The 72089-nt window shown below is 34.2% G+C and overlaps 2 protein-coding genes and 2 long non-coding RNA genes across 5 annotated transcripts; 2 read left to right on the plus strand and 2 right to left on the minus strand.

Moving 5' to 3' along the window:
• Positions 1-24239: 24239 nt before the first annotated feature.
• LOC127150498 (uncharacterized) lies at positions 24240-25525 on the plus strand. The gene is made up of 3 exons (XR_007822872.1): positions 24240-24521; positions 24672-24716; positions 24839-25525. It is a non-coding gene; the product is annotated as an uncharacterized LOC127150498 (long non-coding RNA).
• A 1516-nt stretch (positions 25526-27041) lies between these two features.
• LOC127150499 (uncharacterized) lies at positions 27042-27946 on the plus strand. The gene is made up of 2 exons (XR_007822873.1): positions 27042-27338; positions 27636-27946. It is a non-coding gene; the product is annotated as an uncharacterized LOC127150499 (long non-coding RNA).
• A 3065-nt stretch (positions 27947-31011) lies between these two features.
• LOC103495809 (uncharacterized) lies at positions 31012-42750 on the minus strand. 2 transcript variants are annotated; one of them, XM_008457475.3, is made up of 8 exons: positions 42580-42750; positions 41378-41492; positions 38379-38484; positions 34840-35022; positions 32823-33287; positions 32519-32605; positions 32371-32435; positions 31012-31602 (listed from the first exon to the last, which is right to left on the minus strand). In XM_008457475.3, exons 2-7 carry the CDS (start codon positions 41423-41425, stop codon positions 32374-32376), a joined length of 951 nt encoding a protein of 316 aa, XP_008455697.1. In that variant the 5' UTR covers positions 41426-41492; positions 42580-42750; the 3' UTR covers positions 31012-31602; positions 32371-32373. The 2 variants fall into 2 exon arrangements, with proteins under 2 accessions (XP_008455697.1, XP_008455698.1); XM_008457476.2 differs by lacking the exon at positions 42580-42750 and adding an exon at positions 39871-39984 and having other exon boundaries at positions 41378-41498.
• Positions 42751-58841: 16091 nt separating this feature from the next.
• On the minus strand, positions 58842-59465 carry LOC103495890 (uncharacterized). Its single transcript, XM_008457573.1, has one exon. The coding sequence runs from the start codon at positions 59463-59465 to the stop codon at positions 58842-58844; it is 624 nt and encodes a 207-aa protein (XP_008455795.1).
• Between the last annotated feature and the right edge of the window lie 12624 nt (positions 59466-72089).

A 72089-nucleotide genomic window follows, 5' to 3' on the forward strand; every position in this document is an offset into this window, starting at 1 on the left:
AAATTCATACCCTTAAATTTCTTTTTCTTTCCCCTTCAAAACCAACCAAAAATTAACACCAAAAAAATTTTAAATTCCCCAAAATTCACATAAAAACGATAAGATTTACCTCAAAATTTGGAGCGTTACAAACAAAGATTTTTATCATCTAAACAATCTACATAAAACATACATCTTCAACAAAAGATCTATAGATACTATAGCAAAACCAACATAAAATACAAAAACAGTAAACAAAGTTTTCGGATCTAAAATTTTACCAAGTCTTTCAACAGTCAACACTTCCATAAAGCAAGGGAATTGCATAAAGACTTAGAACTACAAATTGTTAGTTTAAATAATTTACTAGTTTAAATAATCAAGTCCTAAAATCTATTACCTTATGGTATGTACCTTAACCAAATGATTGGAGGTAAGAGAAGCAAAAGCCTACAAATAAAGAAAGTTAGTGGGTTTTAGGAACTCACAAAAAAAAAAAAACACTTTGTTCAAAAATTGTCAAAGAAAGTCAGGTCAAGAATGTATACATTGAAGAAACAAATCAATGAAGATATGAACTTGTTCAATTGTCGAATTTTGTTGCCTCCAAATCCATGAAGGAGAAGCAGATTAGGTTCTATCTCTCTTCTGAACTTCGATGCCAAACAATGAACAATTATACAATCGCCAAGATTGATGGTGATGGATTTACTTTTGACTTTTTCTTCCATCCTTTAGACTCTCTCTTCCTTTCTTTCTTTTCTGCACTCTATATTTCTTTTCAAAAATCTCTTGGTCCGACGGGGAAATTCCTAACTTTTGTTTGACTCATGAATACGATAAGCACCTCTTTCGTAATCAATCTCTTGATCGATGGTGATAGACACCTCTTTCGTAATCAATTTGTGCAGAATTTGAAAGAGGAAAGGAAAGTAGGAGCTTGGGCTAGTTTCACTCGTGATTAGGGAGGATGGGTTGAGGCCTGCCATAAAAAGGAGTAGTGTAGACTCCATGGTGGATTCAACAAGTTGTAACTTTAACAATCAAAATTGACAGTGAAGGTTGGGATCTAAGAGAAAAAGAATGGGTTTCAAGCGCTAAAAATTGAGATTTGGGAGAAGTGTTGAGATCTAAAGCAGCAACATTTAATTAGGTTTTATGTGTAAAGAGATGAAGAAAGGAGAACAAGAGAATTAAAGAAAAAATATGAAGGGTTTTGCTAGCTGAAGAAAGGGTGACAGGTAGTAGCATCAGGCGGATAATTCCGAAATTTTAGGTGCGCCCTAAATTTCAATTTTTTTTAATGTTCCACCTTTTTTCTTGGGGTGAGATTTGATAGCCAAATTTTAGAAAGGCTATGTACAAAGGCTATCAATGGCATTATTTGTTGTAGTGAGTAAGTCTGTGTTTTAACTCTTGAAAACTCTTTTCAAATTCATATGTTCACTCAAATCTCATCGCTTTCTTTGTGAGGGTTCTCAATGTAAAAGCTATCTTAAAAATCCTTTAACAAAACGTCGATAGTACCCCGCCAAACAAAAATAGCTCTAAATCTCTCAAGTTGTCTTGGGGTGTTCCCAACCTTCAATCGCCTCAACCTTTTGTGAATTGTATACTTTTGATCCTTCTGAAGATATGATGTGTCCAAGGAACACCACCCGATTCAACTAAAACTCACACTTACTAAATTTTGTGTATAACTTTTCCTCTCATAAAGTTTGTAATATGATCCTTAAGTGTCTGCATGTCTTACTACGTCAGGTGAGTAAATAAAAAATGTCATCAATGAAAATAACGACAAATTGATTTAAGTAGCAATGGAACACTCTATTCATTACATCAATGAAGACAATTGGGACATTGGTCAATCAAAAAAAGGCCTTACTAAGAACTCAATGCCTATAACGTGTTCTAAAGGATGTCTTTGGTATGTCTGATTCCTTGATCCTTAGTTGATGGTAGCCTAAATACAAATCTGTAACGACCCAACTCTTTATACTAAGCTGAGGTCGTTACTAAAAGGGAAATAATGACAAGAGACACTTTTTGAAACGAGGGAAGAATAAATTTTCATTAAAAACGGAATATTAAAACACTGAAACATAAACGCGGAAGCAAAACTGGGTCCCCATATGGCATGTCACGGATCCTTCTCTGTCGCTCGCCAGCTTTCCTCTACCTTTACCTTCGCCTGAAATGTTAAACATAGAAAGAGTGAGTATAAACATATACTCAGTAAGGGACCTACTACTAGTCCCGCTAGGTGTCTGTTAACTTCCCATTAGAGTCCTGAAAATGGTACCCAATCTCTGGCACGTTCCCGAACACGTGCAACATGCGCTCCCGTAGGAACGAAAATCTGGTCTTCGGTGTCCCGAGGGAGCACCTAGGACATGCTCGTCTATAGTGAACCCAGGGGTAACACTAAGACAATCGGGATGCGAGGACCCCGTCGAATCACTCGAATCATATCTATATCCATGCTAGACTGGCGTCCCGTCGGACCACACAGTCCTAAATAGGTGGTGATCCCGAAGGACACCCATGCAGGTACGACTCTAATAGACAAAGTTAACAGAACACCCTATCCATAGCATGTAGCATAACATAACATCATAACATGGCATGAGTATTAATCTTAACGTCCTTAATCATGTGATTAATATATCATGCATTAACAATCATCAACAGTCATCAACAACATACTACCGGTCATTAACATAACATCAGTCATCATCATCAATCATCAACATAATAATCTCAGTCATCATCATCAACATCAACTATCATCATAATCTCAGTATAATCATTATCATCAAATTATGCATTTTAGCTACCATCAATGCATAATCATAATTACATGCGGTCTCTTGAATTCAGTTCGAAGGTCTAGTAGGAGAATCTCTTACCTGGAGATTTTAGCCAAACAAAGGTACTCCCTAGTTGACAATAAAATTCTCCAATTAACTTGATCCTAATCATAAAAGGAAAACTTAGTATTTTAATTAATGAAATTAGCAATTGGCTAACATCCAAAAATTCTCCCAAATTAATTAACTTTCTAAAAATTGGGGTTGAAACCAATTCAACCTTGATTGGGAAAAATCCAAGATTTAGATCTTAAAAAGTTTAGCCAATTGAACCTTTAAAGAAACCCCCAAATAGATCTAAAATTAAATTAATAAAATATTAATTTAATTTCATTGGCTTACCAAGGTTACTCAAATGGAGGTTGAAAAATCCTCTTATCCTTGATGAAAAAATTCATCACTTTAAATCCTTAAGCTTCCAAAGAGACCAATCTTAACTTCAACTGAGGCGGCGACAGCAGAGGGTTATCTTAGAGAAGAAGATAAAGAACCTTTTTCTTTTTCATTTATTTCCATCTTAAGCATTACAATGCTATTTATAGACCCAAATAATAACAATAATAATAATTATTATTATTATTATTTCCTTTTCCTTTTCCTTTTAGGATATATATATATATATATAATACCAAAAAAATATACATATATCTTTATTCCCATTATCTTTCCTAAATCAATGCCTTAATCTTAGGCATTTATAACCATTAGTAATAATAATAATACTTTTTTATTATCATTATTTTTCTCTCACCAAAATCTACAATAAATATATATTTATTTAAACCATTATTCTCTCTTATAAATATATATCTTTTTCGTCCAATCAAAATCAATCATCTCTCTCTTCATGAATTATTTTCTTTTCCAAATAAATATAATTATATTCCATAATATAATTAACTACACTTTTCCAAATTATTAATTAAATATATATATCCATATATATATATACTCAATTAATTACAATTCCACCAAAACTAACTTTTCCCTCCAAAATCTCAAATTAACTTAAGTCCTCAATTAATTTAATCAATCAAATCTTTTCTAATAAATCACTTATAACTTCCAACATGAATTATCTTAACTCAACCATAACAACTTCACTCCATAAACAATATTTATCTTTCTACAGAATAATTAATTATCATCCACAATAATTAATTATTATTTACCTTTCTTCCAAAATAATTAATTATCTTCCACAATAATTAATTATTATTTATCTTTCTCCAAAATAATTATCCTTTTACAAATAATTATATTTTCCCAAAATATAATTATTTTACTTTTTCTCCCTTACCAAATATCTTTTCTCCAAAATACAATTACCTTTTCCTTAAATAGTTATATTTTAACAAATATAAATATCTTTTCCTTTAACATAATAATTATATGTATATAACTTTCAACATGAATTATCTTAACCCAACCATAGCAACTCCACTCCATAATCAAGATTTATCTTTCTACAGAATAATTAATTATTTCCCACAATAATTAATTATTATTTATCTTCCTCCAAAATAATTAATTATCTTCTACAATAATTAATTATTATTTATCTTTCTCCAAAATAATTATTAATTATCTTCCACAATAATTAATTATTATTTATCTTCTCCAAAGTAATTAATTATCCTTTTACAAATAATTATATTTTCCCAAAATATAATTATTTTACTTTTTCTCCTTTAACAAATATCCTTTCTCCAAAATACAACTATCTTTTCCTTAAATAATTATATTTCAATAAATATAATTATCTTTTCCTTTAACATAATAATTATATATATATATTTCCACGTATACATATAATTATCAAATCTCCAACAAACTTTCCACCCTACGATTTAATTAAATAACGTCCATAATTATTTAATTAAATTCAACTTCAACAACACTAAAAATCCACAACTTTACTTAATCCTCTTAACCTACCATTTAATAAAACTCAACAAACACCACGTGTCAAAACCTTTAATTAATTAAATATTCATCCAAGAAATATTTAATTAATTTTAATTTCCACATAAATCAAATAATTCTCATTAAATGGATTCAAAATAACGCCCAATAAATTAAATCTAGATAAACAAAATTAAGATAACTGACTCCAAAATTATCTAAATTTTTGGGGCATTACAATCTTCCCTCCTTTAACAACTTTCGTCCTCGAAAGTTCTAATCTTTGAACAACTTGGGATACTTGGCTCTCACGTCTTAATTAATAACAAATTCTACCGAATTCCAAAATCTTTAATTAAATATACACACCCATGTATATATATTTAATTAATTCAACACAAAACAACCGAATATATTCCTTAACTTTGAAGTCCACTTAATGTAATACCCATAATAAGTTCCTTAAATTTATTGGGTGTTACAATCTTCCCTCGCTAAGAAACTTTCGTCCTCGAAAGTTTTAGTCCTTGAACAATTTCGAGTATCGAGCTCCCTTGTCATACTCTTGTTCCTAAGTAGCCTTCTCAACTTGGTAACTCTGCCATAAAATTTTCCTAAGTGCAACTCTCATGTTGCGCAAAGCTTCGCTTCTCTTGACAAAATATTACTTTTCTCAAACACTTTTCTTTCCTTTACACTTATCTAAGTGAAACTTAATTCATAACTCTTCAAAAACTACATTCTATTTTCCAACTTCGGACTTCCACCCTTAGTAAGGCATTCTCCACCATTTAGCAATCTTTAGAACTCACTAATTTCTCTTTTCTTGTTTGATAAAGTTCAAACTTTTGTCCAACTATTGGCTTTCTTTAATGACATCAACTTAGCTAGTTATTCTAAAGGAGTTCGTTATTTCATCACTTGTACTTTGAACTAGCTGTAACTTATCCTTCATGGTAAACTCAAAAACAGTTTCTTGAAGTCTCACCAAAATAACTATGCACTAAAGTTTGCTTTGTTCCTTCTCCAGCAACTCCATTCTAAACACAATCAAATGTGCTTGATATACTTGAACTTAACCATGCCTTTAGTTCCCTTTAAAACCACCAACATAACTTATTTCTTAGATATCCAGTCACAAAACAGTTCATCACGCTGAACACGTCCAACTCTTTTGCCTACTCAATCACCCCTTTGAGCATCTTTACGTGCCAACATTTTTCTTAAAACTTTACCACCAAAGCCATCACCATTAAATCATAACATTCATGCAGTTCTAGTTTAATACAGGCAAGGTCACGTGCATATTCATAATCATGTATCATAAAATACATACCTGGCGAGTGACGAAGGACCGTAATAGCCATATATAGAGACAAAATCAGAGACTCACATCGTAAGTTAGTCTACAGAACCTAAAAGCTGACGCTCTGATACCAACTGTAACGACCCAACTCTTTATACTAAGCTGAGGTCGTTACTAAAAGGGAAATAATGACAAGAGACACTTTTTGAAACGAGGGAAGAATAAATTTTCATTAAAAACGGAATATTAAAACACTGAAACATAAACGCGGAAGCAAAACTGGGTCCCCATATGGCATGTCACGGATCCTTCTCTGTCGCTCGCCAGCTTTCCTCTACCTTTACCTTCGCCTGAAATGTTAAACATAGAAAGAGTGAGTATAAACATATACTCAGTAAGGGACCTACTACTAGTCCCGCTAGGTGTCTGTTAACTTCCCATTAGAGTCCTGAAAATGGTACCCAATCTCTGGCACGTTCCCGAACACGTGCAACATGCGCTCCCGTAGGAACGAAAATCTGGTCTTCGGTGTCCCGAGGGAGCACCTAGGACATGCTCGTCTATAGTGAACCCAGGGGTAACACTAAGACAATCGGGATGCGAGGACCCCGTCGAATCACTCGAATCATATCTATATCCATGCTAGACTGGCGTCCCGTCGGACCACACAGTCCTAAATAGGTGGTGATCCCGAAGGACACCCATGCAGGTACGACTCTAATAGACAAAGTTAACAGAACACCCTATCCATAGCATGTAGCATAACATAACATCATAACATGGCATGAGTATTAATCTTAACGTCCTTAATCATGTGATTAATATATCATGCATTAACAATCATCAACAGTCATCAACAACATACTACCGGTCATTAACATAACATCAGTCATCATCATCAATCATCAACATAATAATCTCAGTCATCATCATCAACATCAACTATCATCATAATCTCAGTATAATCATTATCATCAAATTATGCATTTTAGCTACCATCAATGCATAATCATAATTACATGCGGTCTCTTGAATTCAGTTCGAAGGTCTAGTAGGAGAATCTCTTACCTGGAGATTTTAGCCAAACAAAGGTACTCCCTAGTTGACAATAAAATTCTCCAATTAACTTGATCCTAATCATAAAAGGAAAACTTAGTATTTTAATTAATGAAATTAGCAATTGGCTAACATCCAAAAATTCTCCCAAATTAATTAACTTTCTAAAAATTGGGGTTGAAACCAATTCAACCTTGATTGGGAAAAATCCAAGATTTAGATCTTAAAAAGTTTAGCCAATTGAACCTTTAAGGAAACCCCCAAATAGATCTAAAATTAAATTAATAAAATATTAATTTAATTTCATTGGCTTACCAAGGTTACTCAAATGGAGGTTGAAAAATCCTCTTATCCTTGATGAAAAAATTCATCACTTTAAATCCTCAAGCTTCCAAAGAGACCAATCTTAACTTCAACTGAGGCGGCGACAGCAGAGGGTTATCTTAGAGAAGAAGATAAAGAACCTTTTTCTTTTTCATTTATTTCCATCTTAAGCATTACAATGCTATTTATAGACCCAAATAATAACAATAATAATAATTATTATTATTATTATTTCCTTTTCCTTTTCCTTTTAGGATATATATATATATATAATACCAAAAAAATATACATATATCTTTATTCCCATTATCTTTCCTAAATCAATGCCTTAATCTTAGGCATTTATAACCATTAGTAATAATAATAATACTTTTTTATTATCATTATTTTTCTCTCACCAAAATCTACAATAAATATATATTTATTTAAACCATTATTCTCTCTTATAAATATATATCTTTTTCGTCCAATCAAAATCAATCATCTCTCTCTTCATGAATTATTTTCTTTTCCAAATAAATATAATTATATTCCATAATATAATTAACTACACTTTTCCAAATTATTAATTAAATATATATATCCATATATATATACTCAATTAATTACAATTCCACCAAAACTAACTTTTCCCTCCAAAATCTCAAATTAACTTAAGTCCTCAATTAATTTAATCAATCAAATCTTTTCTAATAAATCACTTATAACTTCCAACATGAATTATCTTAACTCAACCATAACAACTTCACTCCATAAACAATATTTATCTTTCTACAGAATAATTAATTATCATCCACAATAATTAATTATTATTTACCTTTCTTCCAAAATAATTAATTATCTTCCACAATAATTAATTATTATTTATCTTTCTCCAAAATAATTATCCTTTTACAAATAATTATATTTTCCCAAAATATAATTATTTTACTTTTTCTCCCTTACCAAATATCTTTTCTCCAAAATACAATTACCTTTTCCTTAAATAGTTATATTTTAACAAATATAAATATCTTTTCCTTTAACATAATAATTATATGTATATAACTTTCAACATGAATTATCTTAACCCAACCATAGCAACTCCACTCCATAATCAAGATTTATCTTTCTACAGAATAATTAATTATTTCCCACAATAATTAATTATTATTTATCTTCCTCCAAAATAATTAATTATCTTCTACAATAATTAATTATTATTTATCTTTCTCCAAAATAATTATTAATTATCTTCCACAATAATTAATTATTATTTATCTTCTCCAAAGTAATTAATTATCCTTTTACAAATAATTATATTTTCCCAAAATATAATTATTTTACTTTTTCTCCTTTAACAAATATCCTTTCTCCAAAATACAACTATCTTTTCCTTAAATAATTATATTTCAATAAATATAATTATCTTTTCCTTTAACATAATAATTATATATATATATTTCCACGTATACATATAATTATCAAATCTCCAACAAACTTTCCACCCTACGATTTAATTAAATAACGTCCATAATTATTTAATTAAATTCAACTTCAACAACACTAAAAATCCACAACTTTACTTAATCCTCTTAACCTACCATTTAATAAAACTCAACAAACACCACGTGTCAAAACCTTTAATTAATTAAATATTCATCCAAGAAATATTTAATTAATTTTAATTTCCACATAAATCAAATAATTCTCATTAAATGGATTCAAAATAACGCCCAATAAATTAAATCTAGATAAACAAAATTAAGATAACTGACTCCAAAATTATCTAAATTTTTGGGGCATTACAAAATCTATCTTTGAGAATTCCAAGGCTTCTTTTAATTAATCAAAGAGATCATCTATTTGCAACAAAGAGTACTTGTTCTTGATTGTCACTTTGTTTAATTGCCGATAGTCAATACACAGCTTCATTGATCCATCATTCTTTTTTACAAATAAAATAGAGGCTCCCCAAGGTGAGGAAGTAGGCCAAATGTAACTCTTCTCTGACAATTTTTCAATTGATCATTTAGCTCCTTCAGCTCAGTTGGTGCTATGCGATAAGGAGTTTGAGAAATTGGTATTCTTCCAGGTACAACTTCAATTGTAAACTCAATTTCTCTTATCGAGGGTAAATTTCCTTTGGGAACATGTCCAAATACTCACAAACTATAGTTACACTTCTTGGGTCATTCTTTATTGCCTGGGTATCCACTACATGAGCAAGGTAGGCCATATGCCTCTTCTTTATCATTTTCCTCGCCTTAAGTACTAATATTATACTTGCTAATTCCACTTTCTTGTCACCTACAAATTTAACTTCAAATTTTCTTGGTTCTCTTGTCATGCCATGTCTTGTACACGTCTTTAACTTTGCTATGCGGCATGTTATGCGACTTAAGCAGCTCTGACGCCTCATGATGAAACACTAAAATGCTCAATTTAAGTCCTTGAACTTTAACTTTGATCACCTAGCTTCCAATCAATTAACTTAATGTGAACTTGATACTTAGGCATTAAGCAATAAGAAATGTACAATGCATGGTATCAATAACAAGTACTTCTTTTGTTAACTTAAAAATATGCAGTGTGAATACATTTTATATGCTTTCTTAATTATATAAATTACAATATAAAGTTTTAAATGCTTGATCTTGCCTCAACGCCTGGTAGCTCGCCTTATTTAGTCCAACTTAGCCTTAACGACTACTGACTTGGGGGACGAAAAACTTAAAACATAAGTCAAACCTTAGTGGGTGAAAATTTTCGAAAACCTTTTGGGTCACACAATACTTAAAATCATTTTCATAAACATGGCATTCATCGCCTCATTTCATAAAACAAAAATCACTCATTAGTCCCTCATATTCCTTTCTTCCAAGAACATGAACCATTCCCACGCATAGACTACTGTGATGTAATTTTCATCAATAACATCCCTTGGAGCATTTCTTGGTTTACTTCTCGTTGCTTAGGCTGCTAAGCTCAATACTCTTCTTTTACACATTGACCATCTTCACTCTACCCTGCAGTTCTTTTTTATATGGCTGCCTTTACTCCTTATGTGCACATAATAATTAGCTTTATTGATAGGAATAAGACTAATGGTTTCTAAACAAGCACAACATACATTCATTAAATATAATACAAACTTTCTTTTGAAATCATTCCTTTATAAATATTAGCATTATTGATGCAAGGAATTTAGAAGAAAGCTTTAAAAACTTGAAATATTTGGAAAAATCACTCACTACACAATTTCCTTTCGTCAGATCACTTAGTTCCCTCAAAGACCTCATTCTCACCTAGTGAGTCTTCCCTTTAGTGGAGTAACTTCAAGAATTTCAACATAGCCTTCTTTTCAATTGACCTTTCTTCCTTATTTATACAAATAAAAGATTGGATTAGTCATCCTTAATTTCCCAAAAGCTTCCTAACTCCTACTTAAAGTAATACATGTGTAAATTAGTATAATAACTTCTCTAACCATGCTTAGCTTAAACCCTTACATGTGGTCCATTAAATACAATTAGGAAATTTTCCAGAAAATCCCTAACTCTCAATACCTAACTTCAGCTTGCGGTGAACTTCAGACTGCTTACTTAGTCTTGCTCTCATTTTGTCTTCCTCGCGCCGCGATCTCCAACTTAACACCAGGCCTCAAAGTGCCTAAATCCTAAAAAACCTTTCTAAACAAGCTTGAATAAAATTAAGTCTACTTTCATCATGACATCTCAATCCTTATATTACAATTCTTACATACGGACTCTATCATAAACACCTCGTCGAAAGGCGTGCTAATCAACATTTCACCTTTGAAGTATTCTATCTTATGGTCTAGGAACTTAATATACGATACATAAATGAAAGAGTGTGTAGCCCAGAATCAATCAATACTAAAGTAAGAGAGTTGCAAAGTAATAACGAACTTGTAATCACATGTGGACTGTTTCTGGCCTCATTTTGAGTCATCATGCAAACCTTCCCTTGAGACTTGAGTCCCCCAGGTCCTTTGATTGCAATCTATCATTCTCCAGCTCCACTTGAATTATAAGGTTGGTTTACAGATTAGGATGCATTTCCTTGGGTATTCTGAGTTCCCAAGTAGGACAATACCTTGCAAAATATGGTCTGGTTGGCCATAATTGAAGCAAACCTTTGGGAAACTAGGTCTTCCTCCAGGGTTTACATTCACTTCAAATGTATGTCTGCCTTGAGAGGCTTCCTTCGACCACATCTGGACATTTCTTTTTCCTTGGTTCTTAATGTGTCTTTAAAAATTCCCGTCATGACTCATTCGGGATATAGATGGGACATGAGAGCAAGATTTAAAATTTCCTCTTTGGTAGACACCTGGCACGAAACGCCTATTCCCTTTGCATCATTCACCACCTCACATGTCGCTAGTACTTTGGCTTGCATGGGTCTTCCTTCACAATTTTGTTTTTCTTTTCATCTGTCATGCATCTCTAAACTCTCATGGCAACTTTAAATGATTTGGAAAAATCTGACTAGTCCATATTGGCCCGTCACTTGTGCTCTAATCTCAATTTGCAAATCATCTTCAAACCATATGCATTTTGTCTATCTCATTAGTCACAAAGGCTAACGTGTACTTAGCTAATTCAGTAAACTTTCTCTCATATTCTATGATGTTCATATAGCCTTGAACAAAACTCATAAATTCATTCCTCTTTGTGTCATAAAAGGAATGAGGGTAGAACATCTTGAAACGATTTTCTACACTTTTAGCATGTAACAAAGCGCATTATGCCTACTCTTGCCACATAGAGAGTCCACCAGTATTCATTATTGCCTTGTAACAAGAACGTCGCTAGTTTCACTCTTCTTTCCTCGGGGGAATCCATGACCCAAAACAATTTTCAATTAGGCTCAACCTTTTCTCCGCTTCAGCTAGGTCAATGGTCCTTTTAAAGGTTATTGGTCCCAACGCCTTCAACCTTTAAATACTAAAGCTCTTGTCCAGAGTAGAACGTGTAAGCATAAGATGATCAACTACTCATTGAGCAAAGCGATTAAACATGTTTTTCTCCACGTTTTGCTTAGTAGTGTTATATGGGTTACTAGACATCTCGTCCACTCTTGCGCTCTATTAGCGCTCCCATTAGCTGGAACAAACGTTACCACTTGCCTGCCTCGCCTTGTCCTTCCTCGTAGTGCCATACCTTCTATAATACATCAACACATTAGACTTTTATATTATCATGCGACCCTTTATGTGCATGACTCTAATCAAGACATTTTCCAAGAACTTATGCTCTGATACCAACTTGTCATATCTCGACTCAAATGTCACTTTACGCGACCAAGTGAACATGTCCGCCTAGACATTCTATGTGAATCTCTCTGTCTCATACATGCAACTCGCCTAGGAAGCAGATTAAATACAACAAACTTAAATGTGGAATATGCACTCAAATGAAATGAGAAGATTTGTTTAATATTTAAGTAACAGCATGCATTCGATACTTAGTACAAAGTTTCCTTCAAGGAACTATAATAATCTTAAAACGACATTTTAACTCTTCTCATCTAGTTTCTACATGCTATGTAAGTTAACAATGGCCACTATCAAAATTATGCATTCACAAATGGCATACTAGGTGATCATGTAAACCTGAGATTTTTTTTTTGTATTTTTTTTAAGGAAGAGGAAGAGGAAAGAGAGGAGAGAAGAGAAATTCATTTGGTCTTTATTTCTTATTTCTCTCATTATTCTTCTCCACCCCAAAAGGGTTCTTCCCCCATATTTTATCACCTTTTGATTCTTCAGATTCAAAGCTATGTTGAGAGAATATTTGTAAAGATTGGAAGCAAATATTCTACAATTTGAAGGATGAAGAGGGTAGGAAACATCAAGCTCAATTCAACTTTTGGACAGGATGAATTCACTGAGACATCCTCTGGTTTTTAAGTTGGTTTGAACTCCTTAGGAAGAATTAAAAGGTGAGATTTATTTTTTTGGAAAGAGAATGCAATTTCTAACAAGTTTTGTGACGGAAGCATGAGCAAATTTTGATTTTAGATTAGTGTTTTTCGAAAAGGCATTCACATCTTAAATTTGGGTGTGAATTCATGAATGCTCTAGTTTTTTATATTTTCTAGAATGTATAGAGGGAATTAAAAGCTTTATTAGGTATGGTTGAAAAGCTCATGAAATTACCTACAACTTTTATGAAGAAAGCGTGATCTACAAATGACTGAAAGTAAGCTTAATTTCAAGAGCAAATCAGGGGATAGCAGAAGGCTCAATTTTTTATTCTCTCTATTTCGGGCCATTTCTGTAGCAATTTGTTAGGAATCTCATATTCCTTCCTCCAAGTAAGTTGTAAAGAAGTTCAAATTGAAGATTTTGATATAAAGTACATTAATTTTGGTGAAGTATTGAAAAAGTTATGGATACTACACCTCAGATATTCCTAAGATAGCAATCAGAACGAGGTATGTGCACTATGAGTTTTTAGTGATGCCATTCGGTTTAACGAATGCACTACCAGTTTTTATGGACCTCATGAAAAGGATTTTTCATCAGTATTTAGATCAGTTTGTGATAGTGTGCATCAATGATATATTAGTTTACTTAATTGATAGAAAAGCCCACGAGGAACATTTGAGGATTGTTCTACAGACATTGCGTGATAGATAATTGTATGCCAAGTTCAGCAAATGTGAGTTCTGTCTAAAACAAGTAGTGTTCTTAGGGCATGTAGTTTCAGTGGACGAAGTTAGTGTTGATTCACAAAAAGGGAAAGCTATTGTCAACTGGGAGAGACCAGCTAGTGCAACAGAAGTACGTAGTTTTCTAGGCCTAACATGATACTACAAACGTTTTCTTGAGGATTTCTCCCGATTAGCATTACCCTTGATAGCTTTGATGAGGAAGAATGCTAAGTTTGAATGGTTGGATAAATGTAAATAGAGTTTCTAGGAGCTAAAGAAAAGATTGGTCACAACACCTATCTTGACAATTCCTGTAACATGGAAGAAGTATGTGATTTACTGTGACGCCTCGAGGCAAGGATTAGGTTGTGTGCTTATGCAGAAAGATAAAGTAATAGCTTATGCTTCAAGGCAGTTAAAGAAACATGAGTTTAATTACCCTACTCATGATCTTGAATTAGAAGTAGTAGTTTTAGCATTGAAAATTTGGAGACATTATTTGTTCGGTGAGAAATGCCACATTATTTACAGATTATAAGAGTCTGAAGTATATCTTTGATAAAAAAAGAGTTGAATTTGAGAAAGAGGCGATGACCATAACTAATTAAAGACTATGATTGTACGATAGAATACCATCCAGGTAAAACTAGTGTATTAGCAAATGCATTAAGTAGGAAGTCAAGACTTCCGAAGAGTGCCTTATGTGGTATTCGAGCATGCTTGCTAAGTGAGTTAAGAGGCTGCAGGGCGGTTGTGACTGTCGAGATTTCAGGGAGTCTTTTAACTAAATTTGAAGTTTTGTCTTCTCTAGTAGTAGAGATTGTGAGACAACAACAAAAGGATAGTAGCTTGCAGAAGATGCTTGAAAAGTCCAAGTAAGGCCGAGATGCTAAATTTAGATTTAGAGCAGACGTAGCCATAGTTAAGTAGGGAAGACTATGTGTTCTGAGTATTAGTGAGTTTAAGGATGCTGTACTAAAGGAAGCCCACAGTTCCGCTTACGCTATGCTTCCAGGAAGCACCAAGATGTATAAAACTCTTAAGAAGACTTACTCATGGCCTTGTATGAAGCGAGAGATAGCCGAATATGTTGATAAATGTTTGATTTACCAACAGGTTAAACCGGTGAGACAGAGACCAGGACTCCTTAACCCTTTGCCAGTACCAGAGTGGAAGTGGGAGTACATTACTATGGATTTTTTACTTGGGTTACCTCGTACTTCTAGTGGACATGATGGTATATGGGTAATAGTAGATAGACTCACCAAGATAGCATGGTTTATGCGGATTAAAGATACATCTATACTAGATTAGCTAGCTAAGATATACGTCGACAGAATTGTGAGTCAATATGGAGTGCCAGTGTCCATAATTTTAGACAGGGATCCTAGGTTTACTTCTGTGTTTTGGCCTAGTTTGCAGAAAACATTGGGAACAAAGCTGAAGTTTAGTACAATTTTCCATCCCTAGACAGATGGTTAGTCAGAGAAGACCATACGGACCATAGAAAACATGTTGAAAGCATGTGGTCTTTAATTTCAAGGAAGTTCGAATACCCACTTATCACTTATGGAGTTCACTTACAGTAACAGCTATCAGTCTAGTATTGGCATGGCACAATTTGAGGCTTTGTATGGCAGACCATGTAGAACTTCTATGTGCTAGAATGAAGTGGGAGAGCGAACGCTAAGTTGGTCCTGAGTTAGTACAGATCAGAACAGACAATATTAAAATGATTAGAGAAAACCTAAAAATATCTCAAGATCGACAAAGGAGCTATGCAGATAAGCGACAAATAGGCTTGGAATTTCAGGTTGGAGATTAAGATTTCTTGAAGTTATCTCCGTGGAAAGGTGTTATTCATTTTGAAGGAAAGGGAAGTTGAGTCCTAGATATATTGGTCCATACAAAATAACAGAACGAGTTGGGCCAGCAACCTATAGACTTGAGTTGTCAGTAGAACTTGCTTAAATACATGATGTTTTCATGTATCCATGTTGACGAAATATATTCCAAGTTTGTCGCATGTGTTGCAAGTGCAACCAGTGGAGCTTAAAGAAGAGTTGAGTTATGAGGAGGAAGTGGTTCAGATCTTTGACAGAAAAAAGCAAGTTTTAAGAAATAAGATGATCACACGTGAAAGTTCTTTGGAGACATCATGGAGTAGAGGAGGAAACTTAAGAGTCAGAAGATCAGATGAGAAGGAGTTACCCGACACTCTTCACCTAAGGACTTCTAAATTTCGAGGACAAAATTTCCTAAGGGGAAGGTAAGTTGTAAACCCGAGAACTTTTTTTGGATTTTTTTAAAAAAAAAAAGAAAGAAAGGAAGAAGAAATGGAAATAAAATTATATATTAGTTTTTATATATATTAGTTTTTTTAATAATTGAAAAAGAGGAAGTGGGGGAGAGGAGAAATTCATTTAGTCTTTGTTTCTTCTCTCTCTCATTATTCTTTTCCACCGCCAAAAGGGTTCTTCCCCCACTTTTCATCACCTTTTCATTCTTCAACTTCAGACCTATGTTGAGAGAAGATTTGTAAAGATTGGAAGCAAATATTTTTAAATTTGAAGGTTGAATAGGGTAGGAAATATCAAGCTCAATTCAATTTTTGGACAGATTGAGTTCACAAAGACATCCTCTGGTATATAAGTGCGTTTGAACTACTCAGAAATAATTAGAAGGTGAAATTTGTTTTATTAGAAATTTCATTCAATTTTTAAGAAGTTTTATAAAGGAAGCATGTGCAAATTCGGATTTTAGATTGGTGTTTTTCAAATAGGCATTCAGGTCTTAAATTTGGGTGCGAATTCGTGAATGCTCTGGTTTCTAAAGTTTTATAGATCATACAGACATGGTTAGAAGCTCTATAAGATAGGATTTAAAAGCTTATCAAATTTCCTACAACTTTTGTGAAGAAAGCATGATCTACAAATGACTAGAAGTAAGCTTAATTCCTATACCAAGGCAGGGATACCAAAAGGCTCGATTTTTTACTCTCTCTGTTTCGGGCTATTTCTGTAGCAATTTGTTGGGAATTTCACTTTTCTTCCTTCAAGTAAGTTGCAATAAAGTTAAAACTGAAGAGTTTGATATAAAGTACATTAATTATGATGAAGTATTGAGAAAGTTATGAATGTTTGAAGTGAGCTGTTAAATCTAAAAAATTCTGGGAAAATAAAAGAAATACTCTTTTATGCCTAAGTTTAGAATAGTTAAATGTCATCATTTGTGAGTCATCAAAAGCTAGTATAACGATACTAGACTATATAAGGTTTTGACGCTCAATTTTGGTTTATTTAACAGGCAAAGAAGAAATAAGTCGAGTCTACACACCAGGGAACTAACCTAAGGCTGTGAGTGACAAAACAGATGTCAAAACTGTTATTTATGATTATATTTCTATGAATAGTACATGATTTCTATGAACGGTTTCAAGCATAAGTTCAAGCTTAAGTTTTATGATAAAATTTATATATGAGCATGTTATTATCGACTTTCTAAAAAGTAGCTAAACCATATCATTTTAAGCAAGTATTGTTTTTAGATTTTCAATTTTCCACAAACAATCTTAGTAAGCTTGAGCTTTACGAAAGATAAAGATAACCCATATATTTTAATAATTTTTTTATGTTTTTGTTAACTACATGAATGAGATGTTGAGTCCGAGGCTATATGGTACCGTGTGATGCACAGGTTAGATTCCATTGTTGACGTTGAGTGTACTCCGTAACAATAATGTTGTCGTGAGTGCTGGATGGGCCCTAATACGACAAAGACAATGGGAGTGTTGGGAGGACTCTTAGAGCTTCTAAACATTGGTTTCACTGGCTGTGTCCTACATAACATAGATTTGTCATGTTAGTTAAAATGTTTTGATATACTTGATATGCCTTTCTAGATTTCAATGACGCACATGTTAAGTATTTGAGAAAGCTATTGTTATTAGTATACGTTTATATTTACAGCTTGATTAAAGAGGTTTATATGTGTAAAGTTTTCATGTGCTCTTAACTTTAGAATTATAGTTTTAAACTCAGTCAATCACTAAGCTTTATAGCTTACCCTTCCAAAATGTTTTACCCACTTTCCAAGTAGAGATTGAGCTCCCGATGCCTGATAGACTACCTTAGTTTGCTTAAGCTCCCATATTAATTGTCAGTACGTGGTTGAAGTTGTATATAAAGTCTGCTTTGTTATGTTGTATATGTCTTTGTAAGATATAGATACTCTACAGTTTAATTTGTGCAAGTTCTAGGTGTTGCAGTTGTATAAATCTTTGTTGGTTACGTTTTTGGTTAAGGTGCCTCTATTAGGTTTACTTGGTAAATTAGTTATTTCAGGGTTGCATTCCATGTATGTCTGCGATCGGTCTCGGTTCCACTGTGTTGTGTTGCATAAAATAGTTTATAAACAAGATTAACATGTTTATCAGGTTCAAGGGTTCAGTAGAGTCGACATATGTCGTTAGAGGAGAGCGATGTCAGTTGGCTTTACGTCGTCTTTCGAGCTAAGCTAGCAGGTAGTTAGGGAGGGAGTGTGACAGATTAAGACTGTATGTTTAATGCGGGATGTTCTTCGCTACATGGTGGAGAGGGGGAGGGAAGAATTAAAACAAAACATTTGAAATGTTGGACAAAAATGTGTAGTGGGTGGGGTCTTTTATCAGCACCATTAATAAATCAATTTCTGCCGTAACGCGTGACAATCATTTTGGCAAAACATAAGATACAAATACTTATGTTTCATTAATCGGATATGGGGTTTAAAGTAGATCATTTTAATGCATTAGGCGATTAACACAATTCAAATCTCATCAGCAAACATTCACAAATCGCATGGTAGATCATTTCCTTTTAAATCAATCATACGACTCATATCATGTAGAAACACTTCATCATTATTCATCTTACAATCACAACGCAGAATCATTTTGCTTTTTTAGTTACATATTTGTACCAATCCCCTAGCTTGAGCGTTTACCTCACTGTTTTGTCAAGTTGCGGCTATACGAAGTAGTCTCAACACATTTAGTAAATTTCACCAATCCCATCACACATAAAGTGTTTGCCATTGCCAGATCACATAGCAAGCAAAGAGCATCTCATACTAAACCACATACCAAGTATAAGGCATTCTATTCCAGATCACACACCTTATCTCAGATCACAGGCAAGGATAAGACACCTCATACCAAATCATGCAAGTATGAGGCATCTCATCGTATAGGATACACAAGATCATCACATTTCATCTCACCATTTCAATTCATGTTAAATCTCATCCATTTATAACCACATGCATTTTAAGAAATGGAAAAGCATACAAGAAATTATACAACCATGTTTTTCCATAGAAATACATTTCAGGATTTAAAATACATTAGAAATCATTTTGTTTTTCGAAAACATTTTTAGAAAGAACCACTCACAACCAATGAGCTTCCTTGCATAACTCTTTGATCGACAACTTTCGCACTCTTCGTTGCAATCCCTTGCCAGATTCAAGCTCGTGAAGAATCTCTGAAAATCTTGAAACTCTCTCAATTCTTCTTAAGTAAGCCCAGGGTAAAAGCAACTTTAAAATGACCGACCTTCACATAGTTATAAGACTTTTAGGTGAAGTCTCCCATGTCGGAATGATTACTTTTGCCCATCGGTGACAATGGTCCAATATTAAAAGGCCATGTGTCATTGCCACTTTCTTATCTTGAATTTTGATTAGGTGACAAACTCAAATCAATTGCCAAATTTCTTACATAAGGATGATGTCACCGCTTCTTGGTGAAGTAAGCTCAAAACGTATAATAGTTTCTCGTGTAGTTACTTCTCATCGCGTAACAATCTCATCAAATATGCTACTCTTTCCGTATGAAACCTTATCACATAAGGAAGAATGCAATCAGGGCCTCATAGTCCATTTTTCTGAGGGTGACACACAGTGAAGTAAACTAACTTAATATTTCTTTCAAGTACCTTCTAAAAACGACATAAAAATTTACATCTCTATCACTAACAATGTTTCTAGGAATGTCATGCAATTTAACCACATCTTCAGAGAACAAGATGACCACATGTTTAGAATCATTAGAGTCATGCCCCGCCCTATACGCATTTTGAACTTTGCTATATGGCACACGATGCGACTTAAGCTTCTTTAATGCCTCAAGATGAAACGTCAGAATGGTCATCTTAATCTCTTGAACTTAAGCTTAATCACTTAGTTCCAACTCAAATAACTTATTACAAACTTGATGCTTAGGCTTTAAGCGATAAGAATTGACATAACACAACGAAAGATAACCAATTTCTTTTATTTACTTAACAACATACGTTCTACAATACAATACACATGCTTCCTTAAGTACATGAATTATAACATGAGGCTTTAAACACTTGGTCCAACTCCAACACTTGGTAGCTCCCCTTACATAACCCGGCTTGGCCTTAATGCATGGTAACCTAGGGGAGGGAAAACTTAAAACTGAAGTCAAAGCTTAATGAGTGATAGTTTTTGAAAACCTTTTTGGCATACAATACATGAAATCATTTTCATAAACATGGCTTTCATTACCTCATTTCATAAAACAAAAATCTTTCATTAGCTTTTCATATTCCTTCCTTCTAAGAACTTGAACCATTCTCACGCATAAACTATTGTAATGTTCTTTTCATCGACAATATTCCTTGGAGAATTTCCTGATTCATTTCTCGTTGCTCAGTCTGGCCGCTAAGCTCAATACACTCCTTTTACGTATTGGTCAGCTTCACTCCATCATGCAATCCTTTTTTACATGGCTGCCTTTACTCCTTATGTGCACATAATAGTTAGCTCAATGATAGGAATAAGACTAATGTTTTACACACAAACATAGCTACATCAATAACATAAATCTTTACTTTAAACATATTGCAAGCTTAGTTTTGAAATCATTCCTTTTATAAAATTTAACATTACAAATCAACTAGGAATTTTAAAGAAAGATTCAAAATCTATAAACATTTGGGAAATCACTCACAGACTAACTCTCTTCTTCAGAAGCCCTAACTTCAAATATATTCATCTCACCTAGTAGCAACTCAACAGTTAGCTCCTTTTAACTAATTCTTAGAGTAACACCCTTTTCTTCTCTCCTAATCTTCCTTTTATACTAGTCATCAGCTGGATTAGTCACCCTTTAAGCTCTCATAAACTGTCAGCTCCTACTTGAAGAGATACACGTATAAGCTTAATTAAATTTCCATACAATGTTTAGCTTAAACTCTTACATATGACTCATTAATTAAGCACAGTTAGGAAATTTCCTAGAAAATTCCTAACTCTCAACACCTTTCAAAAACCTTCCAAACTCTTATTTCCATTTGACCCTTCTATTTCAGGCATGGGTCTCACAATTAGTTTTATTACATGCAATGAAATGACCCATGCATTTTATTAAACCTGTCAACTACCACAAAAAATATTATCCTTCCCTCTCTTGGATCAAGGTAAATCCAACACAAAATTCATTGAAATATCTAAACATGGTCCACTAGAAGTTCAATACACCCCATGTGGTTTCGACTTAGGCCTAGCTTCTTTACATGTGATACATATCTGACATTCCTTATGTACATCATGTCTCATTTTAGGCCAATAAAAATATTCACTGAACATGCGATATGACTTAGTGGCCCCAAAATGTCCCATTAAACCTCCTTCATGCACTTATTTAACTAATAACTCTCAAAAAGAAAAAGTGGAAATGTAAAGTTTATTATTCCTAAATAGAAATCAAACAACATATAATCAAACACAACACATTTTTGCTTGAGATTTTCAACAATAGATGCAAAATAAATGTCTTGTGAATACAATGACTTAATATGTTCAAATCCAAGTAACCTAATCTGAAGGGTGTTGAGCAAAACATACCTTCTAGAGAACGCATCTGTAGCTACATTTTCCTTACCTTTCTTATATCACATCACATAAAGAAAAGTTTCAATGAACTCCAACCATTTTTCATGTCTCTGATTTAGCTTTTGTTGGCCCATCAAGTATTGTAAGCTCTGGTGGTAAGTATGGATAACAAACTCTTTCGGCCACAAGTAATGTTACCAAGATTGTAGTGCTCTCATTGAAGCATAACACTCTTTGTCATATGTAAGATATTTCAAGGCAAATCTATTCAACTTCTCATGGAAGTACATCAGCGTTCTTTGATACTACATTAAAAAAACTTCAAATCTATATTCCACTGGAATAACACTCAATTTCAAATGTTCGCTCAAAATCAGTTAAGGCAAGTAAAGGCACATTACATAGCATATCTTTCAAATAATTGAAAGCACATTCTTGTACTTGTCCCCATTCAAACTTTACAGGTCATTAATTAGTGCACCTATGGAACTAAAATCTCTAATCAACCTCCTATAGAAGTTAGCTAAGCCATAAAAACTTCTAGTATCACTAGCTTTCTTAGGTGTAGGTCACTCCCTAATTGTCTGAACCTTCTCAAAATGAACTTCTACTCCATGTTTAGAAACTACAAAACCTAAAAAGTTTACCTTTTCCATGCAAAAACAACACCTTTTGAGATTAGCATAAAGGTTTTCCTTTCTAAGTGCATCTAAAGCAATATATTAAGTTGTCATCAAAATAAATCACAAACTCTCCCAAACATTCATGTAGTCCATGGTTCGTAAGTCTCATAAAAGTGCTAGGTGCATTAGTTAAACCAAAAGACATAACCAACCATTCATACAAACTATTCTTAGTTTTGAAAGTGGTTTTCCATTCATCTCCAACATTCATCCTAATTTGATGGTAACCAAATTTTAAGTTAAGTTTTGTAAACAAGCTACAACAATACAATTCATCTAGCATACCGTCTAACCTAGGAATAGGATGTCTAAACTTAATTGTAATTTTATTAATAACCCCACAATCTACACACATTCTCCAAAATCCATCTTTATTAGATACAAGTAAGACAAGAACATCACAATAACTTAAACTTTCACGTACATACCCACGAGCAAGCAACTCAACAACTTGTCTTGAATCTTTTTGGCCTCTTGTGGATTGGTTCATTGTGATGGTCGTTTTGTAATATAAGCTTCTTGAATAAAGACAATCTTATGCTCTATGCTTCTCAAAGGTGGTAACTTCTTAGGTAACTCATTAGGGAAAACATAAATTCTTGCAAAAGAGACATAAAAATACTGGCAAGAGAATCAAGCTTCTCAATTAGCAAACAAACTTCTTTAAGTGTAACCATGAGTATGATCCTTTTTGAAAATGTAGCTTTCCTAACCTCACAAGACTTAGCACTCCAACTTGCTAGTTTTCTTTTTTTTCTTTTTTTTCTCTCTCTAAGTTGCAAGCTATGATCTTGCTTTTTTCTTAATCTCTCATTTTCTCTCCAGTTCTCTTTTTCTTTTCTCAACCCATCATTTTTCTCTCAAACTGTCCTTTTCTTTTCCTTTTCCTTTTTCTTTTAATACGATCTCTTTTCTTTTCTCTAACTTCTCTTGATTAGTAAGTACTTCTTTGGGGATAGGCGTACAAGTACGATTTACCTACTATTGTACGAAAGTGCAAGGATTAAGAAAACAATCATAGATAACCTTCCTATCAAATTGTTAAGGCCTTCCAAGGAGTATGTCACTTGCATGCATGGACACCACATCATACAGTACTTCATCCTTGTATCTCCTTATGGCAAAAGGAACCTTCACCTACTTAGTCATCCTAAATTTTCGACTATCATCAAGCCCTGTGATTTGTAAAGTCGTGGATGAGGTGTAGTATCCAAATCTTGTCTCGAGATTAAACTAGAGCTCACCAATTCATACAACTTTCACTATCAATTACTACACTTCGTGGTATTGTTTGTACAAGTCAATGTGTATGAAAGAGATTCTCTCTCTAGTTGTCTAAATCATCTTCCTTTATGTGTATATTCAAGGCACTAGAACAAATCTGGCCTTTAATGTCGGTTGGAAAAAATGAAAAAAGAGCTTTAATGTCGTTTTTGAAAATGCGGATGTTTAATGTCGGTTTTAAGCCGACATTAAAGCTGGAGCTTTAATGTCGGTTTAAAACCGACATTAAACATCCTTGTTTTGAAAAGCGACATTAAAGCTCCTTTTTAATTTTAATTTTAATTTTTTATTTTATAAAAAAATGACTTTCTCTCTCTTACTTTACTCTTTCTCAATCACCCACACGATTTCATCCTTCCAATTTCTTCTTCACTCCTCATTCTCATCTAACAATCTTCCCTTTCTTCTCTGAAGAGTCTCTGGCACCACCACCACCATCGTCCCTCGTGCCCAGCTCGTGCCCGCCACCACCGCCGTCACTCCTCACTTTCTTCAAACACTGATGTTGCTTTGGGGTTTTTTTCTTTGGGGTTGTCGACGAAAAGAATGGTAAGTTTGAATTGGGAATTTTGCTTACTCTTTCATCTCTGTATGTTGCTTTGTGTAAACTTAATTCTTTTGAAAGACTAATTTTCAGTTTCATGGGGTTTGCGGATACTGATTTATCACCAACATTTTCTTTTTTCTCAAAATGTGAAGCTGTGAGCATCAAACATGTTTGTTAATTTTCAGATTCTTTTCATGGTAAGTTTGAATTGGGAATTTTGCTTCTCTTCCTCCATCCACTTACATAGATGCACCACCCACTTGATTCAGATGCCTTTTACATTCATGAATTTGATCTTGTTTCTTCCTTTTCCTTCCAGGGTTGTCTTGGTCCATGGACGAGAGATCGTTGAAAGATGCGTTTTCTTCCTTTGGCGAGGTTACTGAAGGTAATCGTGCATGTTGAGCTTAACCCTTTGATTTACCAGTTGTATTCTACGTGTTCGACGAAATGTCTAGTTGATTTCAGACCTCAGTTCATCACGTGTGCTTCTGGGTCGAAACATTTTGCTTCCTTGACTTTCATAATTCCAAGGTTTTTCTTTCTAAAACTAAATTTTGTTTCATTGAAGTTTCTTCTTTTATAATTCTTGTAACGAGAGAGAAAATGAGTTTGAGATGTTTAGGATTTAGGAGCGTTTTGTTTCGTAGCGTTTTACTATGTTTTTGTGATTTTCTTGGAATATTGAGACAAACCAAACAATGAGAAATATAGAGATTGAAATAATAACGAATTTGAGAGGTGGGAAACTAGAATTTATATATGAGGTAAAAGGAATTTGATGTCCATTGGTAATCACTCTGGAACTTCACCAACAAAATAGCTTTTGGGGATGAAGTTCATTTGATAAGTTTAGATGAAATTGCATGACCATTTTGAAACTTCTGTGGTGATCACTAGTCTATAGAAACATTAATGTCCTGTATGTTGCTTTGTTTGGTTTACTTGGTGACTTTAATTTGTTTTGTTAATTTGGATGGAGTTAATTGTTGTAATGTTTATAAGATTTGACCTTAAATATAGTTTTGTAGCTATATTTATTAGTTCTTACTATAGCAAATAACTTTCTTATCTTAAAGTTTTTATGAGAAATTTTCATGAGCTTTTATTTTGACGATTGTTTATTTTTAAGTACTTTTCATAACTTAGTATAACCTTTTTGTTGTAGTTAAGGTGTTTGAAAAAATATCTGAGAGATCTTCACTAGATTTTCATAGTTACTAATGTGGCAGCTATTGGGTCTCATTAAAGTTTAACTTTATTTTGAGATGTATTTACGAAACAGTGAACTATAAATATGTTTTCTTGTCATGTTTCATAAGTAGAAATCATGTTTCAAACCCAAACTTTATTCAAATAAAATAAATTCAGAAAGGAACCTTTTTGCTTCCTATATTTATCATATATACTTCTCCCCTCCCCCCTTCACTTCCCACATAAAATCCATCTTTTTCTCTATACCAACAAATAAACAAAGAAACAAAGAAAGAAAACCCCCTCCAAAATGGCTGCTGCACATCAGTTCCTAAGACCTCCATGTACCTTGATCAAAACCCCGAAGCCGCCTTCAAGAACTTTGACGACGATGGTCGAGAGAAACGAACGGGTAAGTTGAGCTTAGTTTGTTAGTTTGGAATAATTAATTAATGTCTTATCTACTAAAATTTCTATAGTATATGTTTGTTAATTAAATTTTCCTATTTCATTTTAATGTTATTAAAACGCAATTTAATAGAATAATCACCGAAAAATCACATAGTAGTACAAATTGAATGAATTTCATAATAACCTTTGTTATAATTTGATTGAAATTAAAATTTCATAAATTATTAATCTAACTTAATTTTGGGCAAATTTTAGATTTATTAAAATCGTGGAATACAAAAAAAACATATTCTTCCTAAAGTTTCATTTTGAATAGATTTACTTTAAAAAATATTTGTAATACAATTTCAATTACATTGAAACAACAACAGTCAAATCATTTCGTTTACTTCTACAACATATATAAAATTTTGAATGTCAAATTCAAAAGGGTTATTTATGTTTGTTTTTATTTTGTTGTGACATGAATTTGTGCTAATTTTTTTCAAGATCTACCTTGATTAATGATTCTCTTCGTTTTGTTTGTATTCGCTGTGTGTGGTTGCGGAAATGACAGGTTGAAGTTACGATTGTTGATGTTTCTACCAGTCATCAGATTGGGATCGACAGTTGGGGGGAAGGCAATGGAATCTTTGGTCAAAGAGGGATTTATACAGGTGCTTTTATGAAGAGAATTATTTTATTTTAAGTAGCTTCATGATAAGATCTGTAAGTTCACTGCCAAATAGGATTTATACAGGATTTATACATGCTTCATAATGCATGTTGACTTGTTGAATTGTTTTATGTATTATTGAAAAGATAAATATATTTTTTGTGAAAGAAATAAGTTTGTTGTTTTCTAAATCATTTCAACTCGAACATGTTACTTGTACTCTCTCAAAAAATATTTTCTGTCTTATCAGTGAATGAAAAAAACCATGAGGGTCAGTAATCCCATCCTATCCCCCCAATTGGAGATAACTTGATCATTAACAGGTTTCTTTATTTTCTATCTTAATTTTTTATGGTTGTTCGCATAGGGAGTCTTGGACATCACCACCACAGAGGTCGCAGACTACTTAATTGGAGGTGTCATGACTTGAAGTGGATATTTTTATGGTTCTCTTCCCTTGAACAATATTTTAAATCTCTATGTTTCTCTCATCTCACAGGGTTCTCCTTTTTGCAAACTTGTTCGTGAAGTGCTTGTAGAGTTGGAGTTACCACATTTAGTATGTTGGTAAAGTCTCTTATACCGTTCATTTTTCAAGGCACACTATTATTAATTACATACACTCACTTATTAATATCGTCTAGGATCTTTGCATATAAATCTTTGTCAATATGGCAATGGCCTTTTAGGTGGTGTAAGCGGTAGAAGGAAAAAAGATTACTGAGTGTGAATATTGAGTATTAGTAAGAAAATATTGGGACTGATATTTTGATATTTTGATATTTTGATATTTCTACTAGCAACTAGGTCATAACATTGTTACTTATCAATTCAACCATCTTGATGTCTTTTACAGGGAGTTATCACTAAACAAATGACTGCAATAGAAGAAATGGTTGCAAGTGAGTACAATTAGCCAGACCCTCATCTTTGTGACAAGATCTTGAAGTTGGTCATTTGTGAAGCGTTCTACTTTGCTATTAGTTGCAGTTTTAGTTATTGCTCTCTCAATATATTCTTTTTCTTTCTTTCTTTCTTATTTTCCAAAGGATGATCAGTGTAATAATTAAGCTTCATAATTTCTGTGTTTGGATCCAAGTTGTATATAAATGTCACATTATTAAGATTTCATTTTGTATATGTACAAGTAAAAGATTTCATTTTTAACTATTTGGTGTCATACAAAATGGACAATAATGCAAGGATTTAATAAAAATAAATTTGAAAAAACGACATTGAAGACAGCTTTAATGTCGGTTAAAAAAAAAAAAATTAAAGACATCTTTAATGTCGGTGGAAAAACGACATTAAAGATGTATCATAAGTGACATTAAAGACATATTTAATGTCGGTTATCCACCGACATTAAAGATGAACCGACATTAAAGGCCTTCAATAACACCTTCAAAGATGTCGGTTATAAACCGACATTGAAGCCCAACCGACATTAAAGCCCTTTAATAACGCTCGCAAAGATGTCGGTCGCCAAGCGACATTAAAGGCCTTTAATGTCGGTTTTAAGCCGACATTAAAGGCCAAATTTCTTGTAGTGAGGTCATTCTAGTGACTATGGACAACCGTGAAATATCTTCCACTTCTTCCTTTCCTTCTTCATTATTCATTAATTTATTTTCTCTTCATAAAATGTAAAACAAAACCATGGTATACATGAAAGTTAAAATTTAGTTTTGCATTGGTATGTTCCAAAGAAATGTCTTATGTTGAACAAATTAAATGGGATGAAAGTGTGAACCCTATTCACACACAATTGTGTCTCAGTGAGTAAAGTATATGCTAATTACTTATCGTTACTATTGGATTTAAAGTTATCATTTCCATTTATATTGATCCCGTTGGGTTCAACTTATCGCTTCGATTTGTAATGTTATAGGTTTAAATTACACAATTTCCATGTATCGTTCTCTTTCAGGTTAACATTGACAATCCTTCACGTCTGTATCATTATCGCTTGGATTGTCGATACAATCAATTTAAATCAATGAATGTCTCTTTCATGGACTGCTTATAATCATTTTCTACTGGCTTACATCGGAAACCATAACCTATCACTTGGAGAATTAAATAAGCATGGATTGGTGGAGTAATTACTGAATAGTAATTACTACTACGTGGCCTCATGTGGACATTCCAGATCAATAGATATTGTTCACATTTGCTAAATCGGTAACCCAAAAGGTAATTCAAACGATAAATCCAATAAATATAGTCAGAAATTCAATAGACGTTCGTCCACCTATCACACTCAACAAATGCACCTTTTTAAATATTATATATATATATGTCCCTACCATTTTTCAAAATTCAAACTTTTCTTCAACAAGAAGAAAAACGAAAATGTTGTCAGACACGGACAACTCTTTTAATTCATACGAATACCCGTCTGTCCCTACTTAGACAAGCTCCGAGAATGATAACCTCCTAAGAATAACCACACCGGAGTCCTCCATGGATGACTCGTCACAAAATGTTGCATTGAGGACATGGATAGCGAGTTGGAGTGTTCCTCTACCCCTCACTCCCTCCTGCACCCATACCCCTACCAATCAATTTCTTATGCCTTCTCCACAAGTGAAGAAAGACAATTCACACTCAAGTGTGAACAAGCCTTCCCCAGAAGAGGCATTCCTTTCATCCATCAATGGCTCGGCGTCCACCTCACCAAACAAGGTCAAAAGGGAACAAAATGGAATTTAAGGTGACCGAAAGCAGCATTGGGAAATTGAAGAGGCCACAAAAAAGGAAATAGTGGCGAAAAAAAAGAGACCGGTCAAACTACACTAGTAATCATAGCTAATGATTCGGACTAGGGTCTTTTTTTTTTCTCTTTTTTTGTTTCGTTTGGGGTAACCATCACCACTGGGAGAAGGGATCTTTTGTTCTAGAAAATTTTATTTTGTAAACGTTTAATATATTTTTTCATTTTGTTCCAAAATTATTTTTGTGCATTTTAGATATATGTTTAATTTTGTTCCATCAAGCTCACTACAATCACAAACAAACAAAGCAATGCAGTACTATTGAACATGCATGAAAAATAAAAGTTAATCGCATGCATGGTAATTTAAAACCTTATTGATACGATTTGCGCTTGCACCAATGATCATTTGTTGAAAACAATGATCAACACAACTGATGTCAACTATTGAGAACGGTAATGATAATGATGATTGATAACTTCTCACATTTGACTATAAAATTATCGATAGGTTTTCCTTTTCACAAATGATAGAATGCTAAACCCTAAGTAATGGATATTGATTACCGCAATCAGAACATCTATAAATGTTAACATGTGAGGGCAAAATTTTAAAATTTGCACAAATCTAACCGAAAAGGGTGTGGGTCCCGCACAAAATTTAAATACAATCTCATTGATCAACCATTTGTTTTCATTTAGATTACATTACTTTATTGCTTTTTCTAAACTAGGACCCACTTGTCATAAGGAATACAAAGTGCAGTAAACAATGACAAATGTAATTGAATGAGTTTCCCATTCCATAGACATGACTTTAGTTCAAGGCATGGATGCCAATAATAATAATTATTATAGTATAATAGTAATTATTATTACTATTATTATTGTCAAAATAACCCAAATCAATTGACACAATCATAATCCAGAAATTTATGGTTCAAATCCCATTTGTACCATATATAACAACAATAATAGTTTAATAAAGAATAATATAGTTTGTTTACCTAAAATCCCAATTTAATTATTTGTTGGAAACAATAATAATGATGTCAAAGCAAGCATTTTTTAATTTGCATACAGGTGCATTTGCAATAAAGAAATCTTATTTAAATACTCCAATGATCAAGCTCTTGTAGAGCAATAAACGTAGACACATCGATAGATCCAAGCACGTGTCTTGTTCAAAAATTTAATCACTTTGACACATAATTTTTCCTTTAAGCTTAAGGCCCTCTCTGCAGCCTTATTCCCTTCCACAACCGACCCTAACTCCAATGGTTTTTCTTCCCTTTCTACGGCTTTCAATTTCGTACCATGTTTTACTTAATTGAATTCAACCAATTTTCAAAACTAAAAACAATCATTTGAAAATCACTTTTTTTTTTTTTTTTAGTTTTTAAAATTCAACTTTGATTTTGAAAACACTTAAAGTTTGGAAAACCAAATGGTTGCCTTACTACCAAATGATTAAAAGAGCCTTAGTCACACATAACAATCAGTATTTGACACTTACTAGGCATAAAACTCACCTCAAGAAGCTTCTTTAATTAAAGACAATATGGTGAAGCCACCTTCAATGGCAGTCAATCACAAAGTTCAACCCAACCAACATTTCTGTATTCCACTCTTACAATCTACACTCAATATATTCATCAGATCATTACAATCACTTCCAATACTGAAATCATCAAGCAAAACCATCAAACATTAAAGGTTAGTTTCAGGAATTCAATCACTTGAAAGCTAAAATTGTTTCCAGAATCACTGTGATGTATTATTTCCATTCTCCATGTTAACCTGCTATGATAATCTGGGGCTCTGTGTTCTAAAGGAAAACTCCTTATCCGCCAATGTCAGTGAAACTGGCGCATACGGTCAGTAAGTTTCCGCGCTGATCTGAATGCATCTTCAGCCCTACAATGCTATGTACAATCATCTGCCCAAGTATAGCAACAAAATGATGATATTTGATGCATCAATTATCAGGTTGACAGCAAACCCATGTGCCTTTTATCATATACAACTGCTTAAAAAGTTCATCAATAAGCAGCTTCCATGATCCAAACGTTTGTGTAAATGCATTTCATAATGTACAGCTGCTGCACTGCAATAACCAAAACAAAATCATGAAAATTTCCAACATTTAAAGTGGCATTACATAAGAGCTATGATTATACAGATTAACTTGGCTGATATTAAATGTAAACTTCAGTTATTTACCTCTTAATTACCTCATTTTCGATATCCATCTTTAATTTTATTCCGATTATGTAACTAAAAGCTTATATCAAGTTAGTTTTTGTACCCATAAATTACTAGGAAAAAGCAAGCATGGGCAAGTTCTGGCCCCATATGCACTACACTAACACTGACGATTGATAATAATGACTTCATGATTTTATTGAATTCTAATTTTTTATTCTTTAAATAACAAATATATTTGAAAGTCTAAGCCTTTAATTAACCTATTTGACATTTGAAAAAGTCCATCAGACAAAAAAATTGGGTGTCTGAGAGTTTTAACTCGATAAAATAATAAATCAAATAATTGTTGAAGATCAAAAGTCAATCCTAAATTAATTTTTGTGATAGCAACAGACTCCAGCAAACGCACAAGGTAGCAAAAAACTCCAGCGAACGCACAAGAGCAAGCATCTCAAGGAGCGTGTCATGCTCAAGGAAGCCTATTCTTATGAAAAGGAGTTGGATTTCAAACAAAAGTGCTTTCATGATTTCATGCCAAAGGAGAACCGATGGCAACCCCACAATTACAAGCAGTGTATAAGTGATCTTAATTCTTCTTAGAAAGAACGGCGAGAGAAAACTAAAAGAACATACATTTAAAATGATCACTTAAGCACCGATAACATACCAGCTAATTGTGTCTGAAATCTTCGTAACTCAGGCTTTCTGATACATTATCCAACCTTTTACTATCTTTAAATGCGAAGAAATTTTAAGTCAGTAACCACCTGTCGAATATTACAAGCAAGGATCAACAGATACAGAAAACTCATTACCAAGACGGTCTCCATTCTCACAAGTATCAATGATGTTATCAGCCTCTGTTGGTAAAAAGGGACATCTGCCGTAGCTCTCTAGCATATCTGGCAATTCAAAGTCATATTATTATACTGATAATGCATCTATACAGTCCTTGTCCACTCTCTCTCATTCTTTTTGACATAAAGAGGGTGAAGCTTAACAAAAAGGGAAAACGTTTGGTTTCTTTTCTTGATGGATCTTTTTGAACATCTCTCGAACTTAAAATTAAGGGAGTAGTACATTCGAAATTAATTTAACATAGAGAGTGAAAAAAGATACCTGAACCCTGAGAGAAGTCCGCGGTCAGATCTGAGAGACTAAAATTCCTCGTAATTTGATTAATAAACCCAAATGAAGAGGGATCCGGATCAAGAAGTGACTCATTGAAGGATGGTGTGTTGGAATCAACACTAGCAAAAGATGCAACTGACGCGTTCCCAATTGATTGGTGTGCATCAAGGACATTGCCCTCCGTTCCAAACATGTAGTGAGAACTGTTTGAATATCCAGTTTCTACTTTGATCATCCCTCCATTCATTCCTTGAAACAGACCTACATTTGAGGTCTGAGGTGCGGCATCATTCCTGGTATGAGAAGACATATCCACAGCAGTGTGCAAAGTTGAGTGTACAGGTTGGGTACCATTAGAATAAACATTGCCTATGCTGACACCAACGGGGTGATCTATATCATCTTGTTTCAAAGTAGGTCCTGTATGCTCTGGTGCATAGCAGCTCTGGTGGACTGTTGAAAATAAAGTACATTGACTAGGTAGTGATACAAAATAAAAATAGATTATAAATATACAATGCCGGGAAAGGTTTATCATTAGCAAAGCAACTCCTTCAACCGCCAACTAATATAAATGAAATGAAAAAGAAATAGAAAGATAAGAAACTAATCCAAACTCCAAATCACAATCAAGAAATGAAAACCTCACAAGATCATCAATATACAAAATGTCATACATCCCCGTGGAATAGAAAACCTGCATTAGTACAAATCACATATTGAAAATGTGATGTGTTTGATTAATAAAAGTTTCAGGAATCATTTTGTAAGATGCAGAGCGTTAACCCTAATATCACAATATTATATTCCATCTTTTCTTCTTCTACTTGAGTCTCCAAAATACGATTTACAATATTACACAAACAAGAGCTCATAGTACAAGAGAATTATAGAATGAGCATATAAACCATACATCAATTTTTGCCAAATTAAAAGATGGATCTTTATTAAATATGTTATCCTAGTGCAACTTTGTAGTTGATAATGAAAACTTATTCCACATCATATGTGAATTTGAACTTGATGGTATCTTTTTCTGAATCGGGATTAAGTCTTTTAGAGAATAAGGGTTTTTGAATAGGGGCTAACTAGAAACTACTAAATACATTTAGTTCAAATGTATTTTCTTTGTGCATGGCATCTCTGGATGCTCAACTGTCTGCCCTAGGTGCCTATTTCCCTTCTAATTTCTTTTAATAAAATATTGAATCAACTTTTTTGACTAAATGAAATGAAAATTGCTAAAAGCCTACAATTATACATAGCAAGAAGGGAGAGGAATGAAGAGGTTGCCAGATGCCAACAGGCATGGAATTCTATTACTAAATGGAGAGAGTGGCTTCAACTTGACAAAAACTCGAGCACAGGGCAGGCAACAACTTAAAATATTACAAAAAGGACTCCTAGGTTCCTAACAAGAGAGCCCTGATTAAATGAAACAAAGACATTTGTCCTAACCAAATTGCAATCCTTTTCCGACACTTAAAGAAACTCCTGTTTTCTATCCAAAAACGCCTAGAACTGAATTAGACAGAATCGGGCTTTACCGACAGCCTCACATATTGGCAAAAGCATACAGCATGGATTCCAAGAATACATATTCACTTGGGAAGAATTGACATCAAGTAATTCCCGTCATTTCAGCCACTTGATAGTAATACCATACGGTAGCCAATAAGCTCAATTACAAGAAAGTTGATGTTTCAGTATGCTAGAGACTAGAGAGCATTGGTTTGAAAGGAAAGTGTCTTTGCAGAAATGACATGAGGTGCAAATCTTCCTCATTCAATATGCCTCATCAATTGTGAACTTCAGAAATCACGAGAAAGAAATGTTTAGCCCCTCTTTTTCTTCATCTTCTTTCTTAGAAAAAGAGACATGATCTCCCTTATTCTCGAAAAATTAGATGCATTGTAACTAACATATAATAAATCCAAAAATATAGCAATGCAACAAGCAACAAATATGAAGATTAAGCTTCCAATTAGGAGAAAAGCAGCCTTACTAGGTTGGACATGGGATCCATTAGAACTTGATAATGCAGTCACTGCACATGGGTGTATCTGGTGCATCATTCGAGCTTGCTGTTCAAGCAACCGGTTGAATTCGATAATCTGGCTTTTCACCATCAGTCTCAGATAATATGCATTAAAGAATTCCCGATTCTCCTCTTCAAGCTTCTGCCAAACTGTAAGAAAAGCAAATCATAAGGTTTTGACTACAACAGATGAAAGAAACATAAAAGGAATGTAGTATAAGCCACAACCTGCAGTTCTATTTCAATGAGTGTTATGTTGAAACAGAAACAAACTTTTCATTGATGTAGTGAAAAGAGGCTAAAGCCTAACACTCAAGAGACAAAGTTCAAAATACATCGAACCATAATACTAAGCATGTAAATCCAGAGATCTAAGGATCAGCCAGGCTGGAAACAATCCAGAGATCTATGTACAATAAATTATATCCACTTATCAACTATGGATAAAGAATTTATGAATAATTTTTTTTCAATCCACCTAAAAACTTTTTTTTGGATAAGAATCCACTTGAAACTTATTGTATGTTTTTCTATTGTCCTTTGTTTTTTCCATGTGTGTGTCTGGAAAACCATCCTTTCACTGACAATGTAGCAACTATTGGTCCTTGATCCAAGTTACCGTTAATTATGTCTTTAAGAGGTTGAAGATAACCATCACTTGTTCTTCCTTAAATTGTACAGCTAGAATTTTTTGGGAACTTTGTTTCAAATCTTCCTATGTTCTGGTGCTTGTGGTTTCACAACCTACTTGGCTATGATTTAGGATGGCAAGAAATTTGTGGCTCACTATTGTTAAGTATGTGGTTTGGAGCATTTGATTTTGGAAGAAATCAACAATTTTTTGGGAAAAAGAAACTCTGGTGATATGATAAAGTACTATACAGCACAGCGGTAGCTTGTTCTTTCCTTTGGTTGCATAGAATTTCACCATTCCATCATGTCACATTTAGAAATCTCGACATCAGAACAGGTTAAATGCGTGTTGCTTGCGATGGTGGTGATGTGTGTTTGATTTGATTTGAAAATAAAGTTCGATACAGCTTATTGGATTGCCCTTCCGAATGAAATTTGTAATCACTCGCTTTATAAGACTATTTTTTTTAAGGGAGCTTTCTTGTAATCTTATTACATATTGGATTAACCTTGAGATGTTTTCTGCTTTGGGGGCTTCCTAGAGGTATTCCTAAAGTGAGGTTTTTGTTTGTAACGTCCAAATACCAATAAATTGTTTGTGCATCTTTGTAAAAAGTAGATAAAAGAAAAATTAAGTTGCAATGGTGAGCTACTTACTATCTCAGTTTCCTAGTTAGCCTTTGTAAAAAATAAATAAAAGTAAACTTAGCTGGTAACAAAGACGGTCGGTCAATGATTCAAGACGTAACTCTCCCTTTCATGATGAGGGAAGAGACTTGTGGGTAACGTGTTGCTTTGCTTTGTTCTTTTTTTTTTTTTTCCCCCTTTTTTGGGAGGGGTGGGGAGGATTGAGAGAGAGTAGGATCTTTAGAAGAGTTAAGGGAGTTGGCAAGGTTAAATGCCTCTTTATGGGTATCCATTTATAAACCAGACTTGCTGGTCAAAGGGATGTCCGTTCGACGATCGAAGAGTTCCTCCTCCATCCGTCTTTCAAAGAGACTTTTTTGTGGTTTGCAGGGGTGTGTGCAATGGTATGGGGTACTTGGGGGAGAGGAATGACAAAGTATTTAGAGGAAGGGCTAGGGACCCTTGTGGTGTTTGGTCCTTAGTGAGGTTCCATGTGCCCCTCTGGGCTTCGGTTGCAAAGCATTTTTGTAACTATTCTCTCGTTGACATTTTTAGTTGGAACCTTGGGTGTTTTGGTGGGCTGGTTTTCTTGTATGCACTTGTTTCCTTTCATTTATTCTCAATGAAGTTGTTTTCATAAATATATGTATATATGTGTGTGTATATATCAGACTTTTTGTAATTATCAGATACATCTTATTCTTTTCAATTAGAGTCCTTGGGTTCCTTCAGTGCACTTGTTTTTTCGTAAGCCTTGAGCATTCTTTCTTTTCTTTTGAATAAAGCTCAGTTTCTTAAATTAAAATAAAAAATAAATAAAATAAAATAAATAAAACCTCTAGATCTGCTGGACATTTTTATGGTGGACCCATTGCTCATCTTACTAAACTATAACCTGTCATGGCACATCATGCTATCATGCAGTTTGGGTGTCGTACTAACACAGCAATCAACTAACTAAATATCGTTTTCACTATCACTATGTTCTTTCCTATAATTAAATATGGATGACTATCGTTGAACTGTTGATAATTTAGTAAAATTATCATAAACCATCATCTTAAACTTTTGGATTCAAAGGTAGCTCTAACATGGTGTGGTATTCAAGTCATTCCCCAAACTCAACCATGTCAATGGATTCCTCGAGAGCTAACATAGAAATGATGAGCCTCAAAGACATATGACATGAAGACTCGTAGTTGGGTTCTATAGGGATAGGTGCTTTACTCCAGAGAAGAGAAGTTGGTCTGGATAAGAGCAGATTCTCAACGTAGTAGGGCTATACAAATAGAAGCTTATTTGAAGGAAAACTAGATGGTATTTAGGAAAGAGAAGTAGGTCTGAATAATAGCAAATTATCAAAGAGTACTGGAGTTGTACAAATAGAAGCTTATTTGAAGAAAGACTAGACAGTATTTTGTTACGCAGAGAATTGTTAAGAGTGACTAAATTCCCACATCAATTAGAGAAGGAGAAGATATGAGTACAAGGACAGCTATCTCAAAATTAGGGGCCTTTTGGGTGAAGCTAAAACCAAACCCATGAAAGCTAGACCTGAGCAAAAATCAATTAGTCAAGGCATTATATTATTGACTAAAAAGTCAAAATTTTAATTTCACAGCATCATGTGATATTGAACTAAATGTCAAAAAAATAAAGCCTACAAGGGAAAAGGAGTGTCAAAATATTGATAAAATATCAAATTTACTATAAACCATTAGTTTATGCATTTGGGTGCGGAGTGACTTAGCAACAACCAAACACAAAGTTTTTTGTAATGAGAATAACCACTTTAATTGAGAAAAAAAAATGAAAGAATACCTGTGAGAATGAAGAGGAGAATATCCTTGACCAAACTCCCACATCAATTAGACAAGGAGAAAGATATGAGTACAAGTAACAACCAAACACAATACTTGATCAAAATTCCTTATACGATCATGTAATGAAATAGAACACATAAACATAGGATTTTACTTTTTATACCATGTCTCCTTATTGCAGTCTGATTAATGTGCGGTTTGGCTTAAGAGATTTGTGGAAGAGAGGAAAAACAAACTGGAATATTATTCTACAAATTGAATAAAAATTTAACAAAAAAAAAAACCAAAGCTATGATAATGATCGTACATCTATCAGCAATAGAACAAACCAACAAACCAGCAAACGAATGTGCATGTTTTTTTTACAGAAAGACAAGTAAGCATTAGTATGTCAGAAAATAAAAACATTGACTATATGTTTACCATGTTCGGTGAAGCCAGGGTCAATCTTTTCTTGATTCAAAAGTGTTTCCACAACTTCTTTTCGGCTCATATCAAGCTGAAGGCATCGCTCTATAAGACTTCGCACCTAAAATATAGACATAAATAATTGTATGAGATTAATCACCTGAATAATGTACACCGGAATCGACACCCACCATTCATTAGAGTGATGAAAGTTGATGTTCTACATAACTCCAAAGTTTTTGCACCAAGACGTTTGCATTTTAAACAACACAGTTTTTTCTTTTTATTTTTTATAAGAAACAGAAACGTATATTCATGGAGGAACAAAAGAGAACAACCTAAGGGTGGGGGTTAAGAGTCGAGACAACCCCCACAAAGAGCTACTGAATAAGAGTCTTCCAATTGTTAAAAATCATAGAAAGGTCGTAATTATAAAAGAAATTGGTGTAATTTGTGCACCACCAAGAAGCTGTATGCTGAGCAACAATCCAAAAACAAGATAGAGTATATTAAAAAGATAAAATTACTAACATACGAGAAATCAAAAAACGAAATTACATATCGGTTTTAATACCTATTAAACCACCTATCCACCCAAAAGCTTAAGCTAGTGATTGAAGGCAAATTTAATTATACATCACTAACACTCCCCCTCACTTGTGGGCTTGAAATATTTGAAAGATCCAACAAGTGGAAATCAATTTTTATTGTGGAGGAAACAACGATGCAAGGGCTTGAACACATGACCTCCCTGGACCACCTGCTCTAATACCATATTAAATCACCAATTTACCCAAAAGTTTAAGGTAGTGGTTGAAGGCAAATGTAATTATATATCACTAACAATACCAAATAATTCGATATCCTAAATGATAAGGAGATTTCAAAATCAAAACGTCTGCAATATGCTTTATAAACAAGCATGACATTTTCCTTTAAAGTTTTTCCACTTCTCTAATAATCTTTTGACATGTCCATGAACCAATATTCTTTTAGATAAACTAAAGATTCAATCCTCAAGATTCCAAAGAGTGAGTTTTTTAGCATCAATATCGTAAATGACGGACATGAACAACTTGCCTAAAAGGATTATTCAAGCTTCATTACATATATGGCTGACAAAATGTTTCAGCTGGCATGTATATACATACAAGAGCATAGTATTTGTAAGCAACCAACCTTTACTTGAGAAAAATGAAATTATACAAGAGCATAGTAAAACGAGAAGGAAAAAACAGCCTGAATAAAAGGAGTCCAAACCAAACTATAGGAAATTACTCCAATCCAAAAAAGACCAATATCATAGTAGCAAAAAGACCTACTGACCAAGGCCCAAAGAGAGCCATTAAACCTAGACTTCTCCTGAATTGCCTGTCCCAATCTCTCAGCCTCCTCAAGAATTTTATTATTTTTTTCTAATCAAATATCCAACAACACAGCAAGAAAACTGCATTTCCATAAGATTTTTCCCTTTAGAGAGTGGTCAAAAGCAACTCCAAAAACTAACCACCATCCCTGCTCTAAGCACCACACAAGCCAAGTGTGGTTCTCCAACAATCCCAAAAAACGGAACGAACTGCAATCTCACAACAATTGATCAAGTTCCTCGTACCTATGCCTCCTGCAAAGAATGTATCACAGCATAAACACAACAATGGAAGAATGCCTTCAGACATGATTCAAGGTATCCATGCTCCTATGCAAAACCTGCCTGCTGTCATGCAAAAGACTTGATGTTCTTTAAAATTTTAACCTATTCAAAAGAGGAGAAATTGAGGTAGCAAGGGAGGAAGAAGTGACCAACAAAACTGGAAGAAAGAATAGCATGAGAGAAGGATCAGGAGACCACAACCAAACATCCATTCTCCCTAGATACACCTAGAAGTGCCACACAATGGAGAGAAGACCCAAAATATTTGTTGCCTCTCTATCGAATACAGGCCGCCATAAGTTTTAGGAAAAGCAAGGAAGGATCGAGGGATGGCAACACCAAGGCCACAGAATGTAACCTTTTGTTCAAAAGATAAATAAATGCAAAAACATAACACACAAAGGCTTTCCTCAGGGTGCTTTTGAAGGCCTTTTGTAAGTATCTTATGGGTTCTATTTAGTATAGTTTGAGTCTCTTCCTTTAGATGAACACCCTTTGTTTGTGGGTTGGTTTTTTGTCTCCGTCTTGTGTATCCTTCCATTTTTATCTCAATAGAAGTTGTTCTTATGAAAAAAATCTTCCCAAAAACAAGTCTTCGAGCCACCTCAATGAGAACATATAAATGAGGAAAAAGGGAGAAAACTGAAGAAATAGTTTTCCATACGTTAAAACCCCGAAAGCGACTACCCTCACACTACATAACAGGGTGAAGGCCCCTGCTCATGATAACCCAATGCCACAGCGTGTTAGGTTCCAAGAAGAAACATCACGAGTTCCCAATGGCTGACCTTGTAGATCCACCAGTTTCAATACCACCTCCCACTTGACCAGGTAAGATCATCCACCCTCGTTCTTTTTTTTTTTTTTTTTATGAGAAACAAATGAATAATTTCATTGATGGGATGAAATATTTAATCCACCCTCATTAACCCTTTCCAAGAAGCAATTCCTCATTACTTTCTCAATGGACTTGCTCACCATGACCTGAATCCTAGACATTGACAAGAAGTAGTTAGGGATCCCTCTGCCAACACGGCATGGATGTGTGTACGTTTTCCTCCTTTAGATAGAGAGAGAAACTCTGTTTCAAGAAGACAACCTCTTTTGAACTTTATCCAAGATATGGTCCCACAAATCCAAACTCCTTAATCCAGAAAGGAAATGAAGGAATTCATTTCATTGGCCTATAAATTCATGTCATCTGACCTCACAAGTAACGGCTAAACTATTTGTGAAGGTCTAAAACTTTGTTTGCATCTATTCCTACAAGGCGACAACTAATATCCAGTTCTCTGGGAGACTGGGATCTATTGGGTTGATAGAAAGAAATTAAGAATGATGAGCAATTTAGAAACCAGCTTACCAGTTGAATATCTTGACGTGGGATCCTTCTCACGGTTCCGGTTGACATATTTCCCAGTCCAAAGCAGACAATCAACTGGCAGAGCTTATTCACCTCGATTGTTTCACCCCAGTATCTATTAAACAAGCAAAAAAAAAAAAAAAAAGACGATGAATCTAACACCGAACAAATAAGAAATAGACCAATATATACATCAAAAGGAAGCCAGCCAAGAAAGCTTTATTTGTAAACAACTTTTCTGTTTCAACCAGTATAATGAGAGTCTTGTTTCCTAATGAGAGAGGTAAAACCACCATTCCAATTTTGAGCCCTCACTTTTAATTTTTAAGGAACAGCATCAAACTACTTCTATTCCATATACCATATGCAAGAAAATTGAAAAGACCGAGATTAAAAAATCAGGATTATAGAGATTGGGCACCAAGAAAAGATTGTGACAACTTGCACGCAGCATGAAGTAGTCACCAACACCATATATACTTTAAATAGAGATACCATGTGAATTTAGAAAACCACTTTAAATCACAATAACAACTATTGATTTAGTCGTAAAAAAACATCCACAAGTGCAAAGAAAAGACTATCTGTGGGTAAAAAACTTAAGTCAAAGAAGTGAAGTGAAATAAACTGTACAAAAGGTGCATCCTACTGAAATCATAAAACAGTATCCTAAGGAGAAAATGAAAGCAGTCTTTTATTAAACAAATAAAGAACCCAATCCCAAATGGAGATGTAACTTAAAAATAAAATTTAAAAAAAAAAATAAAAAACAAATAGCAAGAAAGCGACGGAAACTAGGTCATGTCAGAATAGCTGCTCAAAGAAACTAGATAAGCATTAAAAATTATAACCTAATTGTAACATGTAAAGTAACATCAACCCTCAACACCACTCCAGCTAACGATTCAAAATCAATCCCACATAACAATAACACATACCAAACTAAGGAACACCAACGGAAAGATCGCGCGACAAGGAGTCAAATTCATTGAATCCCAATTCGCAAGCACACATGACAAATTTAAGAACAAAACGAAACCCAATTAAAAACCCACCACTAGCAAAGGTAATATATTTGTGTCTTCTTTCTCACCACTCTCAAAAGCATATATGAAGTCAAGAGAATCAAAATAGAAAGAATGGAAACACCAAACCGGAAAAAGGAAAGTAGAGAGACTAGAAGCAAAAGTCATCGATCTTACCAGTTACAGAGTAGATTCCAAGAGAAGTGGAGATCTACGCAGCGACAAAATGGGAAAATTTATTAGTCTAGAGAGAGCGAGAGGAGAAAGCAGGAATTTTCGCTTTACATTGTGGAATCGAACAGGGGGGGAGAGAGAGGGAGAGAGCACCCTCTGTCCGACCAACAACTGTTTAAGAATGTTTCCGCCTTCGTACTATTTATATCGGTGGTATTTTTGTAATTTTTTTAAACTATATTTTATTTATTTTTGTTTATTTGTTTGTTATTTTTTAAAAAATTAAAAGTAAGAAATGAAAGGCGTCTTCTCAACGATATAACGATGGGTCAAAATATTTACAACGTATATAATAATTCTAAAAATAGAAAAAGTCAACAGGTCTATCCTAAAAAATACAAAAAATGTCTCATCAACAATAGGCGTAATATATTTGGTACATGATCGTTTAAATTTGGCTATTGTTTGGTAGATGATCGTTTAGTTTTGGATAACCAAGTCTAAATGATTTATTTTTTTAATTCTATCGTTTAATTTGGTAACATGATCGTTTAGATTTAGTTACACGTTTAGATTTTGCGGTAGTTTTTTTTTTTAAGATTTAGTACACGTTCGTTTAGATTTGGTTAAACGATTTTTTTCAAGATTCTTTATACACGATCTTTTAGATTTAGTTACCATAATCTAAACAACGTAAAGAAAAAGCAGGAAAAAAAGAAAGACGATGCACGCAACGTTTGAAAAAAAAAAGAGAAAAAGAAGAAAGATGGTAGAAAGAAATCAGATTTGGTTACCCAAATTTGAGTGACGTAAAAAAGAGGGGAAAAGAAGAAAAACGATGCATGCAGCGAAAAAAATAAAAAGACGATAGAAAGAAATCAACGACGTAAAAAAAGAAGAAAAGAATAAAGATGGAAATAAATCACGAAAAAAAAAAAAAGAATAAAGGAAGAAAGACGATAAAAAAAATGACTGACTTTATGGAATTTGTTATACGGACCGTAAATATTTTAGTAGTTTATTATATTTATAAAAATTTTTAAAATAAAACTTAGTGCACATACTTTCATAAAAGTAACAGCGTGATCCTTAAACTTTTATAAATAACATTTTAGTCCCTATATTTTGAAAATGGTTACAATTTAGTCCCTATTGTTGAGATGTCAATTAAGATCTAACAGAAATATGAGGTTGATGTATCCAATTTTTGTTTGATCGATTCAAAGTTAGATGGTTTATAGTTGAAAAAATGGAAAACGATATAGATAAAGTTTTTTGTTTTACATTTGAAAGATCCAGTGCTTTTTGTTTTTTTTTTTTTTCTTTTGGCCCTAAAACGTGGAGTATAGTTGGATCCATGCAAACCCCTTTTAATAACATTCATTGAAAAGTGTTTACAGAAACCAAAGAGATTTGTTTGCTTCAAGATCAACTAGAGGAAATTGATTGGATCCAAATTTGATGAAGTTATTGGATTTTTATCTTTGGTTTCCATTTATTTGGTTTTCATTTTTTGTTAAGAGGGTGCCAAAAGTCAAGTTTTCAAAAGGGATTTTAGCAATTCTTTCTTTGGTTTATGAGAAGCCCCCATAAGCTATTTTACACTGAGACGGAGCATCTGATCCCACCACATCTACGGTAACCCACTACTCCCACCAGATCCCTTCCCTCCATTACTTTAAGAGAAAAAGAAAAAAAAAAAAGAGAGAGAGAGAGAGAGAGATTGAGAGAAAAACCCCAACAAATATTTCCTCCAATTATTTATGAAATCTCATTTTTCATCTTTAATTTTCAATCTCCCATTAGAAAATAAGAACAAGAAAAAAACACTTCAAAAATCGAAAATGTATTAGAAACTCAAAAATTAGAAATTTGGTAACTTCCTTTCTTAATTATTATTTCTATTATTTAAATAGCATGATTCTATACGGCAACCACCTCATACTTTTATTCCGGTAGATTTTAACAGTTATTTTAAAGAAAGGGACTAGATTGTTACTTTTTTCAAAGTACGGGGACTAAAATCTTTCTTTTAAAAGTTCAAGAACCAAATTGTTACATTTGTGAAAGTATAGGGACTAAACGTAATTTTTAACCAAAATTAAAATATTATGTTGCTTTCCATTTATTCATTTTTATCTTTTATCTTTTTCTTTTTTCTTTCTTCTTCTTCTTTTTTTTTTTTTTTTTTTTTTGCAAAACTATTGGATTACTTAAATGAGAGAACTTCATGGTTCAAGGCCAGGCTAGACATAAAATACTATACAACATAAACTAAAACCAACAGAGCACAAACAAGCCAAATGGAAAAGGAACCCAAGGAGAATTGGTTGTTTGGATCCCACAAGAGAAGCCCCTCACTAATCACCTTGGGAGGAAGGTAAAGTAGCATCATGGCCAAACATATTTCACTCACGCTATTACACCATGTGTTCAGCAGTCAGGAAGTCTCAAAATGCACTTACATGCTCCATCTGGATCTAGAATGAACTAAGTGGGAAGTTTCTAGAGACCAAATAGGAGCCAAGAAAGAGGTAGTACCCCATCATGGTCAGAAGGTGCTTCTCAAGGCAGATAGATCGCTAGAATGAATTTTAATGCTGAAGGAAGACCTAGTTTTCAAATGTTTGCTTTAATTGTGGCCAACTAGGACATTTTGCAAGGAATTGCCCTAACTTAGGGACTCAGAACACAAAAAGAGACATATGCCGACCTATCAATCAACCCCTATCATCCGAATGGAACTGGTGAAGGTCAAAGTGGAACTAAAGGATCTGGGAGACCCAAGTCCTAAGGGAAGGTGTGCCTAATGACTTAGAGTGAGGCCAGTAACAGTCCTCACGTGATCACAGATTCGTTGATGATATGTAACTCTCCTACTATTGTGTTGTTTGATTCTAGAGCTACACATTCTTTTATTTCCCCATCACATGCTAAGTCTTTAAATCATAAGATAGAGCCCTTAGAAAATGGAATGTTAATTAGCACGCCCTTTTATGAAGTATTTATGGTAAAATTCGTATGTAGAGATTGCAAGATAAGGATTGAGAATATCCGTTGAAAGTAAAATTTATTTTGTTTGAACTGGATGAGCTAAATGCAATCTTGGGGATGGACTTCCTCACCAAGTACCACGCAGTGTTGGAATGCTCCACTAAAGAGGCAGTTAAGAGAACTTGGGAAATTTAAAGTCAAATTGGTGGGCGATAAAAGAGTGGAGTTAGCCAACATAATATCCATGCTTAAGGCAAGGAAACTAGTAAGAAAAGGGCATACCGCCTATCTTGCTCACGTGATTACACCTAGACGGTAAAGAATGACCCAAGAAAATTTGTGAATAGTCCACAAATACTTGGATGTAGTCCGAGAGGAACTAAACGGACTACCACCATAAAAGAGAAATTGAGTTTACAATTGAAGTCATGCCTGGACAACATTGATTTCTCAAACCCCTTATCACATGGCACCAAGCGAGTTGAAGGAATTGAAGGACCAATTAGAAGAGTTGCTAAAGAAGGGTTATATTCGGCCTAGTACCTCATCTTGGGGAGCCTTTGTTCTGTTTGTAAAGAAGAAAGATGGATCAATGAGACTATGCATTGACTACTAGCAACTGAACAAAGTAAACAATTAAAAATAAGTATCATTTGCCACGAATATATGATCTCTTTGATCAGTTGAAGGGGGCCCCCATATTTTCCAAGATATACTTGCGATCAGGTTGTCACCAGTTAGGGATTAAGGAGTCAGACGTGCCTCAGACAGCCTTCAGAACACGTTATGGGCATTATGAGTTCTCAGTAATGCCTTTTGGATTGACAAATGTTCCTGCTGCTTTTATGGATTTGATGAATAGAGAATTTCATCAATACTTGGATTAGTTTGTAATTGTCTTCATTGACGACATCTTAGTTTACTCCTCTGACATGACAAAACATGAGGAACACCTAAGAATTATGCTACAAACTCTGCAAGAAAAAAAAAGTCGTTCGTGAAATTCAGTAAGTGTGAGTTTTGGTTGAATCAAGTGAATATTTTTTGGGCACATTATATCCTCAAACAAGTTAAGGGTTGATGCACAGAAAGTTAAGGCTATTGAAAGCTGGGAACGCCCAAAAATTGTTTCTAAAGTTTGGAGTTTTCTAAGGCTTGGCAAGGTTATTATAAGTGTTTTGTTGAAGGATTTGTTAAGCTAACCCTCCCTTTAACAACATTTACAAAGAAGGCAATGAGGTTTGAGTGGTCGCATGATTTCGATAAGAGTTTCTAAGATTTAAAGTGTAAGCTTACTACTGCACCCATTCTCGCATTATCTATACTCAAGAAAGAATATGAAATCTTTTGTGACGTGTCTCGCAAAGGATTATGATGCATTTTGATGTAAGAGGGAAAAGTAATAGCCTATACGTCCAGACCATTAAAATTGCATGCGCAATTACCCAAGACATGATTTGGAATTGGCGGTCATTGTCCATGCGTTGAAGATTTGGTGACACTATCTGTTTGAAGAAAAGTGTAGCATTTTCATCGATCACAAGAGCTTGAAATGTATTTTTGATCAAAGGGAGTTAAATTTGAAAAAAGGCATTGGATGGAACTAATTAAAGATTACGATTGCACAATCACATATCACCCTAGAAAGGCTAACGTTGTAGTCGATGCGTTAAGTAGGAAAAACCCAAGTAGAGAGAGTAAAGGAAGGATACCCTTACTAAAGGAATTGAAAGGTTGCAAGGCGATTCTAAACATAAGGTCAACTGGAAACCTGATAGCACGCTTCTAGGTTAAGTCCACTTTAGAAGAAGAGAACGTTAGGTGGCAACTTGAAGATCCCATGTTAAGAAAATTAGCTGAGGAAGTGAGAGTGAAAGGCAGACAAACTATATGTTTAGAAATGATGGTGCATTATTAAAAGATAAGAGGTTATGAATCCTACGTAGTAAAGAATTGAAGAAGCTCAGAGTTCAGCTTATGCGATGCATTCTATAAGTAATAAGATGTCTAGAACCTTGAATGCCTTTTATTGGTGGCTAAGTATGCGGTGTGAAATAGCGGAATATATGGCTAAGTGCCTGATTTGCTACCAAGTAAAACCTCAACACTAGAAGACTGGGGGGTTGTTGTGTCCTTTACCCAGCTCTAAATGGAACTGGGAACACATAACCATGGATTTCTTGTTTGGATTGTCCAGAACCAGATAGGTTTGACGGAACATGGGTGATTGTTGATAGGTTCACCAAGACGACACGATTCATCCCCATCAAGAAAACTTTTCCTTTAGATAAGTTGGCCAAACTGTATGTTGATAAGATCATAAGCCAATTTGGGACTCCGATGTCTATAGTTTCAGACCGAGATCTGCGATTTACTTCAAAATTTTGGTTGAAGTTACAGGAAGCCTTAGGGACCAAATTACACTTTAACAATGTGTTCCGTCCGCAGACAGATGATCAATCTGAAAGAACTATTCAGACACTAGAGGACATGTTTAGAGCTTGTGTTCTACAGTTCAAAGGAAGTTAGGATGAATGTTTGTCTTTGACTGAATTAGACAGTAATCACTCTAGCATCAAATAGCTCATTTCGAGGGGTTATATGGAAGGAGTTGAAAAACACCAGTCAGTTGGGCAGAAGTTGGCTAGAGAAAGCTCTATAACCCCGAATTAGTCTAGGCGACAACTGAAAACATCAAGGCAATTAGAGAGAATTTGAAATTTCCCGCGATAGGTAGAAGAGCTACACAGACAATTGTCATAGAGCATTGGAATTCGAAGTTGGAGACAAAGTTTTTTTTAAAATTATCACCATGGAAGGGTGTGATTAGGTTTAGAAGGAAAGGAAAACTAAGTCCACGTTACATAGAACTCTATGAGATCCTAACACGCGTGGGACCAGTGGCCTATAAGTTAAAGTTGCCCGCAGAACTGTCTAGGATTCATAATGTCTTTCATGTCTCTATGTTGAGAAAGTATGTCTCGGACTCCTCACATATACTCTAAAAGCATCCCATAGAAGTAAAAGAGAACTTGACCTATGAAGAAAGACCTTTGTGTGTAATGGACAAAAAAGAACAAGTCTTAAGCACAAAGGTGATCCCCATGGTCAAAATTTTGTGGAATAACCATGGCATTGAAGAAGCTATTGAGAAAGTGAATAACTAATGAAAGCCAAGTACACAACTTTTTGCACAAACTTACAAAAATTTTAGAATGAAATTCCAATAAGAAGGTAGTAGTTGTGAAACCTTATCACGCCCCGCCCCACACGCGTCCCGACTTAAGCAATCCTAGCGTCTCTAATGTGAAACACTAGAGCTCTCGATTAAGTCCTTGTAAACTACTAAACGATAAATAACACAACCAAAATGCAACAGAAATAACGAACAATGCATCTTATATTTTTATTAACTTAAGCTTGTGTGTTCTACAATCACAGTAATACAAACATCTTTACTACAAGAATTATTTCAAATAAACTAAAACGCCTTGCTTTGCTTCCTCGTCTAGCAATCTATCTCACTCTTTCGTACTTGACCTTAACACCTGATCACCTGGAGAGGAAAAACTTAAAACATAAGTCAATGACCTAGCGAGTGATACTTTGAAAATCTTTTTAGGAATACAACACACAAATCATTTTCGTTTCACAAACCTAGGCTTAACGCCTCATTTTAATAAATCACATAAACATACATTAGTCCTCTACTATTCCTTTCCACCAAGAACATGAATCACTCCCATATATAGACTACTGTGACGACTGCATCATCATCAGTATCTTCTAGGTTCTCACATATTCATTTCTCGTTGCACAGGCCATTAACACAATCACATTGGTTAGCTATCAATCCATGAAGTTTGCTTACCTCATGCTTGCCTTGACTCATTATATGCACATAACTAGCTAGCTCATTTATAGGAAGATGACTAATGGTTTACTATCAAATAAAGTATACAATACAATCAATAAAATATGAATTTTAACTCTGAAACTTAAAACTAAAACCTCTTCATAAATCATGCTTTTCAAAACTTAAATATAAACGTGAAGCACATAAATCACAGAAAATCATAAACGGTAGAAAGAAGCTTAAAATCAATCTTAATTTTAGAAAAACCATTCACTGTACTAAATTTTCCTTCTTTCTCTGAATGCCCAACTCAAAAGTCATTCTTCTCGCTTGAAAGCTTGTCCATAGCACAACTCTTAACCCTTTCTCTTAGTAAAATCTCATATTAACCTTCTTTTCTTCTGTCTAAATTTCTTGCTTAAACTAATCCTCAATTGAATTAATCATCCTCAAACTCTTATAAACTTGCCAACTCCTACTTACTTAACTTCTAAGTCTTTGCATGTCTTAGCACCTGGAATCCAACTCCACCAAACAGATAATTCTTAGTGATTCTAGCCAAAATTAGCCCAAGATCACCAATTAAACCCTTTATTCACCCAGTCTCAGCCAGCACAACTTGGAGAATGCCTCGTGATCCTTTAGCTTTCCCTTTTTTCCTTTAATCTCGACTAGATTCATCCCCGAGATTGCTCGAGATCCTCTTAATTTCCTTTCTCTTCTTCTATTCTCGACTGGATCATCATCGAGATGGCTCAAGAACTCTTCAAAATCCTCTCTTTTCTTCAAATCTTATTCCAACAAGCACTGTGATTATCCCAAGATTCAACTCTAAAGCTCTTTTATTTTCCATCTCAGGTTGCCATAGCCTTGAGATGACCCAAGATTTGCTTTTTATCTTTTCTATTCTTTGTTTTTGATCTGTCATAGCTCTAAGATGCACCAAGATTTTGCTTTCTTCTTTCCTTCTTGCCCGAGATTACTCTAGGTTGTCCCGAGATTTAGGCTTTGGTCTCACAGACCTTGATCATGTTTTGCCCTATGCAATGTGTTACAGGTGAGAGGACTATTCAGTGCGATAAGATTGACATTTAGGAGTAACTTGCATTTTGCAAGGAGGTTATGCGATAAAGAAAGTTTATTGGAGAGATGCAATGTGGCGAACTTTGGGTGTTTGAGCTTACTCCATCTAGTAGTAGTGGCATAATCCTTGCACAGTAGGTCGGTGATTGATTTGACATCGCCGCCCAATTCAAAACCAGGATAAGGATTTAGCAGAGAGATGAGGCATGCTGAGATTGGACCATTCTTGCCGTCAGCAGAAGTTATCATTTCTTTTTTGGAAAGTGTCACCTGAGATGCCTATAAATAGATGAAGTCCGACCACTTTTTAAGCTACCTTTTACTCTTGTTGAACTAAGAAAGGATTAATGGAATTTCCAAGATTTCCAGAGGCTTGAATCTGGCAAGAAGTTGCAAGGAAGTCCTTGGCTTAGGAATTGAGCGATGGAACTAGCTAATTGTTGATTGTGAGTGGTTTTTCTTATAAAATGTTTTCAAAATGAGTAGGATTTTTAAAATATATTTGTATCGAGACTACGGACTAGATGATTTCTATTATGTTTTCCAACTCTTAAAATGTATATGACTTATAAATGAATTGATCTGGAATGATGTTATGAAATGATATATTTTGGAAAATGCATGAGATTTGATAAAGTTTGAAATGATAAAGCATGATGATCTTTGTACCCTATGTGATGTAATGCCTTACACTAGCTGTGTGTCTTGGTGTAGGATGTCTTATCCTTGCTGTGTGATCTTGGATAAAATACTCTATTCTTGCTATGTGATCTAGAATAGAATGCCCTACTCATGTTGTGTGATCTTGAATATGATGCCTCATACTTACTATGTGATATAGCATTGGAAGATATGTTATGCATAATGGAATTGATGAAACTTGCTAAAAGCGTTGAGAGTAATCCGAATAGCTGCAACTTGACAAAAAAGTGTGGCAAACGCTTGAGCTAAGGAAAGGGTACAAAGATGTAATTAGATGTGCAAGATGATTCTACAAGATGATTATATTATACACAAAATGCATATGATGCGATATAAACTATGATGAATGATTTAAAATGAATAATTTCCATATGATTTATGAAAATGGTTGATGAAACTGCGATATTGTGAATCACCTAACGCATGAGATTTGGTTGATTTAAACTCAATGTTTTATTGATGCTATTGTATATTATTCACACCATATGATTTGGTGAATTGGATTGAACGAGTTAAGGCAAACTTTGATTTATAATTGAGAAAAGACCCCACTCACTAGACATTTTCGTCTAACCCTTCAAATGTTTTATTTTATTCCCCTCCCAAGTAGCGAAGGACATCCAACGTTGGGCTTGCAGCCTTGATCCCCTTCTGTGCCTTTGTGAATGCATCATTTTGACAGTCGCCACTGTTAGCTCGCATAACAATAGAAGTTAGGCGAGAATAGTCTAAATATTGTTTGAGTTGTATGTTGTTCTTTCAAAAGAGACGTTGTATCAAGTACTAAATGTACTATGTTATTTGAGATATCAATGAAATACTATTATGCCATTTGAGTTCAAATTCTGCATTTAAATTTGATTGTTATATTATTTTCGCTTAATAGACGTTTCGTGTCTCATCTCGTGGGGAGATAGGCACACCTCTACTTAGTCGCATAAAGTGGCGTTTGGGGTGAGGCGTGACATATGTTTGTTTTGAAAACTATTTACTGGCGATCGAAAAGGGGCAACAATGAGGGTGTTCGATAGATAAAGTTTTTAGATGATAAGGGTGTGAAGAGGGAAAGAATGAATCCACGTCATTTAAAAAGATAATCTTAAATTAATGAAAATTTCAAATCAGTAAGCAAACTATCTGTTAACAACCACATCACTTAACCATTAGTCAACTAATGGCGTAATTAGCTCTAAAGACCATTTAAAACTATGTATTTCTCAAACCTCAGAGTCCAAAGTGTTCATTCTGAAACTTTAGTGACCAAATAGACTTTAAATTCAAATCTCAGGGATTAAAAGTGCATTTTTCCCTTATTTTAATTATACACCAACTCCATATATAGTATTAAATTTTTATCGATGTGTCGATATTTTCATCAATATTTTTGTATTTTCGTGAGTTCGATATCAATACAAGAGGTGAATCAATATTTCCATTATATTATAGAAAATCCACAAAAACACAAAAAATAGGCAATAAAATGGCACAACTAATATAAATATAATATAAGTAGTAGACTTATTTACTTATTTCAGAATAATAAAATGTTTTTTTTACAAACTTAAATTTATTTCTTGAACTTTTTATATTTGAAATTATTCTAGGAATATTTATTAAAATCTATATTTTATCAAAGTTTCCAACGAAATTTCCATAAAATTAAGACCTTGGTATTTTTGGCGACATCGTTTGAGTTTGTTTATGGAAAACATGTCATTTGCCTATAGAGATTGAACTGTCTTACTGGACAACCAAGAACTGTGAGACCTAGTTCCAAAAAAGGGAGTCATGTCGAAGAAGAACTAGATGAAAGGATTATTTTGGCTAAGTCTGAGGCATTTTGAAGAAGGTTGCGTTTTAAGGAAAGACAACGCAAGGTGAAAGTTTGTGATAGTGAAGTAGACATTTTGTTGAAAATAGAAGTTTGCCATTCTATGAAGAAAAGTCAAAAAAAAGGATTTGAAGTTTGTAGTCTATTGCGAGAAGAAGAAGACGGGGAAGAAGCTTGGCTTCCCAAGACAATAAGGTTAGCATCTCAAGGGAATGTCTAATCTCGAGTGGATAGCTAACTATGTTTCGAGGTTAGATTTGTTGCATGGGTCGGTAAGTAGTAAGATGACATGTGCGAAGTATAATTCGGAACTGGCAAGTAAAAAGAGTTTTGGTGGTGTTTGACCAAACAAAAGGATTAGTATAAATAGGACCAAAGGGATCAAAGAAAGAGTGGTTGTTTTGAGAAGAAGGAGTGGTTATTCTAAGAAGTTTTCGAGGAAGAGCTAAGAGTAAACTGAGTTTGTAAAGAAACTAGGAGAAAAGAGAAAGTGAGCTAGATGCTTTAGAAAGAAGAAAGCCAGGTATTTTGTGAGTGACCTTCTTAAATAAAATAAGTGTTCCTGTGTAAATGACTTTTGTAAAGGCAAAAGACTACTTCATGAATGATTTTCTTAAAGAAATGTATTGAAAACATTCCTTTTGAGTCTGTGGTTATGCATACCGCGTCTTATATATCTATGTATTGTTGTGTTGCTGTTGATGTTATTGTTTGTAAAAGAGAAAGCTATTGATTTCTATGTGATCATTACTAGAAAAATGGGTTTTAATGACATTACTAATCAAGACATTGTGTCGTTAAAAATTAAAAAAGGGGTAGGTTGAGGTAAATTGTGTTGTCAAAAATAAATATACGGATTTTTTCTTCAATTTCACGCACGCGAGCTCCATATCATGGTTTTCAACCTCTCTGGCGGTTATTTTGATTTCTTTTCTATAAATACGTATTTTTTTCCCTAATATCTCATCAATTCAACTCCAATTTTCACCAAAATTCTCTCTAAATTTTATTTTGACAGAACTCTTCCCTCTCCATTCTGTCATTTTTCTTCCAAAAATTCCAACAATTTTTTTTTATCCAATGGAGGGGTAATCTTATAAGAGCTAAGAGTGTAATGGGTATTCAATTTGTTTGAGAGTTTCTTCCATTTATTTCTATTTTTTGTTTGTGAATTAAATTTGCATCTAAAAAAAACTTGTTTTGATTCTTGTTACAAATTCTCATGATATTCACTACATATTCTTTTATGTTTTACTTTTTCTGGTAACCACTTTCCTTTCAAAATTCATCAATCCAACTCCAATTTTCACCAAAATTTTCTCTAAATTTCATTTTGCCACAACCATTTCCTCTCCATTCTGTCACTTTTCTCCCAAAAACTTTAGCAATCTTCTTTACTCTTCGCTTTCCATTCTGCCATTTTTCACCCAAAACTCTAGCAATCTTTTTTGATCCAATGGAAGGGTAATATTCTAAGAGGTAAGAGGGCAATGCGTATTCTATTTTTTTGAGAGTTTCTTTCCTTTATTTCTACTTTTTGTTTGTGAATTAAATTTGCATCTAAAAAACAACTCGTTTTTATTTTTGTTACAAATTCTCCTGATATTTCCTACATATTCTTTTATGTTTTCTTTTTTCTACTAACCACTTTTCTTTCAAAACTTATCAATCAAACTCCAATTTTCACCAAAATTCTCTCTAAATTTCATTTTTCCAAAACTCTTCCTCTTCCTTTTTCATTTTGTCATTTTTCTTTTAAGAACTCCAGCAATCTTTATTGATCCAATGGAGGGGTAATCTTCTAAGAGGATCTGAATTTGAATTTCACTTTTTTCTCTAAAAAAAGAAGAAAAAAATGGATATTAATCTCTTCCCTATTTTCCCTCAACTCATCTAATTTTCTCTCCCACGATTTTTTTCCTCTCTCTCTTCACGACTCTCCCACCTTTTCCACCCTCAAAATGCCCTCACTACCCTATAAAAACAAAGGAGGATTTTTTTTAGAGGATACATTAGATTGAGATTAATTGGAATGATTGAAAAAATAGCTAAGGAAACTATTATGTCAAATTGGTCTAAGGTAACTTTTCTTTTTTAATTTCCTCTCTTTCCCTTCCCTTTTGAGACTCTGATCAATTATAACGTTGTATTTTTTCAAATTTGTTTTTGTTGGAATTTCATTAATTGATTTTACTGTGCTTTACTTCAAATTTAGCACCAATTGATTTCAATGTGCTTCAAATTTGTTAGATTTAGGTTATTTGAGCTTACCTTGCCTCTGCTTTAATGTGGTTTAATTTGTTAGGTTTATGGTTAACGCATGTAAGGAGAAGTTTGGAGACAAACTTCACCTTAACAAGATAACTTCCATTATTTGTGTCCCGAAAGGAGAACAAATGTGGGTATATGGTGTCAAGAGGTTATCACCCTGAGAAGCTCTATAAGTCTTGTAAGTGAAGCGTTCTAGATATATCTTGCTTAACTCAACTTTGTCATTTGGATCCTGAGAGGTGAGCAAGTGTGGCGTTTAAAGATATCGAGAGGTACTCGCCTTAATCATAAGCTAGTTAAGTGAGCTATATCGCATCAAGGTTCTTTGATTGCTTAATCGCCTAGTAATACATATATTTTCCTTCACCCCCTTCTTTGTCTGTAAGTTAGTTCACAATCCATTTTGCATCCACCTTAATCCCCCTTTACATATTTTCTAGTGTAAATAAGTAGATATAGTTTAAACTTACACTTTCTCATATTGTATAGTTTATTCTTTTGTACCGCCTAAATGAAGATTGAACCCTAGAACTAAGCTTTGATATCAATTTCCTATGTTCAACCGTAGATCATCCAAGAAAACCTATTGTTTCACTTACACTTTGGCAAACAGTAGAAAAACATGTACACAACGAGGACTTAGTATCACATGATGAAGAGAAACATAGTAAGCATTTTGCATGCAATGATCTTAATCAATGACTCATCATGTATAATTAAACACCAACATATTCAACAACACTATTCCCCTAAGTTCTAAGTTAACTAATGTGTCACAAGCAAGTTTTTGGCATTGTTGGTTGACACAGAAGAAAATTCCAAGTTATTTTAGCCTTTTAGGTAAAATAATGGAGTCAGAATGCAGAATAAAGTACCAAAACGCATAACTTTCACTAAAAATTTATAAAGATAAGAGAATATAACTTGAATAAATCTCCATGCCTAATTAACTTTGCTTTTTAGTGTTTCATCGCAGGATAATGAAGAAAAGAAGGAAATCACGTGAATCGCATGAAGATCGTGTGATAAGACCTACGCAATAAAAAGTTGTTAGGCGATTAACATTACTATGCGAGATACCACATTGTCATGGATAGAGATCCACTAGATTACAAGAATGGTAGTTCAAGTTAATGAGACTTAACAAGGCTGCTTTTGGTGCTGACATGTGCAAAGGATAAGGAATAGAAGTTAATCTCTTAAAGTAGTCTATAAAAGCCTTCTTTTATACCATGAGAAGGGAGGTGCGAATGAACGAAAACCTAGAAAGCTCCGGAGAGGTCTGTCTCCCTGAGAGCCGGCGGAAAGGAATAGCCTTTCCCCTTTTGTAAAAGTTATTCCCCTCTTTACCTTTTTTCTAGTCAACTTCTGAGTGAGAACTTAGAGAGAGAAACCACAACTGTTTCTCTAACTTGTAAAAGAGCTAAAGAATGCTTAAGAAGGCATTATGTGGCTCAACTCCCTTCTTTACTTTCCATTTTTGTATGCTCATTGTAATGTTTTGACTTTTAAATTTCAATGGCTGAAAGGCCTACATGAATCAATACATTGCATCTTTATTCATTGTCATTCTTTCATCTCTTTTACTATTCATCTTGTTGAAGTGCTATAAGTAGTTTAAGCTTGTGATAAGTGCTTGATAAGAGATATTTATTTATAAGGTTCATTGCATTTAGCCAAGCTTGACTCCATCGCTTGGCTAGTATTTGTTGCCAACTACTCGAGAGAGTAATTAGCAAGGACATAGCTAAACGTGTACAACAAGGAGTTTGAAAGCAAGCTTCATTATGGTGTTTGAGCTCCATCATTTGCGTTCCGAAAGGAGAACAGCGTGGTATCATGGCGCTGAGAGGTTGTCCATATTAAAAGTGAGGCAATGTGACTCTTATAAATAAGGAAACCTAGATAGGTATTATATAACTTATCTTCATCATTTGCATTTTGAGAGGCGAGCAAGTGTAGCGTTTAAGCATCGAGAGGTTGCTTGCCTTAATTAGAAGATAGGTAAGCGATGTCTATCGCATCAAGGACCACCGCATGGCTTAATCGACTACAACGCAGAGACCTTCCTTCATATTTCTTTAATGCAAGTTAGTTCACTGTTTCATAATCACATCACTCTATGTCACCTTTTACAAAATCTCTATTATAAATAGTTAGAATTAGTACACACATGCACTTATACAACATACTGTATAGATACGTATACCACATAGAGTTAGAAGTAATTGTTATCGCTAAGTTTGGTATAAATTCTCTATGTTCAATCCTGGCTTACCAAAGAAGCCTCTTGCTTTGCCTACGCTTGAGCAAGCGAGAGGAAAACGTGTACTCAATGCAGATTAAGTAGTTACATGTGGAAAGGATGTGGCCTTTTATTACACGATCCTTGCCTAGAGACATTGTGAGCATATTACATGCGGTGATCATGTCTTACCATGTAGCATACACAAGACTCAAAACCTCAATGACACAACAAAAATTTATTATTAAGCAAATGAGAGGCGCATTAACGATCGTGTACCCATTGTGCAGCGTTATTCTTACCCCATTGATTCTACAAAGAAAGGTTTGTGATAGAAATATTAAAATGATAAACTCATAGCAAACCATAAAATCACAATTATCAGTCATCCATAAAAATCTCAACTGATCTCTCCAAGAAGTCTGAGAATATAGCCATCATGCAACTTTGAAATGTCCCTGCGTGTTCCATAAGCCATGTGGCATGCGGTGAAATGGAAACGTTCCATAAGGACATGTAAACGTGGTTTTATGTTGTTCTTCAAGTGTGAATATAATCCAGTTATAACCAGAATAGCCATCCAGAAAGCAGTAGTAATTCTTTCCTGCAAGCTTGTTCAACATCTGATCAATAAAAGGCAAGGGAAAGTGGTCTTTTTTTGTCGTTACATTCTACTTGAAGTAATCCATGCAAATTCTCCATCCAGTGACTGTTCATGATGGAATCAATTCATTATCTTCATTCTTCATAACTATCATCCTGCCTTTCTTTGAAACGCATTGGACTAGGCTAATCCATTCATTATATGTGATTAGATAGATCACCCCGCGTCAAGCCATTTAATAATTTCCTTCTTCACAACTTCTTTCATCACGCGTTTAATCACCTTTGATATTGAATGGTGTCTGCATGCCCCTTTTCCAACCTGATCTTATGCATGCAACAAAATAGGCTTATTCCTTGAATGTTTGTCAGGGTCTATCCTATCACCTTCTTACGGTGTTTCAACATAGTCAATAACACCTTCTCTTTTGTGACATTCAATTTTACAAAGATGATGATGGGCAGAGTGTCATTCTCCATCAAACATGCAAACTTCAAGTGGTTAGGCAGTGGCTTAAGCTTTAATTGTAGTGGCTCTTCAACTGATGGCTTATTCTTTCTATCGCCTTTGATTTGCAAGTCCAAAGGCTCAAACTTCTTTGCGTCAGACACAATATTAACTTCTACAATGTCTTTAGGGACATTATCTTCAAAGAATTCTTTAGGGTTAAATAATTTGGCTAACACTTGTTCCTCGCCAAAATCCCACCCAAGAGATTTAATTGCATTGCAGTTTTCAACATCAGGGGGGAATTCATCGCGTTAACAATGTTGAATGATATTTTTTGGTCATTAAGCAACATTGTCAGTTCCCATTGGTGGACATCTATGAGGGCATGACCTGTTCGCAGGAATGACAGCTCCAAAATAATTGGAACCTCCCGATCAGCTTCATAATCCAGAATGATGAAGTCTGCGAGGAATAAAAATTTGTCCACCTTAATCAATACATCATCAATCTTGCCCTCCGGACGCGTAATGGATCTATCAACAAATTGAAGTACCATTTTTGTAGGTTGAGCCTCCCACATCCCTAATTTCTTAAAGATTGAAAGGTGCATCAAGTTGATACTTGCTCCTAGGTTACACAGTGTGTGACCAAGATCCATGTCATCTATTGAGCATGATACAGTGAAGCTTCTAGGGTATGTCATTTTCTTTTGTACCATATTCTTGAAGATGTTGCTTGTTGCCTGCGTTAGAGTTACTGTCTCATACTCATTCATCCTTCGTTTCTTCGTAAAAATATATTTCAAGAATTTCACATATGAAGGAATTTGCTCTAACGCATCAACAAATGACATGTTGATGTGAAGCTGCTTCAGGACATCCAGAACTTCTGAAATTGTTTTTTCTCGCCTTTCTTCTTGAGGCAACCACAAAATGGAGAAAGGAGACAGTATAGGATTTGATCTTCACACTTGGTTAGATGCCTCGCTGCATTCTGCATCTTGCCTAGTGCTTTCCATTTCCTTATTTTCCTGTACATCATTGTTCTACAAGGAAGAAGCATTATTAGTTAAAGATATAACAATGGGATCAGAGACATTACTTGGTGTTCCATTCTTGGCATTAGAACTAGAATTGAAGTTTCTACATTCAAAGTTTGGTTCACGGATGGTCAGATTCCTTTTGCTTCTAAGTGTCAAAACTTGACACTTCTCTTTTTGGATTCTCCCACCTAATTAGGTGTTTTAGTATTTCTTGGGAGGGATCCATATGGTCTTCAAGAGAAATCGCTGGTAAGTTGCTCCAATTGTATATCCAGATTACGGATGGATGTGGCTTTGGTTTATAAAAGGGCATCATTCCTCTTCATGTACGCACAGAGGAGATTTTCAATTGACGATAAGGAGAATGGAGTAGTGGTAGTGGCTTGTTATTGTTAAACTGTAGAGTGGTGCATTCCATCATGGTGGTGTCTTGGGAGATAGCCAGATGTTTCACAGAGATGATCACCTTAACCACCCTGTCCTTGGTTGTGTTGACACTCTCCTCCCCACCCAAAGTTGAGGTTGATGGATACAAACATTCACAGCAGAAAATAGGATCGAATTTTTACCCTAATTGTAACTAAACTTAATTTAGTGATTAACATGCATTAAACACAACCCTAATTACACTAGTTAAGGTTCAAAGAAAACATGCCTTTGAAGCTTTTTCTGACTTCTCCAAATCTTCTCTCGAAGTTGAATTGGACCTTCTCTAAAGTTAACCCGCTAATCTCTGGACTAAGAACCGAGTTATGGGACTCGTTAATTGAAGGAATTAAAGAGAGATGTGGAAAAAATTGGAGGGAATTAGGTCGAGATATGTTTACTTTTTGAAGAAAGAAAAAATAAAAGTTTTTGAAAAAAAATGGCCAGTCTTTTTCAATTTAAAAAGATGACTATTTATAACCTAATTACATGCAAAATTGCATGTAATTTGTTGGCGATAATCTCAACACCTATCATTCCACTAACATTTAGTGGAATTAATCACCATTCCATTTTCTCTTAGTGGGCTTGGTGTCATCACCATAAACTTCCACATAGCCCACTAAGATTTAGTGGAATTATCCAACAAAATGTTGGATTTTTCCATTAACTTTGGTCAAGGGGCAAAATGGTCATTTGACCATTCTAGTCAAAGTCAAAAATCAACATTTTGACTTTTTACGATTTTGTCCATCTTGACTAATTCCAACCTCCTGAGCATGAATTCACATTCATTTTTTCCAAATTCAAATCACATTTGAATATAAAGCCGATCAAAGTTTGACTTTTCAAAGTCAAAAGTCAACATTTTGACTTCTTACAATTTTGACCATTTTCATTAAATCCGAGCTTTCAAATATGAATCTCTATTCATATTTTTAATATTTAAATCAAATTTAAACATAAAGCTCTTACTCAAAGCTATAACCGACGACTATATCACATGTAGTTGTCGGTTTCTCTCTCTTTACATAATTCCAACAATTCGAATTATTCCAACATGTTGTTCTAAGTTAGTTATGTATGAGCTAGCAGAGAAACCAAATGGACCTATAAATCATGGACTCCAACGATCCAAGATTAACTGGCTAAACCCTTTTAGACCAAGTTAATCAACATTCATTAACTAACGAGTCATTCCACTAAAGTCTCGTAGGTGCACTCCCCTCACTATAGATATATTTTTGTCCATCTGATATAACCATGATCATTAAGTTAATCATTCACAATTTGTTCGTAACCTCCGCTAAGTCAAAATATCGTTTTACCCCCGAGGCTACATCTTATTCCTCAAGTCCCACTGAGCCACTATTGAACGATTGGTTTGAGGTCCAACCTATAAACCGAATCCTTCTCGGGCCAATGATAGAGTAGGGCCCTTATTCAAGACTTGGATTCAGTCCTTAAGAGAAAAACCTATCTACTAACCTTAAAGCGGGTATGAGTGATTTTCGTCTTGCACCCTAGATCCCTAGCTGTCTACCCGGTCTTACCCCTGAAATAGAAGGTTTGTTGGGCCAATACCATTGAGCTGCCCTTACCCATGCAGATCTAAGGATAATACCGTTTGAATAGAAGTTCATAGTTAGCTCAGGATTAAGATCAAGTTACCTAGGTCATCATAATCGAAATAGTCAGTTTATATAGTCAACGGTGTTATAACTTAAAAGTGACTATTTCTTGGTTCTAGTCTTATGTAAAGTCATTACATAGGATGTCTCCACTTCCATGTCTCTACATGAACAATTTAGGATCACTTCGTTTGTACTAATTAAAAAGCGGGCCACATCCATAGCGTTTCCAGAATAAGGCGCCCAACCTTATTCATTCCCTATAGACCGTTTGGGCTATATACTCAAACTTAATCGAAGTTTATTTCTCTACATAAAGTTCAAGTCTACACTAGATAGCCCATGGACCTTAGTTTATTGATTCAAGATTATAGTATTATATTTTCACTAATAAATCCCCAATAAACACTTTATTGAATGGAATGTAATTTAAACTACAAACTACGAGTTTTAGGACATAAATTATAATATAGGTGCTCCTCCAATCGATGTTATAGGCATTGGAGTAAGGGTCGTGCTTCACGTACGCTACAATTTCAGTATTTAGTGGGCATGCATCAATGTTATGAGGATTGCCGCATCCTACACATCCTATCTTCTCCACCTGCTTCACAATCAAGAATGAGCTGCTTGCAACATCAACTTACAATAAAGCCATTGACTGCAGCAGTTTGTTCATTACAGTTATTTGTCCTTGTAATGTCACCATTGCATTTCTATCCACTCCTTCTTCAATGTGTCCTCTTTCGCCTTGATGAGAACCAAAACCATTATCGTTCTACTCTTGACTATTGTAGCGTTATTTTAATTTGGTTGCAAGAACTTTTTAACATCCCTCCCACAAATACAGTATCAGCAGTCTGTTGTGTATCCTTGCTTAACCTAAAATAGCACACCTCCATCAAGACACATCAAGGAATGCCATTGTGGGGGCATGACTTCACCATTCATTTAAATCTACTCCACGCATCATGCAGATTCTCTCTATCCCTTTGCTTGAAGAGCATCAACTCTTGTCTTTTTCTAGCATTTTTTATGGGTAGAAAGAATTTCTTCATAAAATTTTCTATCAATTCTTTACATGTCGTCACCTCCCCATGTTTCAAGGAGTTTACCCACCATTTTTCTTTGTCTCTCAGTGTCAACGAGAAGAGAGCGAATCGTAACTCATCCTTAGAAATGCCCGACATGTGGAATAAGGTATAAATAGTGTAGAAACTGCCTATGTATTCATGTAGATCTTCGCGTGGGTGGCCACCAAACTACCCTGCATTCTGAATCATCTGCAGTATGACATATTTGATTGCAAAACTTGAATTCTTGCTGAACTCAGGGTAAGCGATACCAGGATTAAAGTTATAAAGATTTCGCAAGGCATATAATTGTATAGGCCTGTCTAAGTCATGGGCTAAGTGTGATGGGTTCTTACACAACTCTATTCAAAGAGACACTTTGATTGCTCTAGTTCTGATTTTTTTTTCATTCTATTCGTTGGTCTCCTCTGCCTTCATCTTCGATTTCTCTAAAAAGTTTTCTCTATCTCAGGGTTAAGTTCAAATTCTAGTTGGTCACTGTCACTCATAAGCTTGTTTGTGCACTCTTGATTTTCGTCGAGAAGGGTAGGTTTACTTTTACCTTCTTGAAGACTTCAAGGAGTTCTTCATCATTTTTTAATTCCTTCCTTGGTTGAGATAACCTATAACGAAATAGAGGTAGAGGATTATTAACAATGTTTCTTGAATCATTATTAATAGAAGAAGAAGCATTAGAAAAAGAGGAGTTAGTTTGTACCTTCTTTTCTTCTTTCTCTAAGTTAGAATCATTTTGAGACAAATAGATATCATCATTTTTATTCAAAATTTTGCCAGTTCTTAAAGTAATAGCACTTACGTTTGCATGGTTAGGTTAGATGGGAAGTTTACCCTTCCCTTCCATTTTAAGAATGTAAGTTGCTAATTGATTAAGCTTATCTCCTAACTCAGAAATGGATGCTTTCATGATTTCTATGTCATTTTTCATGGCTCCAGTTGAATTAACAGTATGCTCACTCAACTAAGCTAATTTTTTCTCAAAATCGGTTTTAAAACTATTTGAGCTAAGAGCTAACTTGTACACAATCTCCTCTAAGTATGTAACTTGTGATGATGATGAGGAAGAAGAAGCGTTGGTAGGTTTTGGTTCTTGAGGTCCCCACCTAAGATTGGATGGTCCCTCCGACAAGAGTTGTAGGAGTTACTCTGTGAATCATTTCTTTTGAAACCTTCAATAACACTTACCTCTTTAAGCTCAAGGCATTGGTCATTATGGTGGCCTAGGAAGTCACAAACTCCACAAGAGATGACTTTAGGAACCCCCCTCTGGACAAAAAAATCAAAAAGTTTAGTTAGTAAATTCATTTGTTCTTTGATAGATTATCGAAGAAGAATTAGAATCAAGTGGTCTACTGAAATTTTTTTTGGGAATTCTGGACAATTCTAGAAACTAAATTCCTTGCTTTTTGTGGGGTTTTATCTATCAAGACCCCTTCCAAAGTGACATCAATTGAGTTCCTATCTGATGGCAACAATCCCGAGCAAAAGTATTGAACAATGTCCCTTTCGGTCAATTAATTGTATGGCAACCTACCACAAAGTTCATTATACCTCTCCCAATATTCAAATAATATTTCATTATGTGATCGCTTAGCACCATAGATTTCTTTTAAAATTGATTGAGCTCTAGTAATTGGAAAAAAAATTCTAAGAACATTTTCTTAAGTTGTTCCCGAGAAGTTATGGTTTAGGGTTCTAGTTTTATAAGCCATCTTTTAGCACTATCGACAAGGAAAAAGGAAAATGCCTTAAGGTTTAATTGTTTCTTAGTTACCCTGTGAGGTCTAAGGAGATCACATGCCCAAGAAAAGTCTCTAAGATGCTTATGTGGGTCCTCCCCATTGGATCCTCTAAAGATGGATAAATTTGAGATCAAGTTCGACCTAAGGTGAAAGTTGGTTGTGATAGATAGGATCACTATACCTATTGGCCTATGATGAACATCAGGCTCATAAAGTTCCCTGAGGGTTTTCTCGGGTGCCTCCTCTACCATTGAATTGTTCAGAAGGTTCTCTAGGGTTTGCTCTAAAGGTCTCTCCAAAGATAGTTCAAGAATATGGATGTGAGATTCTAAATGTGATGAACTAACTTGCTTTCTCTTTTCTTTCCTTGATCTTTTTTCATGCAAGGTTATGTCTTCAACAAATTCTAAATTAGATGCACTAGACAACCTAGTTATGCACTAAAGGAAGTAAAGAAAAAGAAACTAGCATGCAACTTTATTTATTTATTTATCAAAGAAAAGCTACAAATCTAATATGCTTTTTAAAAATTCTTAACAAAAAGAAATTTGCAAGCAAAAATTAAAGAAAGAAACTATGTCATGTCATTCCCCTGCAACGACGCCATTTTTTTTTACAAGTCAAAGATGATAATATGAAAGTATGTCTCGAAAAGGTCATTAGAATCAAGCACCAATATGTTTAAAAGTGAAATGTAATTTGTTAAGGGTAGGATGCTTACCAAGATTTACCTCGAAAAAAAGTATTTTCAAATTTACCCTTACATTTTACCACATCTCGGTGGTAAGTAGGGGTGTTGAACCCAAGGGAATGGTTGCAAAGAAAATTTCTTGAAATCAAGCTTGAAAAAAAAATGTTGTTAGTAGCAAAAGGAAAGCATTAAAGAAAGTATAGAGAATGTCAAATTGAACAAAGAATCAAGGGAATTTGAGATTTAAACTCAATTCACACACAAAAAAGTAGAAATTAAACTCTTATGAGAAAAAAAAAATGAAGTGATGGGCAATGGTGTTATTCAATTCTTATCATCAAATTAAAAGAAGTATGAAATGATTTTTGTTTTAAAAGGGGATTCTTGATCAAGGTTCTTGTAAGATCAACTTGTTTGATTCTTGTAAGAGCCTTGATTAAGATTCAAAAAAAGAGATAATCACCTCAAGCATTTATTGTATTCTTGCAATAACAACTCATGCCCAATTCTTGCTCTTAAAGAAAATCAAAGTATTTTTCATACTTTTTAGAAACAAATTATGACCATGATTTAATTGAATTTAATTGTGCACATAAAATTGATGCAATTAAATCATAAATTTCCAAGAACAAGGTGATTTCCCTAAGCATTAATCAATTTCAAGATTTGATATGTTTGATTATAAATAAGAAATAAATTGAGTTTTTGTGTAGACAAGGATAATCAAATCAATCTTGCATTACTTTTCTAAGAAAGGAGTATCTTGCATACAAATTGGTGAATTAAGAACAAATTCAACAATTAAATTACAAAGAACAGTTGTAATTGAAAGAAGGAAATGTTCTTGGTATAAGAAAATTAAAGATTTGAACAAAAATAACAAGAAATTCAAATATTCAATCATGTATAATTAATAAGGAAAATTACAAGGAAAATTCTCCAAGAATTTGAAAAGCTCATTGCCACTTACCTCTTAAATATTAGCCCTCGATTGAAAAGAGATTTCTAGAAATTAATTGAGGGAAAAAAAAGGTGGAAGGGGGGGAGAGTTTTCTGAAAAATTGAGAGAGTTTTTAGAGAATTTGGGGTTTATTTTTGTGAATTGATGGTGGATTTGTGATGAATATAATTTAGGGAAAATTATGGCTTATATAAAAAAAATAGAAAATAACCATCACCAACACTTGAACTTGGAACCTCAAGGCCATCCACGCGTTCATATTGAGGGAAGAGTTAGTTAATTTTTGGATAGTTGCAAAAGAATCACGATATTGCCACTGAAAATTCTTCAAAAAAGATAATTTGGAGATGCTAAGGATCGAATGCTTGACGTCTAAGAGGTGCACGACATAGGAGGACGACACGTGGTGGCTGGTGGTTGGCAAAGATAGATGAACACGCGAGCGAAGAAGGATCAAATAATTTGATTTTATTCTTGCGTCTGGTGGGAGGTTCAAACCAGTGATGTCTAATGGTGGCTCGCGTGTGTGGATGGCTGACGTGTGTCGTAGTTTTTTAAATATTTATCAATTTGCCCCTAATTTTTGTTTTGCTCGTTCTTCTTCGTTTAAACTCCATTTTAGTTGATTTTCATTACGTTGGGTTTGTATCGAGTCTTCTTTCATATTCTACACAAAAATATCAAAATAATGAATACATGTATACTATGGATTAAGAATAAGGTACAAATAAATGGGTCAATAATTGCCCCAACACTTAGCCACTTTAAAGCATAATAACACTACCCAATAGGTTTCAACTCAATCATTCTAACCATAATTGGGGGGGGGGGGACATGTCTACATCAAAAGCAACAAACTTCATAAGGATTCAACGAAAAAAACGAAACATAGGCACTTCAAAGCATAATGACACTACTCAATATAATTAAACTCAAACATTCTAACCACAATAAGAAGGAGGGATACATGTCTACATCAAAAGCAACAAACTCCATAAGGATTCAACTAAAAACACGAAAATTAGGCCCTTTGAAGCATGATGACACTACTCAATATGATTCAACTCAAATATTCTAATCATAATAAAAAAAAAGGGAGTGGGGGCATGTTTAAATCAAAATCAACTAACTTTATAAGGATTCAACTCAAAAAATGAAACTTAGTCACTTTAAAGCATAATGACATTACTCAATATGTTTCAACTTAAATATTCTAACCACAATGAGGAGGGGGAACGCAAGTTATTGTGGCATTTAATGTAAAATAATGAAGTATTATCACATAAGAACAAAAGAAAACATGGAAAAAAGTAGAAGATTTGATTAATTTATGTATCGCATATTACAACAAAACTTTATCCCTTGTTTCTTGTGTTTTATATGGCTTATCGCAGAATAATAGGCAAAAAGAAGTAGACCTTGGCAATAAAAAAAGCTAGGCAAAGAGAGGCGTCCAACCAACGTGACAACGATCATAACAAGCTAAGCGATCTGATGCATTCGTAGACAAATTTTGATGGTGCACATGTTAGAAAAAGGAGAAAAGGACATTTGCATGGCATCATACAGCTTTAATCAGAAGCATTAATGAGACACGAAATTTCCTATCATCATCACTTCCCACTTATAAATAGAAGACTTTACATCAGAAAAAGTGTGTGAAATTGGATCAGAGAGCAAGTTCATTCCTTCTACCATACATTTTTCTTCTTAAGTTTTAGGTGAGAGCTAAGAACAAAAAGAGAGAGTTCTTTCCTTACCATTCTCCTCTCAGCTAATAGGCAAAAATCATAGTCGAAGAGTATGAGAAATTATATTTTGAGGATTGATTCACTTTTTTGTATTCCATTTTATGTTTTTTCTTGTATTAATTTGTAACATGTACTCCATGTTCGAAAAGCCTAAAGTTATTATTATAAAATTAATGCATTTCTATTATCGCTCTTCCATTTATCTTTTAATACCAATCTTCAATGAATTTAATTAGTTTTTGAGTAATACAATGTGTTATTAAGATTAGAGAATCCAAATGTATATCTTATAAGCTTTGTCTAGCTAAACACAAACATCAAAACATTGTTTATTAGAGAGAAAAGTCAATCGCATTGATAGCAATCGTCTGACAATGAGAGCAAAGGATATATACAAAGGATAAGGCAATATGCAAAGTATATATACAAACTGATTAGATATAAATCATAGCTTAACTTTAAGTATTTGGATCTCGAGAGGCAAGCAAATATTGCGAAGGCGCCGAAAGGATGTTTGCCTCAATTCTGAAGTTAATAGATGCTTTGTATCACCTCAAAATGTTAATGCACATTCTTGAGTCCCGGTCCCCAACCTTGTCCTTTCACATGCCTTGATCGTTTACCTAATACCCTCTCACATATTTCCCTTTCTAGAATAAGTTCACACCCTTCTTGTGATGAAGTGGTTTTTAATGCCATCAATTCATCCCACACCATAATTACATAATAGTATCAATGTGTTCTTGGTTAAGAAAAATATCAACAATGAACACACAATTTTAGTTACATATTTCACTTTAGCCTTATTCTTCTAATTGGAATGTGTGAGTTGGAATAATTCAATCTCACTTACTTCCTTACCCTCTTCTTTCTACACATTAGAACCAAAATTATAAGAATGAAAAATATTTAGAAGTACAATACAAAAATAAGTGACATACCATTTTCTGCTGATGACATAAAAATGTTGCAATCCCACCTTAGTGAGTGAATGGAAGTTTAGTCATTAGCTTACTTTAGGAGCCAAATCAAGTTTATTTTAGGGTGTTTAATTAATAATGCATGTGATGTATGTTTTAATTAAAATTAAAATTGCATATGCAGAAAGTATGCCTTATAGATTTAAAATCCCACCATAGGTTAACGTTCATGCATTGAAAGTATGTTATAATGTATAATATGCATGTTAATTAATCAATATCAAAATTAATTATTATGATTAATTAATGGTGTTCTTTTTAAGATATAACAAACTGATCAAATATTTATCCTATATAGAACAGTTCTGAACACAAAAAAAAAAACTCATGGGCCCATAATGGAAAATACAAAAAATATCTCAGTCAACGTGCGATTTATCGACCACATGTGCGGGCAAGTAATCTTCTTCTAAATGATCATGTACTACAGTCAGGATACACAATTGTGTAGTTCGAATGATGGGGAAAAGCGCTTCAAATTTAACGATCGTGTTGATCATGCTAAACGATTGTGTTAATTATGATAAGCAATCGTGTAGTCCAGTGTAAATGATTGTTAAAAGCTTCAAATCTAACGATCATGTTGACCATGCTAAATGTTCATGATAACTATGGTAAGCAATCATTTAGATCATATCAACACAATCGTGTATTTCTTTTTTAATAATAGGAAAAAGACCTCAAATCTAACGATCATGTTGACTATGCTAAACGATTATATTGACCATGGAAAACGATCGTGTTGAATATGGAAAATGATCATGTTGATTATGGTAAGCGATCGTATAGTCCAATGTAAATGACCGTTAAAAACTTCAAATCTAACGATCGTGTTGACCATAGTATACAATCATTTAGATCATATCAACACGATCTTGTAGTTCTTTTAAACGATGGAAAAATAACTTCAAATTTTAAATGATCGTGTTGGTCATGGTAAACGATCATTTAGATCATTTCAAAATAATATTAAAACGATTTTGATATTCTTGAATATGAGGAAGATGAAGTAGGGATCTTGTCGAAAATGGTGAAGATTTAGGAGATTTAACAAAAGAATAAATTATTTAATAATATAAGAAAGAAAATCTAAAAGATGAAATTATGAAATCTGGAAGAGAAGATGAACAAATTGTAACGAAGAAAAAGAAATAGATGTGATAAATTGTCCGCAAAATTCTTGGAATAGGCTTGCAAAAGACGAGATTACTCTATAGGTTCGAATAGGAGAGGTAGTTTCGGCTGAAGCAGTGGGAGTTTTAAAGTTGTTTTTTAAAGACAGATATCTACTACTTAAAAATGTTTTGTATGTACCTCAAATGAAGATGAACTTGATATCTATCTCTTGTATCTTGGAACATATGTATAAAGTATCTTTTGAAATAAATGAAGCGTCCATTTTCTATAAAGATATTCAAATATGTTTTGCTATACTTGAAAATAACTTATATAAGTTAAGTTCAATTAGAGCAAAATTTGTCTTAAAAACTAAGATGTTTAGAATATTTGAAACTCAAAAAAAAAAAAAAAAAAAGACAAAAAGTTTCTTTTAATGCCTATTTGTGCACTTAAGGTTTGGCTACATAAATCTTAATAGGATTGGGAGATTAGTTAAGAGTAGACTTCTAAATCAGTTAGAGGGTAACTCTATACCTCCTTATGAATCTTGTCTTGAATAAAAAATGACCAAGAGATCGTTTACTGGAAAGGTTTCAGAGGCAAAATACCTTTAAAGCTCGTACATTCAGACCTCTGTGAACCAATGAATGTCAAAGCTCGATGGAGATATGAATATTCATCAGTTTCATTGATGACTATTCATGCTTTGCCAGAGGAATACGTGCAAAAGTTGATGAGATAAAAAGATCGCCTAGGCAATTAATTCATTGAAGTGATATGCCACATCATCATGCTAAGAGATCTATTAGAAGACAAGAATGGTAGTTGTTGGAGTTGATGTGACTTGACAAGACTGATTTTTGGCAATAAAATATGCAGAAGAATATAAGCTTCTTGCCCAAACTTGCCTATAAAAGACCTCCATCTTCACCATTTATAAGAAGATCTAAATGAACTAAGAATTAGAGAGCTCCGAGGAGGTCTGTCTTCGTGAGGGCCAGCGGAAAGGAGTAGCATTTTCCCTTTTTTGGAAGCCCTTTCCCTCTTCCCCTCTTTTTCATTCAACATCTGAGTTTTATAGCATTCTCTATGTTTGACCAATATGATTAAAGTAAGATATCGAAGGTCCCTTAAATGCTTGAAGCAAAAAAATTTCAATCCTCTTATGTGAAGGATTTTCTATAAGGCAATTAATTTAAAAGGTCCACAAAATTGTCATCATGAAACATCTAGCCTTCACTGGCAATGCGAATAACAGACCAAAAAACCATTTGGAATATTGCAACGAATGATAGTGTAGTAAAGACTTATTGCGATGAGCGATCGCGTGGCAAAGAGTCATATAGCAAATGATCAAAGTTGTTTAGAAAGAAACCACATCTAGAATGGTTATGCAGGGTATTGGTTGAGACAAGGCCCCAGTCATCCACATTTAAGAATCTAAACGCATGGATGCTTTTGCAATGTATCACTTTCTTCAACCTTATCTCAAAAGCATCATTTTTGTATTTATTGCTTTCTTTCAATTATGTCTTTTACTGCTTTCTTTATTGCTTTTTAGTTTAGATATTTTTTGACAAGTTAGAATAGAGTTGTGAGCTTTAACGCATGAAGGTTAGGCAAAGAAAGAATAGGATTCGTGCGATAAGACCACAGAGCAAGCTATGATTAATGTCATAATACATCACATGTCAAAGTTTGTCTCACAAAGCTTATTGGGTAAAGAAAAGCCCATGAGCCCATGAGCTATTTAGGTTTTCTAGGAATTCCGAACATCAAATTCAAAATTTAAAAAGAAGAAATGATTAGCCACATCAAAAACCCAAAAGACGGTGTTAGACATCCCGTCACCATTTAAATGCAATGATACTAACCGACGTGGTAACCACTCTTTAACCATGGTTGAATCCCTTTTTATAAACCCATTTACAACCCTCATTTCCATTTTCACCGCTTGCAACCTCTAAAGAACTAATCTCTCTAGCCTCTCCGATCACTTTTCGGTGAACTTCATGTAATCTTCTTTCTCACTCTTTTACATTG

The sequence above is a fragment of the Cucumis melo genome, chromosome 8, assembly GCF_025177605.1.
Source record: "Cucumis melo cultivar AY chromosome 8, USDA_Cmelo_AY_1.0, whole genome shotgun sequence".
Classification (NCBI taxonomy): Eukaryota; Viridiplantae; Streptophyta; class Magnoliopsida; order Cucurbitales; family Cucurbitaceae; genus Cucumis; species Cucumis melo.

Bases quoted from the DNA above. Each gene is read 5' to 3' on its own strand.
- LOC103495809 (XM_008457475.3), bottom strand. From the start codon at position 41,425: ATGTCAACCGGAACCGTGAGAAGGATCCCACGTCAAGATATTCAACTG. The intron at 38,485-41,377 runs GTAAGCTGGTTT...TCTATATTTTAG, and splicing joins CACGTCAAGATATTCAACTG to GTGCGAAGTCTTATAGAGCG. The intron at 32,606-32,822 runs GTATCTTTTTTC...TTGAATTGCCAG, and splicing joins GGACTTCTCTCAGGGTTCAG to ATATGCTAGAGAGCTACGGC.
- LOC103495890 (XM_008457573.1), bottom strand. From the start codon at position 59,465: ATGTCATTTGTTGATGCGTTAGAGCAAATTCCTTCATATGTGAAATTC.